Below are 70,313 nucleotides of genomic sequence, written 5' to 3'. Positions count from 1 at the left end.
TTGAGGAACCTCCATGTTGTTTTCCAGAGCGGCTGCACCAATTTGCATTTCCACCAATAGTGTAAGAGGGTTTCCCTTTCTCTGCATCCTCACCAACATCTGTTGTTTCCTGTGTTGTTATTTTTAGCCATGCTGACAGATGTGAGGTGAGATCTCGTAGTTTTAAGTTGTATTTCCCTGATGATGAGTGATGTCAAGCATCTTTTCATGTGTCTGTTGGCCATCTGTCTGTATGTCTTCTTTGGAAAAGTGTCTGTCTATTCACGTCTTCTGCCTACTTCTTAATGACCTCATAATCTATCCTAATGAAAGGTCCAAATACAGTAGGAACCCCAGGACACCTCTGCCATGTTCCTGTTTTTATAAAGGAAGTGACCATTAACACTGAAACAAGTTCTATTTCCAGCTGAGACTCAGAGAAGCTAATTGACCTGGCCAAAGTCACACAGCCAGAAGATGGCAAGAGTCATAGCCTCAAGAATGGACTGCCTATCATTCATTCACCCTTCTCCCAGTTGCAACATTTCACTCTTCCTTTGAGAAATGCCCCTTTTCCAATTCAGCCCACATTGTTGAGTCAGGCTAACCTGTCCCCACAATGGGGGGGGGGGGTGAGCATGTGACCAAGATCTAACCAATCAGTGATTTCATCCCCCTCGACCACAGTAATTGGTCCAAGAATGGGCATGTGACCCAACTGGAGCCAATAAGAGTCCGACTCAAGATTTTGGCTGCAACAGTTGGGAGAAAGAAGCCGGGGCTGCTGAGTTCAACAGAAAGGGGTGTTGGGGGCCACCAGGCCTGGAGGCTCTGCTTGGGGGTTAAACCAGCACAGAGGACAACAGGGTGGAGAGATGGAGAGATACTGAGTCCTGGTGACATTTTTCAGCCTCTGGATCCAGGCATGCCTGAAGCCACATGCCAATACATGTCCTTTTAGGTTTAATCCCCTTTGAACTTGTCACTGCCCCCAGGAAACTAAAAGATTGAATTAAGCAGACCCTAAGTCCATGTTCTCTGCCGACATCAGGCCACCACCCGCCGGGTCCATCATGCCGTCAGAGGCCGTCCTAACCCTCCAGCGGCTCTGAGCCTCAGCTTGCCTCTGGTCCATGAGGCTGTGTTCGCCTTTCGGTCCGGCCCCTCACAAGGTCCTGGCTCAGGATCGGTGCTCAATAACCAAGCAAGGAGGGCGAGCAGTGGACAAACAGGAATCGCTCTGCTGCTGTTTTCGCCTTTGGATCAAATCAGCTCTAGGGAGTGTGGGAACCATAGTGGGTCCCAGGACACTCCAGGCATTGCCTTCTGCCTTCTCTCCAGGCACCCTGTGGGCTCTTCATCCTTCCTGGAAGGAGACAGTTAGAGACAAGTGAAATGGAAGCTCCCACCTACCATCTCAAAGCAGGCAGGGACCATGGATAGGGACCCACGTGTCAAACTTTATAAGCTTTGTATCTTGTAAACTTTTGTTGGTTTTGTTGTCCCACTGATGTTTCCTCACAGGGTCTGACAGAGGAGGAGGAAGGGGAGGAGGGGGGAGGAGGAGAGGGGGAAATCCCTTGAGGAGAAAAGAGAACCAAGGGAGAGAGCTAGTGTGCGCTGGCATCCGCATGAAGTCCCAGCATCACCCGCGGTCTGTCACACGCGGCTGGTCTGCCAGAGGCTCGTGCGTGACGGGCACTTGTTTTGGCAAGAGCCGCATCCTGAGATCCCAAGTCCTGTCCGGTGACGTGCCGCCCCTCGGCCATGTGCTGTTCCTGAGGGATTTTGCTCTCCAAATCTCATGTGCCAAAACCCTGGGGGCTCCCATCCCCACCCGGCATGTGACTGGGAATTAGAACATGGCAAGATGGCAATACAGAGGCTGTCATTGTTATTCTGCAGGTATCGGATAGAAGGACGCCTGCGCAGGCAAGGGCGTGCTTCCTTGGGACTCAACCATTTGAGGTCATGGTTACCTTCTATTCTGGTCTCTATACTTCCTTTGAATTGGGGTAACCTGAGTATGGACATATTGGTTCTGGGTTTGTCGGTGGATTCATCTGAGCAAGCCCTCTTCTTTCAAGAGGAGGGGCCTCAACCCATACTGAGAGGCCCCCCAAATCGCTCAAGCCTTAGTTATTTTAGCCAGTGTCTCGATTTCTTTTTTTGAATGTTCATTTATTTATGTATTTATTTATTAAAAAAATTTTTTTTTAATGTTTGTCTATTTTTGAGAGAGAGAGAGAGAAAAGGAACGTGAGCAGGGAAGGGGCAGAGAGAGAGGGAGACCCAGAATCCGAAGCAGGCTCCAGGCTCCGAGCTGTCAGCACAGAGCCAGATGCGGGGCTCGAACTCACGAACCCCGAGATCATGACCTGAGCTGAAACCAAGAGTCGACGTTCAGTCGACTGAGCCCCTCAGGTGCCCCCCAGTAGAAATGTCTGTTTCTACTCCGAGATTTAGATTTCACCAACGCTGATGTTTCTAGGGTTTATGCAAGCATCTTTTAACACCAGAGGCTCTCTGCCTAATATTTCAGCCCCTTTTCTCTGGAGGCTGCCTACATTTGACGTCGTGGATAAGATGAGGCCCAACATTCCATAAAAGCAGGGGAAAGGCGTGAACGTGATGCCCCAGAGGAGAGACCCCAGGGTCTGGTCACTTCCCCCCCTCCCCCCACCTCAGGCCTCCCTTCCCCAGACTGGGCATCCAGGGGCCCCGCCCTCCGTGGAGTTGCTGATCGTCCCGGAGTGGAACCAGATAAGAACAGAGAAGGCGAGAGCAGGACTGCAAGCCCCAGACCCCCTCTGAACAGGGGTGTGTGTGGTGTAGCCCCTGCGAGAAATCCTCAACCCAAGCTGCGGTCTGGTCTGACCCCGGGGTCCTCCTTGAACCTGCTGGCTTCCTTCAAAGTGGGTGCACGTGGCTGCACGTGCCTGGTGCACAGGACGTGGCCTCCTGGGCCCCACTCACCTCCAGGGTGCTCACCAGGCTGCTCCCAGGAGATGCCACCCTTGGCTCGTTTCTCTGGCCGAACACAGCTGTGCTGGAGGGAGGCCCCGCTCGGCTGCTACCACACTGCTTGGTGTCCCCGTGAGGCTGGGGCAGGCCAGAGGAGACCCACTGCTTAGGACCGCAGCGCTCGGCTTTAGGGACAGCGCAGCAGGTGGGGGGAGGCACGGCGTTCTGTCTCTCTGCCTCTGTTTCCTTCTTGTTCCCTTTTTGTTCCCTTCTACTTTGAACAAAAGTCCTCAACAGGCAAGACATTTGAGGGAGGGAGGTGCTTCCTGAAAGGTTCAGAGACCACAGCAAGCCAGAGAAGAGCTCACGTTGACCATGTCCCAAGGCGCTGCAGCCGCCGCGATAGGGGACAGTTACTATGTCGATAGGGGACAGTTACTATGTGCGTCGCCACAGCCTCTGCGGTGACAAGGGAGAGAGTAGGTGTTAACAAGGACTTGTTTTCCAGGAATTTTCCTTTATCCAATGACAGCTCCATCCGTCTCTCCGAGCTCTTGCCTGGAGCTCTGAGCTGGCTTCGCTCTGGCCCTGAGTCCCCAAGAACCGCCAGGTATGGGCAAACCTGTGCCAGCCAGCCAGGGCTGGAAGGCCAGCCAGCCTGGCACAGCCAGCCGGCAGGGCGAGGCTGGGAGGGCCAGGGGCCCGGGGCAGTTCCCACAGCGCCCCCTGGTGGCCCAGGGATGCCCCTAGCCCACCCCAACCCTCCAACCCCCCATCCTATGCACAAGGTGAGCCCGGACCCCTCAGACACAATCTTGTTTACTGCTCAATTCACGAGTACCAGGATGAGAGCCCAGAGCAGGGCCAGGACTAATGGGAATGAAGCTCCTCCTTGGACTGTGTGTCCCCCAGCCCCCTGCCCCCCGCCCTGGCTACGACTTCACCCTAGGATGGTGAGTGGAGGGCACCTTGCTCTCATGCTAGGGGCTGTTGAAGCTGCACCAGCAGAAAGCTGGGGGGAGGGCTTGGGGTCCTTTCTTGCCCCGTGGCCACAGGCATTACAATGTGGAGCCAGGAGTCCTGGTCTTACATGGGCCAGCAGGTTGAAGGTTTCATGCTGACTTTCCCAATCCTGGCCAGGCTTAAGCTCAACTAAGGCAGCATTTTCCCCTCTGACTGCACCCTAAGGGCCCTTTTCTTTCTTTCTTTCTTTCTTTCTTTCTTTCTTTCTTTCTTTCTTTCTTTCTTTCATGTTTATTTATTTTTGAGAGAGAGAGAGAAAGAGAGCGTGAGCAGGGGAGGGGCAGAGAGAGAGGGAGACACAAAATCCAAAGCAGACTCCAGGCTCTGAGCCATCAGCACAGAGCCCGATGCGGGGCTGGAAGTCATGGACTGCGCGATCATGACGTGAGCCGAAGTCAGATGCCTCACCGACTGAGCCACCCAGGCGCCCCTCTAAGGGCTCTTTTCTTAATGATAACAAGAAGCAGAGCCCAGGGTGAGGCAGGGTGTGGGGGTGGCCATGATGTCCGAGCACATTCTCAGATGAAAACGGCATCTTCTCAACAAATGGTGCAGGGACAACCGGACATCCACATGCAACAGCTTACGTGAACAAAGTGAGGTCAAGTGGGCCAAAGACCTACATCCAAGAACCAGAGTTCTGACACTCAGAAAGAAACCCAGGTGTACATCTTCAAGTCTTTGGATTAGACTAGGGTTTCTTAAATATGGCACCGAAGTCCTTGCAAATCATATATCTGATGGTATCCAAAATAGATAAAGAATTGTTACAACTCAACAACAAAAAGACAAACCAATTAAAAAACGGACAAAGGACCAGAATGGACATTTCGCCAAGAAGACATACAGATTGCTAATACGCACGTGAAAAGATGTTCAGCATCATTAGTCATTAGGAAAATGCAAATCAAAACCGCAATAAGATATTACTTCACACCCACTAGTACGCAATAATAAAAATAAACCCCAGGGGCTCCTGGGTGGCTCGGTCGGTGAAGCGTCCGACTCTTGGTTTCGGCTCAGGTCATGATCTCATGGTTCGCGGGAGCCTTGTGAGAGCCCTCATTGGGCTCTGCGTTTACAGTGCGGAGCCTGCTTGGGATTCTCTCTCTCTCTCTGTCTGTCTCTCTCTCCACCTCCCTGCTTGCTCACTCTCTCTAAATAAATAAATAAACATTAAAAAAAAATCCAGAGAATAATACATATTGGTGACGATGTATAAAGTTCTTACTGTTTAACATTCCCAGTGTTGGCGGGAATATAAAACAGTACAGCCACTGTGGCAAACACTTCGGCATTTCCTCAACAAGTTAAACATAGAGTCACCCCATGACCCAGCAATCCCACTGCTGGGAATCTCCCCAAGAAAACCGAAAACCTACGTCGGTACAAAAACTTACACATGAATGTATGCAGCGGAATGATTCATAATAGCCAAAAGGTAGAAACCCAAATAGCCACCCGCTGATGGATGGACACAATATCCCCGTGGAATACCTTACCTCAGATGGATCAAAGACCTAACTACAGGAAACAAAACTACTAAACTGTTAGAAAGAAATATAGGTGTAAACTCAAAGGTTTATACCTACGGTGTAGGTGGCGGTGGCCTTTCCATCCAAGGGAATGTTATAAAAAGAAGGGAAGCATGACCTATACCATGATGGGGATGAACCTTGAAAAAACACGCGGAGTGAAAGAAGGCAGACACATACGCTTCATGATTCCACTTAACGCGAAGCGTCCAGCTCTAGAGACAGAAGGTGGGAGAAGGCCTCCCGGGAGCCGGGGGCGGTTCGCTGGGGACAGGCTGCTATAGGTACAAGTTTTCCTTCCTGGATGATGCAAGTGCCCTGGAATGAGAGAGTGGTGAGGGTTGCAAGACTTTGTGAATGCATCTAACTGGAACTGTACTTTTTTTTTTTATGTTATTTTATTTTTTTTTGAGTCGGCTCCATGCCCAACGTGGGGCTTGAACTCGCGACCCTGAGATCAAGACTCGCACGCTCTACTGACTGAGCCAGCCAGGCGCCCCCGGAATTGTGCATTTTAAACTGGTTAACGTGGTGAATTTTGTGTTATGTGAATTTTACGTCAAGAATCATAATAACAACAACAATAAAAAACTGAAAGACACCAAAGACATACTCCAGAGGAGGTAGCCAGAGGGTGACCCCTTTTTACAACCCAGCACTGGGCTCACCCTCTTTGATGTGAGGGCCTGACAATGCCTCTTGTTGCAGGCAGGCAGGAAAGGGCAAGTGGGTTCCAGAAGGGCCTGTGGTCCCTCCCCTGGCCTCTCCCTTGTTTTTGCTAAGCAGAGTCCCTTGGTCTGGGGAGACACAGGCTTCCACAGGGTCATCGCCCCTTCCCTGAGGGTCCCAACAACCTCAGGCCTGCATTTCTCGCCACCCAGTCCCCCGGACTGCGGGATCCATGAGCTAACTTGGGGTCTCGCAAGTCCAAGGCCATGGCTTCCTCCTGATCCCACCTTTTGAAATGTCTGCAGGCCTGGCTGACCTCACTCTCTAGGTTTTCCCTTCTCGTTCAGTTGATTGTTTCTGAGATCATGCTATTAGCCTCCAACCACTTTTTTTTTTTTTAATCTCTGCAATTAAAAAAAAAAAAAAAAAAAAGTCTCCTTGGGGCACCTGGGTGGCTCAGTTGGTTAAGCATCTGACTTCAGCTCAGGTCACGATCCCACGGTTCATGGGTTCAAGTCCTGCGTCGGGCTCTGTGCTGACTGTTTGGAGCCTGCTTCAGATTCTGTGTCTCCCTCCCTGTCTGCACCTCCCCCACTCACACTCTGTCTCTCTCTCTCAAAATAAATAAACATTTATTTTATTTATTTTTGAGAGAGAGAGCAGGGGAGGAGCAGAGAGGCAAGGAGACAGAGAATCCCAAGGAAGCTCCAAGCTGTCGGCACAGAGCCCACCGTGGGACTCAAACCCACGAACCGTGAGATCGTGACCTGAACCGAAACCAAGAGCTTAACTGCTTAACTGACTGAGCCACCCAGGCATCCCAGTAATGTGGCTTTTGATAAGGGAGCCAAGACTACTCAGTGGGGAAAAGACAGTCTTTTCAGCACACGGTGCTGGGAAAACGGGATATCCATGTGCAAAAGAATGAAGTTGGACCCTTACTTTACAGCATGTATTGAAAATGGATCAGAGACCTAACTAGGAGGAGTGAAAACTATAATACTCTTAGGAGAAAGCATAGGGACACATCTTCATAACCTTGGATTTGGCCGTGGTTTCTTTTCTTTTCTAATGTTTATTTATTTTTGAGAGAGGGAGACAGAGCACAAGCAGGGGAGGGGCAGAGAGAGAGAGAGGGAGACACAGAATCCGAAGCAGCTCCAGGCTCCGAGCTGTCAGCGCAGAGCCCAATGGGGGGCTCGTACCCAGGAACTGTGAGATCATGACCCGAGCGGAAGTCGGATGCTTAGCCGACTGATCCACCCAGATGCCCCAGGGAATATTTCTTAATACGCAATCAGTTTACATTTTAAAGTATTTACTTATTATTTTTTTAAGTTTATGTATGTATTTTGAGAGAGACAGAGACAGAGACAGGGGAGGGGCAGAGAGAGAGGGAGAGGGAGAACCCCAAGCAGGCTCCACACTGTCAGCACAGAGCCCGATGTGGGGCTCGAACTCATGCAACTGTGACATCGTGACCTGAGCCGAAACAAAGAGTTGGATGCTTAACTGACTGAGCCAGTCAGGCACCCCAACTGATTTATTTAATCTCTACACGCAACATCGGGCTCGAACTCACGACCCTGAGATCAAGAGGCGCACGTCTTTCCTACCGAGCCATCCAGGAGTCCCCGTAAAATGGGATATTATTCACCCATAAAAAGAAGAATGAAGCGGGGCGCCTGGGTGGCGCAGTCGGTTAAGCGTCCGACTTCAGCCAGGTCACGATCTCGCGGTCCGTGAGTTCGAGCCCCGCGTCAGGCTCTGGGCTGATGGCTCGGAGCCTGGAGCCTGTTTCTGATTCTGTGTCTCCCTCTCTCTCTGCCCCTCCCCCGTTCATGCTCTGTCTCTCTCTGTCCCAAAAATAAATAAAAAAAAAAAAAAAAAAAAAAGAAGAATGAAGTGTCGGTGTGTCTAGACCTTGAAAACGTTACGCTAAGTGCAGTAAGCCGGGCCAAAAAAGCTAAAAATTGTAAGAGTCCCCTTACATGAAATACCTCAAACAGGAAAATCCAGAGAGAGAGAAAGTATAATAAACGGGGGAAAGGCGGAGTCGTTGCCTCATGAGGGTAGAGTTTCTGTTTGGGACACTGAAAAAGTTCTGGACACAGATAATGGTGATGGTTACAAGTGAGCTGGCTATACTTAACACTGCTAAATTGTACACGTGAAAAGGGTTAAAATGGGAAATTCTGTTACGTATATTTTGTCACAACAACAACAACAACAACAAAAAAGACCAGGGCACAATTCTTGCACAGTAACTCTTCCGGGATATCATCGGGGGTCCCGGAGAGGACTCAGAGTCTGGGGAACGTGCCCCCCTCAAAAAGGCGAGTGTCATCAGTTAGTCTCGGAAGTGGCGGCCGCGTGACAGTGATATTGGAGGCTTTTAATTGCTCCTGAATTAATGTGCTTACTTCCCACCCCTGGGGCGCCTGGGTTTAATTACCATCTTAGGTCACATATGCAGATGAATCTGCTGTCATCCCTGCTGTCCCAGTGGACAGCAGTCCTCACACTTGGCAGCGGGACGGGCAGGAGGAAGGGGGGAGGCCGCTGGCCAGGCTGGCCTGCCGTTAGAGCCGACGGGTGGAATCGGAAGAGGGTGGTGCAGGGTCACCCCATTTCTGGGTCTGGATGAGCTGGGGCGGTCAAGGTCTGTGTCAGTGCGGAAAAGCCCGGGAGGCCCTGAACTCCCAGAGCCCTTGGGGATCGAGGGTTTCCGAAAAGGAAGAAACTGGGAAGGTATCAGCCTGCAGAAGGGCCCGTGGAGCAGGGTTGCACGTTTGAAAGCCGAGGGGAGCTGAGCAGGTGTGTAAGTTGGGGAAGCACAAGTGATCGGCCAGCCGCTGCCTGCACACGGGCCGGGGTGGCCGACCTCTCAACCTGTTAGAACCAGAAAATGGATTTTTTACAACAAATCTCCTTTTCGGGGGCGCCTGGGTGGCTCAGCCGGTTGAGCGTCTGACTCTTGGTTTCTGCTCAGGTCGTGGGGATCAAGCCCTGCATGCTGCTCTTTGCTGCGCCTGCTTGGGATTCTCTCTGTCTCCCTCCTCCTCTCTCTTTGACTCTCCCCCTCTCTCTCACCGCCCCCCCCCCCGCCCCCATCGCTCCCTCTCTCGTGCTCACGCTCACTCTCTCTCAAAATAAATAAACTTTAAAAAAATGCTTAAAAAAATCTCCTTTGTAGATTTTGACAGCTAATTAGAATGAAAAGAAAAAACCACTAGGTTGCCTGAGCCCAAGGGGTGGGGGTGGAGATTGGGAAGGGGCTGGAGGAAGTCTTGGGGGTGCTGGAAATGTTCTGTGTTGTGACCGTGGCACAGATGTGGCCTGTCCCTGAATGCGAATTATACCTGGGTCAGGTCGCTGAACCTCAGACCGGCTCAGTGGTGCCCGTCCTCGTCCCCGGGGGGCTGGCAGCGCCCGCTGCAAACCCTCCCCTTCCGGTCCCTCCTGGCCACGACGCCTTGTACGCTCTGAGGCCCTCCCTCCCTTCCCTGTGCCCCCCACCTCTTCTGAGTTGAGGAGCTCTGTGCCTGTTTAACTGCGGGGCCTGGCTTGGTGTGAGCAATAACCCGGGAGGCAGCACCACGGCATTATTAGCCCCATTTTACAGATGGGGACGTGGGGCACAACTGCTCAGTAGAAAAGTCCAGAATCCAAAGCTGTCCAGCTCCACCTGTGCTCTCGGCTACTGCACTCTGCCTCTGCGTTGGCCACTGCGAGGGCCGACAGACCGAGCGAGCGAGCAGGGGGAGGGGCAGAGAGACAGGGATAGAGAGAATCCCAAGCAGGCTCTGTACTATCAGCGTGGAGCCCAACGCGGGGCTCAAACGCACAAACCACGAGATCATGGCCTGAGCCAAAGCTGGGTGCTTAACCGACGGAGCCACCCGGGCGCCTGTCAGATTTTCTTCTTCATGTTTGTTTATTCTGAGATAGAGAGCGCACGTGCGTGCACAAGTGGGGAAGGGGCAGGGAGCGAGGGGAACAGAGGATTTTAAGTGGTCTCTGCCCTGAGAGCAGTGAGCCCGATGCAGGGCTCGAACTCACGAACCGTGAGATCATGACCTGAGCCGAAGTCGGACGCCGAACCGACTGAGCCACCCGGGCGCCCCAAACTGCTTCAAATTTTCCGTCGATTTTTGTTCTGGCGTCAGAGTGGCAGGAGGCTGGGAGATAACCACAGACGAGAAATGTATGTTTTGTGGAAAAGCGTTTGTAATACGAAGTTAAAAAGGGAAAAGTCATAAAGCAAGTCCAGAGGCTGCTAGCAGAATGCTGACAAAGGTGTTTACTAAAAAGCACTTGTAGTTCCTGGAACACTTGTGATCCAGAGACATTTCACATTATAGGCCAGCAGAAGGCCCAAGACTGGCTTTCTAGAAACGGAGAATTAACGTCACCTGACTTGCTTGACTGGGCTCCTCGGAAAAGGTCCTTTGGGGTGTGATTCTTCCCGGTCCACGCTGGGCCACGAACGGCCCCAGCGCCACGCCGGCAACCTTCTATATAGGCGGTGCGCCTCTGAAAGGGGTCCTACCTCCACCTGCCCTGTGACCGGAGTGATAAATGCCTTTATCTGCTGTTGCTTTAAACCGGTGTCAGTGAATGAGGGCACTAAACCAAATTTGGCTGCTTTAAGGTTGGGCATCGAATCCTAGTAAGGCTGCCGAGCCTGGTTGAAGGAAGGCTTCCTTTCCCTCCAGAATCAATTCCAGAAGCCAGTCACTGACATCCGGACGGGGTGGTTTCGGCCTCGGGAGTTATACCACACGAGGTGGAAATAGGACTTGGTTACGGATACTTGGAGATTGGAGAGTGGACAACGGGCGGTGGCTTTGTGGCCTGTCAACCTGACTCTGATTCCTGTTATTCTATCAAATACGAACCTAAGTATCACCGTGAGGCTACCCGGCAGGCGCAATTAGCCACTGGTCACTGGACCTTAAGTAAATAATCGCGGAAGACCTGGGTGTGCAAAGAACCAGGATTTCCTGACTCAATCAGTTGGGTCCTAAGGGCAGGGCCTGAAGTTCCCCCAAGGGAGAAATTCCACCTGTGAATCAAGGTTTCACCCGTGCCCGGGCTCGGTCCTGACGGGCTGCCCCATGGACTTTGGATTTGCCCGGCCGTGCCCCACAGTCTCAGAAGCCAATTCCTTGTGATAAATCTCTCGGTGTGCCTTTTCCCACTGATTCTGCCTCTGGAGTTAAATCCAAACTAATAAACAATAAATAAAAATGCCCACGAGGAGGCGTCCTAGTCCTCAGGCTGGGGATTAAAACACAATTCGAGGGGCACCCGGTGGCTCAGGTGGTTGAGTCGGACTTCAGCTCAGGTCAAGATCTCATGGTTCCTGAGTTCGAGCCCCGCGTCAGGCCCTCTGCTGTCAGTGCAGAGCCTGCTTTGGATCCTCTGTCCCCCCAACCCCTTCCTCTGCTCCTCCCCTGCTCTGTCTCAAAAATAAACATTAAAACAAAACAGAACAAAACCCACAATTCGAGACTTGACCAAATAAGGGGAAAAAAGTAAAATTGCTAATAAAACACGAGATGCTTCCAAGGGGCAGAGAGTAACCACAATACTTCATCTCTCAGTTCTAAGTAAATGTACCTCCTCACGCTCGGGTGTTCATGAACACAGTATGGGTGCTTTCTGCAGAGCCGATCAGTACACAGTGCTGTGGGCATCACTACGTGTAGCTTTCAAGCAGCGGAAATATTAGGAAGAACGAGGAATGGCATTAAATTGTATTCATCTAAATGGGATTCCAAGGCCTTCCAAACGCCCTCCCGCCTCCCCAGAGCTGCCGTTCAACCATCCTTTTACCTTCTTCCCCCAGGAACCCAGAAACCACCTTCCAGCTTGCCCAGGATGGTTGGCTGTGCTCTATCCAGGAGGCCTTCCGGTCTGGACAATTACAGGCTCATGTGATCTAGAAGCCACCACCCTGAGGTCACCTGTAACAGTTCTGTGTTTGTATTTTCTCCCAAATAAGAAGTCATGTTCTGCTCCCAAGAAGGACCCTACTTCTGTTCAAGGATACAACATGCCCCCCCTTCCCCTTTTGCCTCAAATGCCCTGCCCAAAGACTTATGAAATGTCCTCAACTCCTGTCCCTTTGTCAGGACACAAAGCATCCCAACTCTTACAGGGCTGTACCCCAGCGTAACATGAACATGAACACTCAAGACATGACGAATGGACAGACTCAGAATGTTTTACACACACACACACATTTCTATGGGTCACTGAGGCCTTTTTATTCTGCAAACAAAACCACTGGGGATCTCGCCTGTGGACACCTTGTGATTACAACGTAGACAGACTCAGCTGCAGACTCTTGGTGGGAAGTGAGGTGAGAAAACACTGATCTGGGCCAATCACATGATTACAGAGCTAGGATTTCCAGCAGGGTTCCAGATGGTCAAGCCTGGCTTCTGCAGCGGTTCTAAGGAAGCAGTGAGAACATCACAGGAAGGGAGAGGGCATGTGACTAGCAGAGGCTCCGGCCGGGGGCCTCGAGGTGCCCGGGGGACGCCAGGAGCAGAGATCTAATGAGCCGACTCAGGACCACAGAGCTCGGGGTGCGTCGCCCGGAGCTTACTTGGCGAGGGGGTTTCTGAAGCTTCTGCCGGCAAACTTGGCTTTGCTACCCAGTTCCTCTTCAATTCTGGGGAAGCCGAGGACAGAGAGGAGGGGGTGAGAAAGAGAAGTGAAATCTCCACCCCCAAGGCCTACGTTTCCCCACCCGGGGACCAGGCCCCGGCACTCGCCCAGCCTCCTCGATGCGGTCCTCGGAGCCAGCAGGAAGACAGGAGCACCGGGCCCTCCCCGTCCACCCGGCTCCCCCAGCAAGCGGGCCACCTGCTGCCCCTCAGCCTTCCCTGCCTTCTCTGCCCCCAGAGTTTCCCAAAGGCAGACTAGCAGATAGGTCAACACTGCTACTTCTCAGAATATAACAAAAACGCTCTTTAACGAAAGGACAACCCAGTCTCTTCGAATAAATGGCATGGGGACAAAAGGAGGGAAGGCCCTGAATGAAGCGTTTGCATCCTGGTGTCGCACCAGGGGAGACGGGCCCCAGGAATGCTGGGCACGACTGTCATGGCACGACTGAACCCTGGGCACTCTCACAGCACGATGGTTACATCACAAAGCAAACATAACTGTTTTCTCTGAGACATGTGCTAAGGTATTCATAGGTGAAATCACATGGCTGGAACGGGCTGAAAATTCTCCAGCCAAAAAGGCGAAAGGCAGGCGGACGAGAAGAAGCGTGCACGAGTACCAGCAGCTGCCGTATCTACGTGGCGGGGAAGGGCGCGTGCTCTGCCAGTCACGTTTTGTTTAAGGAAAGGGTAACATGGGCAGAACTACGAAAGAGAGGTTTCTTTTCCTGCGAGACTAACAAAAGGGACAAAAAAGGAGGCAAGTCTCCACGTTAAGGAGGTTTCCATGGACACGTTATGATAAAAAGGGACCAGATATCCAGAAGCACTGAACAGTGGAAACCTTCCTGTCGCCCTGAATTTCCTTCTTCACTGAGCCCCGGTTCCCCGTCCACAAAACACGGGTGCTGAACGACATATCCGCTGGGGATCTCTCTTAGCTCTAACGGCTTTGTGATTGTCTGAAGGGGGAGCCTGTTCCCTCCTCCACCAGAAGGTGGCAGCACGGGACCGGCTCCAGCCTTGGGGCCAAGGGGCAAGGTTCTCCGCCCGAGTCACCCACGACCTGACACGGGCGACCTGACACGGGCCCCCCGCCCCGCATGTGCACACGCCCCGCAGAGCCAAGAGCTCCCAGTGCCCCCGGGCTTCCTCTTCACCTGAGGATCTGGTTGTACTTGGCCAGGCGCTCAGAACGGCAAGGTGCACCTGTCTTGATCTAGAAAGGGAAAGGAAAGGTCACGTGTGCCTGCCATGCACTCTCAATCTTCGTGGGCGTTCTGGGCGGGATTTCTGACCCTAGGAACCAGGGGATGAAGGGGCATCCGGGACCCCGTCCGCCTCCCCCCTTCCTGCTTGTGCTCGGGCAGCTGAGGTCAGAGAAGCTCTTTACCTGCCCAGTGCAAAGTCCCACCACCAGGTCAGCGATGAAGGTATCCTCGGTCTCCCCCGAGCGATGCGACACCATGACGCCCCACCCGTTGGACTGGGCCAGCTTGCACCTGAAGTCAGGAAACAACCCAGATGGTTGTGACGGCAGGACTCCACTTCCAGGGCACGGCGGCCCCTCCTGAAGCCAGGGGCTCGCCGCCCCTGGTAGGAGACCGCGGGAGGGGTCGGAGCCAGGAGCTGCCACCAAGCTCTCAACTCCTGGGGATGACGAGAACCCCCACCTTTCTCTCCAGTCAGAGTCCTGAGGACCTTCTCAGCCCTCTAGGTCACGTTTACAAAATAGGGTCTAGCCTCCTTGGGCGGACAGACTTGTTCTCCTGACCGCACCTGTGACCGATATTCTCCACGTAAAATGAAGTCAAGAGCCTGGAGCCACAAAGGGGTCAGGCCCGGGCCACAGCGGCCCGACACCCGAGCCCCCTGGGGCCACGGCTCATCCAGAAGCCACCCGGGACGCCCACCGGAAGCCCGTTATAGTTCCAGCCGGGAGCTCTGGCTGAGACTCTGTGCCTCGCTCCCTGACAGCTGACCCCCCCGGGGACACTCACGCCTGGAGGGACTCGGTCACGGAGCCGATCTGGTTCACTTTGAGCAGGAGGCAGTTGCACGACCTCTCGTTCACGGCCTTGGAAATCCGCTTCGGGTTGGTCACGGTGAGATCATCCCCCACCACCTGGATGCCGGCGCTGGCAGTGAACTTCTGCCAAGCTTCCCAGTCATCCTGGTCGAAGGGATCTTCAATGGACACCACTGGGGAAACGAGAGCCAGGTTTTGCCGGGGAGACCCGAGTGCTGAAGGGCACCCGAGCCTCCTTCCCTCCCGGCTCGCTGCTCGCCTGGCCTCACCCCTCTCCCATGCGGGACAGGACCGGCTCCCCGACCCAGCCCTGGAGACACTCTGCCTACCCACCGACTCCTGTCACAGGCAAGTCAGCTGTAGTCCTGGGACCCCAGAGCTGCTAAGTGGGACACTTCCCTGCCCAGGGTGGCTTGAGTTTAGTGCCATTGAGCATACAGCGGTGGGCTCAGGAAGCCAAGGGCTGGGCTGGTCTCGGCTCCACCCTGGGCACATTTTTTAGCTTTGAGTTCACGCACGGACTTCCTGGTCTGATTCGCGCTCCAACATGTGCTGACCACCCTTGGGCACATCACTGACCCGCTCTGTGCCTCAGTTTCCCTCCCGCGTGAACCGGCATTAACGGTGCCCGGAGGAGCGCCGGCTCGCAGTGGGCGGAAAACACCGCAGGTCGGGTTTTCAAGGCTCGCTCCCACCTGTGCAAGGGAGCCAGGACCGCATCTGCTCAGGTGGCTGTGGTGACAGGGGCAGAAGCCCCGACACTTTGCAAACGACCTAGCACACGTCAGTGCCCGGCTGGCATCCTGGACCCACCTCCCGACTCGCCTGCTGCACCGGCACTTCCGTGAGGCCCTCCCCCAGGGAGGTGGGGGCGCGGGTGCCCCACGCACTCTCCCGGGAGCCCCGCCACCAGCCGGCAGAGCGCTGCAGGCAGTGGCCGGAGAAGGGGCCGCCCCGAGCACTCACCTGGGTAGTCCCTGATGAAGGACTTGTACAGGTTGGCCAGCTCGTCGGGTGTGATGTACCTGCTGGGGTCATCGGGAGACTTGAAGTCCAGGTCATACTTCCCCGCCCTGAAGAACTCAGAAGCGGCGACGTCCATGCCGATGACGACCTTGTCGGTGTAGCCGGCCTTCCCGATGGCGTTCTTCAGCAGCTCCAGAGCTGGGAAGAGAGGGTGGCGACAAGATCGGAAACCAGGCAGGTGGAGCGAAAACGTCCCTGTGACCCCTGCCAAATGGGCACCCTAGCAGGAAGACCACGAGATGCTCTGGCCCCAGCCCTCCGTTTCAGTGATTCCAGTTAACTTTTTTCTGCTTTGGAGCAAGAAACCGTCGGTCAGGGCCCCGGCAGATAACCGAGTGAGAAATTCAGTCTCCACTCTACGAGGCGTTCTCACGGACAGATGCTCCCAAATTTAGCACCCAGGAACAGCTGTGCTGGCCAAGACGCAGTGACGGCGCCCGGCTGAGATCCGCCGTCCCAAGGAACGGGTTCTCAACAGTGCCGAAAGGCTGGGATCCGAGAGGGAGCCCAGCGGACCAAGGGCCCGGGACGGCGAGGGTGACCCCGGCCCAGGCTCTGCTCTGCCTCACGTGGCAGTGCTGCCTGGACGGAAGCGGACAGAGACATTCGGCACCTGTTCCACACCACGCATCTCCAAACTACCACGTTAAACCGTGAGAGGATCATTTTTTACAGGTCCGAATGGCCGAACGTTAGCATTTCGCATAACTGACCCAAAGGGCAGGACGGCCACCCTTTTCTTTCGCTAGCTGCCGCTGAAGGCGACAAAACGTGGCTGAAGCCTCCTTCCCTCCTAAAACCAAAAGCTCAGTCTTGTCCCGAGACTCTCTGCGCCCTACTCAACGCTTCCATTTCACTCTGTGCCTAAGGACTCAAGGCCAAACGACGCCACGTGAGGCTCCCGTGGTGGAACGAGCCGAGGCGGCCGCTGGTCCTGGCGTGGGGCAGACAGCAGCCCGAACACGGAGCGGACTTCGAACCTCTGCCATCGCGACGTGGTGCGAGGATGGCAGGAGTAAGCTGTACGGTGAGCCCGTGCCCCACGGCCGAGCCTGCTTCAGACTAACCGGGCTGCTCAGAAGCCAAATTAGCAAGGAGATTCCTTGTTACTTTACAAAATAGAGGCCCGGCTCCCACCCCCTTCCCGGAACTCCGCTCGCTCGCAGGCGCTCGCAGGCGCATGAAAGGTGGAAAGAGCGACGGCCCCGAGCGGCAGGTGCGGGCAGGTGCTGTGCGCCCGGGGACCCCTCCGGGGCCCGTACCTTCTTTGTTCTCCAGGATGTTAGGGGCAAAGCCGCCTTCGTCCCCCACGTTGGTGGCGTCTTTTCCGTATTTCTCCTTGATGACGTTCTTCAGGTTGTGGTAAACCTCCGCACCGATGCGCATAGCTTCCCTGAAGTTGGCGGCACCAACGGGGAGGATCATGAACTCTTGCATGGCCAGCTTGTTGCCGGCGTGAGAACCGCCGTTGATGACGTTGAAAGCCTGGGGAGAGACAGGCAGATGCGGCATCCGGCCCAGACAATCCCAGCAAGCAGCCCCCTCGCGGCCAGGACACGCTCACCAGGTCTCCCCTGACGCCTCAGGAACCGCCACCAGGTGCACCTGCTGTCCCGGACTGGCTGCTACCTCAGCGAACACCCCCGACCCAACAAGGCCAGTGGGATTTTCATCCCGTCAGCAAGGAAGGACGTGGAGCACGGGGGGGTGGGGGGGGTGGAGTCCCCAGCTCAGGGTCACTCTTAGCAAAGGGCAGGTGTTCACAGTGGAGACCTCCAGAGCTGGCCTGTACCCACGGAGCTGGGACAGTCACGTGTGGATGAGATCGAGCGGTGGGAGGCCTCAGGTCCTCACTTGGGAAGTTCAAAGCCACTCACCGGAACCGGCAGGATGACTTCAGCATTGCCAGCCAGGTCGGCAATGTGGCGGTACAGAGGCACCCCCTTCTCAACGGCCCCCGCCTTGCAGACTGCCAGGGACACTCCCAGGATGGCGTTTGCACCAAATTTAGCTGGAACAGAAGAGTTCAATGAAGCAGTTTCTTACCCGTAACCCTTAACCCTTCTCCTGCCAGCCTTCTGGCCCGCACTCCGACACGGGAGCGCACCCGGCCTGGATCCAGAACCATTCCTCTCTACCGCACCTACTTCCGGCGTCCGACCCAGGAACATGACGGCACGCCGTGAGGATTCATCTGCTTTCTCCCCAGAAGAGAAAGCCCTTTCTCTGGTCTATGGAACTCTGGCAAACTCCACAAACTGCCTCAATCACTACAAAGCAGAAGCCTCTTTGAAGTAACCCCACGCACAAGCTGTCACCTGATATTTCTCCTAATATCTACAAACGTGTTTGGTTTTTTTGGTAGGCCTCATGCCCAGTGCAGAGCCTAACGTAGGGCTTGAACTCACGACCCTGAGATTAAGCATCCGATGCTTAACTAAGCCACCCAGACACCCCCAGAACAAGTTTCGTTATGGTGAGCTGATGGGCCCCGCAGAGCCCACAGATGATCACGCTGCACAGTCCTCGGTCACACATGGTGACCCTCAGAGGGTCGGAAGGTCTTTGGGAGGCCGGCCGACTCCACCCCCGTCACTCACATTTATTTTCTGTCCCGTCCATCTCGATCATCAGTTTGTCAATCTTCTCCTGCTCCACAACGCTCAGTTTCTGTGGGGAGAAGGGAGGGTCAGCCGCTCGGGGGAGCGTGGTCACTCCCCTCCCCGGAACCCAGACAACTTTGGAACTGTGCCAATCCTGAACCAGTTCTATGCTATGCATTTGTATGGGAGGCAAAAAAGGGGGGGGGGCAGGAAACAAGAACCTGGGAGTCACAAAACCGCCTTTTGCTTGGTTTCGCATTCTCAGACGTTTCTCCAAGCACTAGGGAGCCAACGATCAACTGCCCGAGATGCGGACCTGGCGTCACAGAGGTTGGTCTACCTGGGGAGTCCGAAATTACATCCTGTGTAAGGCAGAGAGCTGCCCGGACCATGCTAAGTAGTGCAATTTTGGGGGGCAATAAATAACAGAACTCTGTTCAGGCCAACGAGCTGTGGTCCTCGAAGGTTAAGTGACAGGACCACCCCTCTTGGGCACCCTCAGTGACGGCAAACTTCACACTCTCGAGGGCGATAGGACTTTTGCAAGTAGGTAGTCCAATCATTCCGCAAAATGCTTGATGACTGATCAAAATGAGTGTTTCCAGTATAAAGTAATAAAACTGGTGTCTTTTTTTTTTTTTTATGTTTATTATTGAGAGAAAGACAGAACATGAGCAGGGGAGGGGCGGAGAGAGAGGGAGACACAGAATCTGAAGCAGGCTCTGGGCTCTGAGCGGTCAGCACAGAGCCCGACACGGGGCTCGAACCCACGAACCGCGAAACCATGACCTGAGCCAAAGTCGGATGCCCAACAAACTGAAGCACCCAGGTGCCCCAAAACTGGTGTCTTAAAGGGACACCTGGCTGGCTCAGCCAACAGAGCATGCAACTCTGGATCTCGAGGTTGTGGGTGTGAACCCCACACTGGGTACAGAGATTACTTCAAACAAAAAAGCAAAAAAAAAAAAAACCAAAAAAAAAAAAAAAAAACCCAAAACACTGGTGTCCTAAAAGCTGGCTTAAAACAATTTACTAAAAGTTAGCATTACTTTAAAAACTTCATAATTAACAAAAATCTCTGATTTTATTTATAAAGTGCTTTGTATAGAAATTAAAATACGAAAGGAAAACCACGTATTACTGCATCATGCCACGTCAATAACTTGGGATCTTTTGCTGTTTTCACAAAGCACGTTTGGCCAAAGTCGGCCGTCAGCCACCCAAGACGGGTCCAGGTAGACCCCCGCCAGGAAGAGTGTGAAGACGGCTTCCTTTCCCCAGAGGGAAGAGAGATGCCCAGGAGAGCCCTTCTCACTGCGTTAGTCACACCAGGTAAGGGCACCCGGGCACAAAGAACGAAGGGGTGCGTGGAGATGCCCGGGAGGCCGGGTCAGAGCACGTGAGCTGGCAGAGCAGCCACGAGAAACCGTCTGGGGACCCATGAACAAGGCCCGCGAAGGCCAGGCCGAGGTAAGCCAGCCGGGGACAAACAACAGAGGAGCCTGTGCGCCCCTGGGGAACAGGATGAGTTCAAGGAGGGGAGGCACACGCGGGCCGGCCGCTGCAGTTGGCTCCAGGCCTGAGAAGGCTTCCCTAGCCAAGGGCTTTTAAATCCTTCTTGCCCTCGCCAGTGCCACGGGAGTTGGGGCGGGGTGGGGCGGGGCTGAGGCAGGAGTGGGTTGGGCTGGTGGGTCCCCTCCTTACTTCACCCTACTTTTACGACACTCTGAGGTTCCAAGTCAAATTTTATTCAACCAGAGCTCTGTTGTTTAAACAAAAAGCCAGTAAAAATAAAGTAAATAATTCCATGGTTCGTGAAAAATAGTCGGTCACCGTGGATACTCTGCTCAACACCCAAGAGCCGCTCTTAAAATCTGGATCTTAACTTCCCAAAGGTCAAGATAGTTGGAGGGAAAAATCATGAGACGGTCTCCCGTCGCCCTGATCCAATTCCATGCGCTGTTAGGTGTGGACGCAGGCAGGGGCTGGATTAGTAAAGGTGAGGTCATTCTCATGCAGGACAGGGAATCCAACGGGCTCCTTTAGCTCTCAGAATAAGCTCTTCCATAACCAGGAAAGCCCACTGGCCTGGGAGACGCTCTGATGGCATTAATACATTAGTTATCAGGAGGCAGGTCCTACCTTGCTAATCAGGGCAGGTGCAATAGTTTTATTGATGTGCTCAACAGCCTTTGAGACACCTAGAAGGAACAATCAAATCAAATTACCGGCATTAATGAAAAACAGGCGTGAGCAGCACTGAGCGAACCACCAAGGATATTAACCCAGATATTCAGAAGCCCGCCCAGCGACCTTAAACGGGACCGCTTTCAAATCCCCATTTCTGTCCCCCCAAGATTGGGGTATTTTCTGGCCCAGTCTGAGTGCTCTTACCTAGGACCCCCAAGGATTAGAGCCACACACAGAGCAACCATCTCAGAATGTCTGAAGGGAAGTTAGTTGGCAAGACCATGCACTGGGAACCAGCCGCAGACACTAAAGGATGCCCCGTGTATTACCTGTGTGCACAAGGCTGGTGCCAGGAACTCATTAATATACTTAACGGGTCTGGAGACACCTGACCAGTAGAGATTGACAGAGAAGGAAAAAAGACAGACTCAGAAGAGAACAGGCTGTGAAGGACAGGGAATGAGAGAAAAGAGAGGAGACAGGAAGGCAGGAAGAGTCCTCGGGACCACGGGTTCACCCTCATTACAGTCGAGGTGCTGCAAGGCCTGCTTGGGACCAGCATCCGCCTGAGCCGGGAGCAGCGGGAACCCGTGGGAGATAATCCCCGGAGCGCCGGCTGCGGACTTCCCTAGCTCACTCCATCACCACCCCTCCCCTGCAGTCTTTTCAGACCTTTTCCCGAATCGCCCTTCTCTGAAAATTTAATGCCACAGATATGCTATACTCCCATTTATATACTGTGGCCCTTTGGAGGACCATAAAACGAAGTAATATTGTAGGATTTTTTTTTTCTTTTTTTAATTTTTTTGCCTCCCCCAAGAACCAGTTCCTACCCCTGGGGCGATACTGCCCTGTTGAGAACGCATGGTCTAGGCCCCAGCTGCTGTTCTGTGATTTGGCCACACAGATTCTGTCTACGGTAAGGCGAACTTTGCAAGACAGTAACAGGTCGATCTGCGCACAGCCCAGCAGAGGCTGGCTTTGCCAGGTCCGTGAATCCCCCAACAGAAAGATCAAGCTGCCAGGACTGGTCTGTAGGTGAGCCATTAGCCGGGCCTTCCACACACTCTACTGAGACTAGCCCCTTGGAGAGGGTTGATGGTCTGGAAGGCCCGCGGAGCCCTCCTGGGAACACGGCAAGGCTCTTGCGCTACAGTTCCCTAAGCAGGAATTTTCCAGATTGGGCCAAGTGCAGTACAAATGAGCGTAAGACTCTTGCCCCTGAGCTCACAGGTTTAGGAAGGCTGGAATCAACATGCCAACCCTCCCAGCTCCCCCAGGCACAGAGTACACGCTCACCATCAACACCATGGGCCACATCAGGGTGTGCCATCCTCAAATACAAGGCACGTGGAGAGTGGGGAGGCTGTGACAGGCCGGGAACAGGGGCTGGAGGCGTGGACGAGGCACGCAGCCACGCTCCAGAGGCAGGCAGGGGTTCTTACCTTTGCCCATGTAGCGTGTCTTGTCATTGTCCCGGAGCTCGAGGGCCTCGTAGATACCAGTTGAGGCACCACTGGGCACAGCGGCTCTGAAGAGACCTGGACGTTGAGGGAGGAAGAAATCGTGACTGAGAGACATGGTCCCAGCCCTTGCGGAGTCCCACCCACTCACAGATGGCAGCCATCGGGAAACACGTCCTTCCACCACCTGGGGGACTCAGATGGTCGGTCTCTCCTGCCCTTCACGTGGGGACCATTCTCCAACGCGGATCCTATGGCAAAGCTGGTGAATCTCTCTAGTTTCAAGAAAAAGTTTTCAAGCAGAGCTTCTCAGATGTTCCTGTGCGCAAACGATCACCTGGCAACCTTGTTAAGATGCGGGTTCCGAAACGGGAGGTCTAAGACTCTGCGCCTGTATCTCTAACAAGCTCCCCGTTCGTGTCCTGCAGCTGGTCTGTGACCACCCCCCGGGGGCACCGCCCCACAGAAATTCGATGCAAGCCACTTATGAGGTTTAAGGTCTTCTAGTAGCTACACTGAAGTCGGAAAGTAAAACCAAGGGGCGCCTGGGTGGCTTAGTTGGTTAAGCATCTGATTCGGCTGGGGTCATGATCTCACGGTTTGTGAGTTCGAGCCCTGCGTTGGGCTGATAGTGTGACACCTTCTTGAGATTCATCTCTCTCTCTCTCTCTCTCCCCCCCCCACCTCTAAAAAGAGACAAATAAACTTGTAAAACCAAGAGAAATTAATATTCTTTAATCCACTATATCGAAAAGATGATCATTTCCACGCGTAACCAATAAAAACATACGGAGATATAAAAAATAAGGACAGTACAGGTACGAGCCTGGGAACACTGGAACGCGATCAAGCACCACGCTATGCCATCCTGGGGACACGGGACCCGGCCGTCTGGCTAGACCTACACTACGGAGCATAAACGTAGCTGATCTTGGAAAAGGACGCTGTTAAGAAAGACACTGCAGGGATCTGGCACTGCAGGCAGATGGGTTCAGGGGAGCAGGAAGTGAAGGCGGCCTCTAGAAACTACTTGAAACCGTAAGGGATTTCCCCACCTGAGATATGAGAAGGCAAAGGAACAAAGAAAAAAAAAAATCAAGCAGGCATTTTAAATAAACGGTCCGTTAGTCTGCCTGCGTCACTGCAGTGACGGCGTGTGCAGGACACGTGGTCTCTTGACACGGGCCCTGGCTTTCTAGGTCCCCACCAGGCACTGGACGAGGTGAAGGAGCCTCGAAAACAAGCAAGTGACCCTGATGTAACTATGGGCTCTGGGCGACGATGGGCCAATGCAGGTTCCAATGTTAACAAATGTCCCACTCCGGTGGGGGACGCTGTGCACGTGTGGGGACAGGGGGCCTGTGCTGTCTGTACCTTTTGCTGGATTTTGCTCTGAACCTAAAACTGCTCTTAAAAGTAAATAAATAAAAAAAAAAAAGTGATGAAAGGCTCTTCACAAATCCACTATTTCCTGTCTTTGAAAAGCATCAACAGACACACAAGAGAAAACTTTCCGTTCGTTTAAATTTCAAAAAAATATTTGGTCATTTTAAAGTGTTTCAGAGAGAATGCTCCCCCCCTCCCCCCAACAATCTTCTAGTATCTTGAATCCTGTTTGCACTGTTGGTTAAAGTCCGTTAACTTCCAAATGGAAAGTTCCACGCTGTGAGCAAGCCAGTCTTGCCAGCCGCGAGGAAATTCCCAGTACTCTCCTCGAACCCTGGGGTATTTGGCATGAAGCACGTGCTGTGAAGAAACCCTGTGCCGACAGCACCCGCCACCGCAAGGAACCGCGGGCAGGGCAGGAAGGGAAGGGCCGGGGTTTCTACAGACCATGACTCAGCTCTGAGCGGCAGGTCTGTGGGCTCAGCGCCGCCGGGTGATTCTGCCTGAGGCTCCTTTTCCGACCCCACCCAAGGTCCATTTGGAAACAGCTCAGACATTGCTGGACGGAACACACCAAATTTCCTTAAAGTTAAAAACCGCCAAAAGCTTTTAAGAGTCTCCATTTAAGGGGCGCCTGGGTGGCTCAGTCGGCTGACCGTCTGACTCTTGATTTTGGCTCGGGGCATGATCTCAGTTTTGTGAGATCGAGACCCGCGTCAGGCTCCACACGGAGTGTGGAGCCTGCTTGGGATTCTCTCTCCCCTTCTCCCCACTTGCGGGCGCTCTGAAAAGAAACATAAGAAAAGAAGCCTCCATTTTTCCCACGTGGGCAAATCCCTCCAGGGAGGACTTACAGCTAGGCAGAAAACACGAGCCTATGGAATGGCCCAACACCCAAATGTTAAGAGCTGTCCCCAGCCCTTGGTCTAAGAGTGATTTCTGGAAACAAAGAGAAGGCTTCACATACACTTGCACTCCTCTGATCTTTCCTTTTCGTGGACAAAGCTCTGTCACATCAGACCTGCCATGCTGGTGACGGCAAACTAAGAAGCAAACGAGCGATGGGCCCTTTTAAGGACGAGGAATGGCCTTTCTTCTCCTCACTGACCTAGGAACCAGCCTGCTTTCTGTTTTAAATACCAAGAAGCAGCAGGACAAGGACCCCATGTCTGGCAACCCTCCCCCCCTCCTCCCAGTCAGGAACCACAACCTAGCAGCACATGGCGATCAGACGGAAGGCTTTCACGACCCACCTTTTCTTACCTAAGGCTCTGTCGCTTAATTAAAAAAAGGGGGGGAGGGGGGAGTGTGGTAGCAGAACTGCGGAAAGGAAGGCCCACGTACCTTTGGAGGTATAGAGGTCCACCTCGACGGTGGGATTCCCACGAGAGTCGAAGATCTCTCTGGCATGCACCTTGAGGATAGACATGGTGACTTTCTGTGGGGAAACACAGTTCATATTTTCCATAAACCATAATGCAGTTTTGGGTCATTCATTTGAAGAATCACTTCTGAGGGTTCCTGGACTAGAAAGGAAGAATTGGTACCGGACAGATATTGCATGCAAGGCTGGCAAGAGTCGGGAAGCCTGCTGGACCCAGCTCTGCAGGGCCTCAAAAACCCCAGCAGCCCAGGGCTTGTCCTCTAAGCAAAGAAAGCCAGAAAATGTGCGCCAGGGAGAACCCAAAACCACCGGAAAGATTCATGTGCTGCCGGCATGCGGAACAGCAGAGGAGGAGGCGGTCTGAAACGGGTTATTGTCAACAGTTCCCAACGAGGGCTGGCGTGGGAATGGAAGGACCAAGTAAGGACGAAGGGGACGTGAAGGTCGTGAGCAAACCCACCCAGGGCAAAAAACAAACAAAAAAACCAACAACCCTGATGTGATCCGAGGAGGAAAACCTGATTTGTAGTGGACCAGTGACTAGCTAGGGACATAGGCAGTAAGATGTTCAACTGCTGGATATGGGATGCTCAGAAATTTTGAGGCCAGGAGTGTCCTTGGTCTGTGCACAATCTTTGCCATTGCCCGTTTCATGCTTCATCGTACTTGGATCTTTACCAAGACCGGACGCACAGTGACATCTAATTAGTATTTCTTTCAACAGGCATTTTACCCATTCAAAAAAACTCACTTAGGAAATGTCCTAAGTTGAAAGAATAAAGATTCTATTTTTGCTTTTTTTAAAAAAAAATTTTTTTTTAAATTTTCTAAAGTAGGCTCCATGCCCATTGTGGGGCCTGAGCTCATCACCCTGAGATTGAGTCACATGCTCTGAGCCAGCCAGCCCCCCCCCCCCCCCCCCCCCCCAGATTCTATCTTTGAATGCTAAGATACTCCACGGGAAGAGGCCTTCTTTGAAAGCACAAACAAACAAAAGATCTGCCACAAACAGCAAATAGCAGATCCTCAAAGAAAGCCCTCTCTCACCTTCCCCTCCAGGGGCTCCCAAGGAAGAAATGAACTTCTAGGACTGAAAGAGGCCTAGTGGAATTGGGCGAGTGTTCAGAGCCATTATCTAGCTGGGCTCCTCTCCAGTATCTTGCCTGGAATGTTCTGAAGCAGCAAATGGCATCTTTCTTTTTTATGTTTCAAAATTAGACACTGAAGTCACTCCTGTGGCTTCGCTGTCTAGGTTAACAATGGAGTTTTATTCATTAGCCAACAAAAAAAGGCATATAGTTTTTATTATCTTACAAAAAGGCAAATTCGTTTACACGTATTTTTTAGCTTCATGCTTTTGGTTAAGTCCGAGTTTTGGCAAATTATACCTGTGTATGAGTGCCACCACCAGACAAAAGAGTCCCCTCAGGCACTTTGCTGTCAATCTCCCCCCCAACCCGAGGCTACCAGCCTCACTTTATAGGTTTTAGCTGCGCTTTTATTTTTTAAATGTGTATTTATTTTGGGAGAGAGTGGAGGAGGGGCAGAGAGAGGGAGAGACAGATGCACTTTTAAACACATCTTTATTACACTATGTCCTCAGGCAGTTGTAAGATCTCATTTTTTGTTTCATGTTAGAGACATTAAGACAAAGTATTCAACTTATTTCAGGGTGTGAAAATAAAATTAAATTTAAATTGGATAGGAAACTTTTCCTGCAGTCATTAACGTTCAATAAGCAGAGACAGCAAGGAGGGCTGGTCTCCACAGCTCATCGGCCTGGACCCCGGTCCAGGGGCAGCACGTGTGGACCGGGCGGTCAAGGGCCGACGTGTGTCCTCGGCTGCGAGTCACCGACGGGCCACACCACCCAGAGGGAGCCCACATTGTAGGGGGAAAACGAACAGGAAGTTTTCGTAAAAAGACATCCTTTCTATGTCAGATCGGGGGCCGACTGCGAGTGGCCAGGCCGGGCAGCGGGAGCAGCTCCGGCCTCACCTGGGCGAGGTCGCCTGGAGGGCTTTCCCCTTTATGCAACGGTTCTGCCGCCGCCTCCTTAAGAATAAGGACTTTCTGAAGTTCCATTCATTAGTCGCTGCTCCTTCCGTCCCCCAGCCGCCCGACTGCAGGCCGAGGGCCCCCAGCCGGGAGCAGGGGCTGCTGGTGGGGGGAGGGGATCGCGGCTTCCTGGGCATCTCTCCCGTCCCTGCCCCTTCCTCCATTTTAGGAAAGGCCTGGCGCTAATGAGCACCGGAGTTAGGCCCGCGTCTTCCCCAAAGCCCTGCACCCTCCACGCCTGCGGCGTCCTACTCCCGAGCTCCCGCAGGTTAAGAGGCCCCCTGAGTCCATAATCGCTGGCTAATCAGATCCTGCCCCCGCCCCGGGCAAAGCCCGGCGCCGCGCCCCTGGTCCCGGAGGCCGGCTCGCACGTGCCGACCCGCCCCTTCCACGTCCCCGCCGGACTCAAGGGCAGGGCCCCCCCCAGGTCTGGGCGCCGGCTCGGCAGCCCTTCCCCGAGCCCCTACCTGACCGCCGGATAGCGCTGCCCGGGAAAGAAGCAGAGGGTGCCGCAGACACCGAGCGCGAGGATAAGCCGCAAGGTCTCAGCGCGCCGAGTGCTCTAAGCGGGTCTCCGCGCCGCCTGCCCCGACTTCCTGCCCAGCTCCTCGAGGCCCCGCCCACTTCCCCCGCCCCCCGGCCCGCCCCCGCCACGGCGCCTCGTCATTGGCCTGGCGTGCCGTCATTCGGGCCCGCACCTCCCTGGAGGGGGCGGGACTGCAGCGGCCGCTGCGGCCCGGAGGGGGAAGCGACTCCTCAGGACGGGGAGCAGAGTGGGGCCGGGGGGACCCCGACTTCCCCATGGCTGTGTAGGGGTGCGGGCCAGCCCCCGTCCCGACGCCCTCCACTCCCGCCCCGCGCTGGGACCTCTGGCCGAGCGGGGTCTGCGGTGCCGGGGCCCCGGGGAGGGGCGGGGTGGGGCGGCCGGCATGAGGGTTCGGGGTTCCGTCACGTACTCCGAGTCCCGCACGCACGCAGCGTCGCTCCGGCGCCGCACGTCCGGCCCACGACCTTGGCGACGACCTGCGCTGCCCTCCCCACCCCCCCACTTCCCGGCCTGCCCCGCTCCGCAGCGGGGTGCAGGAGACCGGGTCGGCCTGGAGACGTTGGTGGCCTCGACCCTGCTCCCAGGCCGGGTTTGCTGCGCGGCCTCGGGGCCCGGTGTTGGGGGCCACGTGCGCCCGCCCGCGCTTGCGTGCTGCGCGCCTGGCCGCCCGCTTGCCGCGGTGACCCGGTCGTTTTGTTCTTGTGCGTCGGTCAGACAAAGGGTATCAGGCGACGTGGCCGAAAGGAAGTTAACTTCCCCCCAGTTGGAGCTGATGCCTTTTGAGCACTTCTAGGTGCCAGGCACTCCTCCACGTGCGTCCCCTGTGGTCCTTCGGCCTTTAGCTCTTAATGTTGCATCTGCAAAGGAGACTTCGTGTTCCTCCCTTTCTCACCCGATACCTGTGAACCATAGGTGTGATGATTTGGGACTGGAATTTCACACAGACCCGGGGGAGTTCTCAAAGCTCAAAGCAGGCGGTATTCCACGGTAGTCTGGCAAATGAAAAACAGGGAAGTGTGGGTGCAGCGATTTCACCTTTCTGATCAAGAAAGAACTGCTACCCATTTAGAATCAGCCCCGTAGCACATTCCCCTCGTCCAAGGAAGAGCTAAGGCAATTATTTCATTTTCTGTTATCGTTAAGTTTGTATTTGTCAGCCGCCTTCTTGGTCTGTAAATCTGAGAGCTAAAATGTCACGTATCTCTGTTTTCTGCATTGCCTTGCAGGTAGAGACTCAAATGTGTGTTCGAATTTAATATTTCTTTTGGCCAGTTGCAAAACCCTCTTTTCTTCCTTCACTCCTAACATTTTTATCCCCTGAGCTACTGGCTTAGGTTTCCAAGGCACTGGTGCACAGTATTGTGTTTCCCATTGGCTAAGCAAGAATTTTAGGATTAAAGTCAGCTTAAAAAAACAAGGAAATTGCAAAATGTTTCCTAAAGAATTATGTGAATTCTGCAAGCAGAGTTTGTGATTTCACCAATACACTGGATGTTTCAGACTGCTTAAAACCTAGATCCGGGCCCCATGACTCAGCAGCTAAATCAACAGCCAACAACTCCTCAGCATTTATAACTACGGAAATCAGACTCATAGAGCTCATATTCAGAGCAATTCTAAGGCGTGGCCCTGAAAGGGCTCCAAAACAATCTCTCTTATTTTACATTAACATGGTTAGAGCGATAAAGATAGAAAGACAAGGCTCTCTGGCCAGACCCAATGAATCTAGCAGGAAATCAAATGCAGAACCTGATCTCAGCTGCTGTTGCAAGATTTTTAGAGGCCACAGCATAGCGTTCTGAGCCAGCACCTCGACCTCAAATTGCAGCTCAAATGTTAATGATTGGTAGAGATGCCCTCACATCTTTCCCCAGATCCACAGGCTGCCAAATGCCCTCCCGGTCTCCACAGCTCCTGAGGCTTTGTTAGCAGGCGGGGCTCACGTTTGCCTCCGGTCCAGTGCAGGAGCATTTACTTTGTTACGGGCATTTAGTTATTACTGATCACTGACCGAATGCTTGTTGAGCAATTTCTGCGGCGCCATATCAAAAGCACTCAACCTTCGTGGTGGGCAGGGAGGGGATAAGAGCATCCAAGGCTGATATCAGAAGACCACCCTGAAGCACTTCAGGTAGCTCCTGAAAGACATTTGCTGAGTGACACTAGGATTGGGGGGAGGTGAATCTTGCAGCAGCCTACGACCCACCTGGGTTACTGATTCCATCTGTGGCACATACGTGCGCCTCTAGTTGAAAACTGCTGGCCGGCTGCAAAAGTGACCTGCCTTTTTCAGAAGGTGGGTCTGTAGCCAGATAGAAATTCAAAGTTGGATAAGGGGTCTGAGGGTAGTAAGCGATCGGAGGAGAACAGAGGACCGGCAGGGGTCCTGAGTGATTGGCCTCTCCTCGTAGCAGACTATGAGGGTTTCATGTTTATTACTAAGTGGTTCACATATATCAAAGAATACATACAGTGTATCTGGTGTAAAGAATAATAAAAGAAAAGAATAACTAACGTTTGGGTACCCATCACCAGCTTAAGCAATGGGACATCAGCGATGCCATTAGTGTCCCTGTGTATTCTTCTCTGGCCCCAGACGGGGCAGCATCTTATCCAGGATCCACCATTCTTGTGCTTATTATTCCCTTGCTTCTCTTTACAGTTGTTTAATATTTTTTGAACTTGACATAGATATCACCATACATTGTAGCCGTTTGCTACAATTTTGGGGGGCTCAGCTTGACGTCTGTAAGCTCCATCATAGATGGCTCATTTTCAGGGATGTAGTATTCCATTGTGTGAATAACAACACACTTTTTGCTTTTAATCAATGGGTATTTGGGTGGTTTCCTAGTTCTTTTTTTAGTTGTTAGCACCAACAACGCTGGGATGAACCTTGTTGCAAATGTCTCCTGAGTGCAGGTGCAAGTTTCTCCAAGACGCATGCATACCTTGGACATACAACCAGACGTGGCTCGCGAATGTCATCATCCTCAACTGTTTTCCAAAGTACCCGTACCTCCAGACCCTTCCACCAGCAACGTATATGAGTGCTGACCCAGTTTGAGATGGAAATTCCACTCTTCCCTTGCAATTTTTTTTTTCTAGACATTTGATTGATTCTCAACTCACCACCCTTTCAAGTCCTTCGCTGAAAGAAATCCACATGTCCTCATCGTAAATCGCAGTCAACCCTCTACTTTTGTGGTAGCTTTGAGGGCATGTCTTAGGGCTTTCTGCTGTCAACAGCCCTCTCCTTTGCCTTCTTCAGGGGTGACTTCGCAAAATCAGCAGGAGGAAGTAGGGATCGGGCAAGACACGGATTTAGGAAGACGGAGCACACTATGGTTTTTAAACAAAGTCACTGCTTGGAGGGCATTTAGGGGTGCCCAGATGAGAGGAGGAAGGAGGAGATAGACTCAACTGAAAATATGCACAGGAGGGGCACCTGGGTGGCCCAGTCGGTTGAGCATCCAACTTTTTTTTTTTTTTTTTAATTTTTTTTTCAACGTTTTTTATTTATTTTTGGGACAGAGAGAGACAGAGCATGAACGGGGGAGGGGCAGAGAGAGAGAGAGGGAGACACAGAATCGGAAACAGGCTCCAGGCTCCGAGCCATCAGCCCAGAGCCTGACGCGGGGCTCGAACTCACGGACCGCGAGATCGTGACCTGGCTGAAGTCGGACGCTTAACCGACTGCGCCACCCAGGCGCCCCGAGCATCCAACTTTTTAAAAAAATTTTTTTAACGTTTATTTATTTTTGAGGACAGAGAGAGACAGAGCATGAACAGGGGAGGGTCAGAGAGAGAGGGAGACACAGAATCTGAAACAGGCTCCAGGCTCTGAGCTGTCGTCACAGAGCCTGACGCGGGGCTCGAACTCCTGGACGGCGAGATCATGACCTGAGCCGAAGTCAGATGCTGAACCGACTGAGCCACCCAGGCGCCCCGAGCATCCAACTCTTGATGTCAGCTCAGGTCATGGTCTCACGGAGATCCAGCCCCGTATCAGGCTCTGCACTCACAGTGCGGAGCCAGCTTGGGATTCTCTCTGTCTGCCCCTCCTTCGCTTGTTCTCTCTCTCCCTCTCTCTCAGCATAAACAAACATTAAAAAAAACAACAACAACCACCGAGGGAAATTGGGGAAGCAAGGAGCAGGCACCTTTGAGCAGAGTTCCCCTTGGAGGAGCCCATGAAGGAGAGCACGTGGGGACTTAAGGGGCTCCAGACCGGCAAGAGGAAATCAGCCTAAAGGACAGAGGGAAGGGTCTCTAACTTGGAGCCTTAATTCCTTTGTCTTTGAAATGATGCGATAATCCTAACCTCAGGAGGCAGCCTTGAGCTGTAAGAGCCCCAGGTAGCGCTTTCTCATCAGCATGGGAATCATCTCTCAAAGCTGGAACGAAGGCCTGGGAGCTGCCCAGATCTCCAACAGCAGCAGGGGCAGGTCTCTAGGGGACTTTTTTTTTTTTTTTTTTTTTTTTTTTTTTTTTTTTTATCCCTATCTGTTCCCACTCTCTTTTCCTCAGAGTTCTTAAGGTTGTCACTTAAATGGAGGCCCAGGCAGCTGCAACTCTAGAGGCCGAGAAACCCGGTTGGTGTGGCCAACGCGGAGGGATCATGCCTGTCAGCTAGGCGGGTGGCATTTCTAGGGGCAAAGGAGTGCAGAACCCTCAGACGGCCCACTCCAAAATGCCCATCACTGCCAAGGAAGGACAGGTCAGAGGACGCACGCAGTGTGTGAGCTCCGGATGGAAAAGCAGGGGCTGAGTTCTTCAGAAGAGGGTGGCCCCTTGTGATTCACTGAGAGTAGGCTTTCCGTGGGGCTTCACAAGGACCTCAAGATAACGAGAAACTTCTCCCTCCACCTATCATAGATGGATGTTACTGAGGCCTCGTTACCTGCCAGGTACGGCCCACTTACCTGTCAACAAGACCAAGAATGGGTTCCATGCGATCATCTCCACTTCTCAAAGCACAGAGAGGCTGGTTGACTCACCCAAGGCCGCAGCTAGTGAACGGAGGCACCGGGGGACCGACAGCTCTCGCCCCCAACCAGTTAGCATCCTGCTCCTCCAAGATGAAGTTCACCTTGTCCTTCCTTGGATTTTAACGGGCTGCCACAACACTAAGCTTAGTCCCAGGAGCTTCCCCTTAACTAGTGTCTCTACCCATGACTTGTAACCCCTGCACAGAATTAAATTAATTAAATTAATTTAAATTCTGAATGTAATTTTTCATCTGCAGCAGCTTCCGGTTGAGGCACAAGACTCACGAAGTCTTCATTATCTGCTGGATATTGTAATTCTCTCCAGAAGGGGTTTGGAGCTGGAAGGAGAAAGCAGCTTGCAGAATCCGAGTGGCCGTTACATCGTATTGCAATTTGAGTTCCAATTACAAAATGTCCCAACCCCACACTCGTGGGGGCGTGTGGGAGCATTTCCCAGACAAAAGGGTAGAAAATCTCTCTGATTTTCTGCAAACACTCCATGGTTCCCTAGGAGGGAGGTCCCTGGACCTCTTTTATCAGAATTCCCTAGATTACTCTTACTTGTTTGTTTGATTGCTTCCTGACGGTCAGGAAACTGCCAAGGAAAGGATGGATTTCAGCACAGCATTTGTCAGAGCCTGTTAGCATATTCTTTTCCTTTTTTCTTTTTTTAATGTTTATTTGGGGCAGGGAGGGACAGAGAGAGAGGGAGACGCAGGAAGCAGGCTCCAGGCTCTGAGCTGTCAGCACAGAGCCCGACGTGGGTCTCGAACGCGTGAACCACGAGATCATGACCTGAGCCGAAGTCAGACGCTTAACTGAGTCACCCAGGCGCCCCCAGGATATTCTGGTGGTTAGAAGGGCAATGCAGACTGGGTAGGCTTATTTTTATTTTTATTTTTTTAAGCTTATTTGTTTCTTTTGAGAGGTGGGGGGAGGAACAGAGAAAGAGGGAGAGAGAGAATCCCAAGCAGGCTCCTCAATGTCAGTGCAGAGCTTGAATGGGCTCGAACTCATGAACTGTGAGATCATGACCTGAGCCGACATCAAGTCGGACGCTTAACCGACTGAGCCACGCAGGTGGCCCCAGACTGGGGAGATTTGTAACTGGCTGACTGGGTCTCCTAAGGGGCGGTCCCCAAACTGAAAGCTTGCTCCTTGATGAGGGTAGTTGAGGACACGCAGCTAAAAAGTCACAGGTCGTTAGAGCCGGGTGGGACAGCTGCGCCAGTGAATGGCTGACTCAGGGTTTGCACCAGGCAGGCCAAGCCAAGATGCCGGGGTGACCAACTGCTCCCCCGCCGCACCCCCCGAGGAGCTTCTGAGCGCCACCTGCCATGCCCACAGCACTCGTGGAAGGACTTCTCAGAAAAGGTGGGCCGTTACCTCCTGGATGCAGCTGAGTTTGTGACATTTGCGGGACGCCTGCGTGGCTCAGTCGGCTGAGCTGCCGACTCTTGCTTTCGGCTCAGGTCATGATCTCACAGTTCATGAGTTCGAGCCCCGTGTCGGGCTCTGCACTGTGCCAGCTCAGAGCCTGCTTGGAAGCCTTTCTCCCTCTCTCTCTGCCCCTACCTGGCACAAGCTAAAAAAAAAAAACTTTATAAAAAGAGAAATTGTGATATTTGGGCACCTGGCTGGCTGAGTCAGCGGAGCATGTGAACTCTTGATCCTGGGGTTGTAAGTCTGAGTCCCATGTTGGGTGTAGAGCTCACTTAAAAATAAAATCTCAATAAAATAAAATAAAATAAAATAAAATAAAATAAAATAAAATAAAATAAAATAAAATTGTGATATTTTGCTCATCGTGGATTTTGGTGTTAAGTTTGATGTTTTAAAATCTGATTTCTCGGCATGACTCAGGTTTGAGCCCCTCCTTGATTTGTGTGCCCCGGACGAGTGCCTGCTTGCCTCGCCCTAATTCCCGGCCCAGGACGATGTGGTAACTCATGCTGAAGCAGCATTGATAGAAGATTCCTGTCCAGCCCACAGAGGACCCCTCCGGGGAGGCGGCATGGAGGGAAGGCGGGACCCCCACCCCCCTGAGCGGAGCAGACCTCGGGGGCCTTGAGGGCTGAGAAAGTCTCTGGGGAGGCTGAGAGCGGCTGGATTTAGGAGAGAAATGGAAGGACACATTTTCTAGATGACACCGGCTCCACCCTGGGTTGCTGGCTGTGCAGGGAGACCCTGGGGGTTGCAGTCGCTCCCTTGGTGCCCCAAGGGCTTGGCGGTATGTACACAGATGGCAGGCGAATGAAAATTAACTCACTGTCGATCCTTTTGAGATTTTTAGAATATCTTTCAGCTGATTTGCAACCGCGTGGGATCAAAACGAAAGAGAAGCAAAACAATCAAAACCCCCGAGGCTGAGGATGAACACATCCAGCACAGATGCCATTCATAACAAATGGATTTTTGGATCAGGGAAGAGAGATGCTTCAGCAAAGACAAAGATGCTTCTGTGACTTTCCAATTAAAGTGCCCCAATTGGACGCCGTCCCGGGCCTCGCTAATGCTTGTGCACAGGCTCCTGGCAGGAGAAGGGCCACCGCAGGCAGGGCCAAGGTCCCTCTCCTCGGCCCATCCTAATGGTGTCCTTGGGCTCACTCTGGACAGATGCTTTTACTGCTACTGTCAGACCCACAGATCCCAGCTCCCCAGGCAGGCGCTTACATCTTGGCAGGTGCTTCCTATACTATGAGTTTAATTTATTCTCATTCACCCTGAAGAGTATATATATATATATACACTATGTCCCATTTGCTGCAAAGCACCGTTTTTCATCTGGGCAGGAGTCCCACGAAGGAACTTGTAATTAGAGGTTCGAGGAATGCCCCAAACTGCAAACAAATGTGATGCATCTGTGCACATTTTCTTTCTTTCTTTCTTTTTTAAATTTTTAATGTTTATTAATTGAGAGGGAAAGAGCGTGAACGGGGGAGGGACAGAGAGAGAGGGAGAGAGAGAGAGAAAGAGAGAGCGAATCCGAAGCAGGCTCCGGGCTCTGAGCTGTCAGCACAGAGCCCGGCGCGGGGCTCGAACCCACGAACTGTGAGATCATGACCTGAGCCGAAATTGGACGCTTAACCGACTGAGCCACCCAGGCGCCCCTCTGTGCACATTTTCGAGGGGAAGGATTTGACTTTAAATTCCTGAAGGGTCGGTGGCCCAGAAAGATGAAGAACCCACATTGGTAGTTTTTACCCTTTTTTATTTTTTTATTATTTATTTATTTAAAAAAAATTTTTTAAACGTTTATTTATTTTTGAGACGGAGAGAGACAGAGCATGAACGGGGGAGGGTCACAGAGAGGGAGACACAGAATCTGAAACAGGCTCCAGGCTTTGAACTGTCAGCCCAGAGCCCGACGCGGGGCTCGAACCCATGAACCGTGAGATCATGACCTGAGCCAAAGTCGGATGCTTAACCGACTGAGCCACCCAGGCACCCTTTACCCTTTTTTAAAAAAAGTTTGTTTCTTTATTTTGAGAGAGCAGGTGAGGGGGCGGGATCCGGGGAGAAGGGCAGAGAGAGAGGGGGAGGGAGAGAGAATCCCAAGCAGGCTACGTGCTAACCGACATGAGACTCCATCCCACGAACCGTGAGATCACGACCTGAGCCGAAACCATGTCTGTGACCTGGGCCCTCAACCGACTGAGCCACCCCGGTGCCCCAGTTTTTACCTTTTAGAAACGATTACGTACGCTTTTGGAGTTTGAGGTTCATGCCCAGTAAAAAAATGAACATGTATGTGTTGAGTCAACAATTTGGGATGTTCTTTGACTTGGATGGGGAGAGAGCTCCGGCTTCTTGTTTGCTTTCCGTGTGAGCTATTTCAAAAAGTTCTGCACGCAGCAACGCTCATTACGTGCCTTCCAGCCACCAACTCAGGGCTGGGGCTTCCAAAAAGAGTCAGATGCAGTTCCTGAGGCCGCTGGGCTGGCTGGGCGGACAGAAGCATACACATCTATGATGCAACATTGTATGTTGAAGGGGGTCCACCATATGGACGGTGGCACGAGAATTATTTGGAGCTGAAGGCATGTGAGAATGAGATTTTTTTGTTGCTCTAAACTCCTTTATCTATCTAAAAGTAGAACCTCCTAAAGGAACCCGAATTGTCATAACCAGGGAAGATGCACTCTTACCAATAGAAATTGTCACAAAACTCCCATCGAGTCTCCTAAGGGCACTGCTCGCCCTCCCTTTCCTATCAAGTTCTCCTCTCCTTGGTCATGTTTTTCTGTGAACTCCCTACATGCATGAATGAAAATCTGTCTTGTTTGTTTGTTTGTTATATCAGGGATATAACATAATGATTCAACAATTGTATCTATTACAAAATTCGTCTTGTTTCGCTTGCCGATCTGTCTTACGTCAGTTAATTTGCAGGCCCCCAATGACATCAAACAAGAGAGTAGAGGAACAGTTTTTCCTCTCTGACAGTGTCATACCTCGGGCAGCAACACCTCCAGAGGTTTCTGATTTGTGTTGAAATCTGATTCAGATTACACACTCTAAAGTTACCTTCCTATTCCTCTGCTGGTCAAAGTGCATTTAGGAGCTGGAGATGGAGGAGAGAGCAAGGTCAACGGGAAACAGGCAATGAGCAAGCAAGAAAAAGATGGTCTGGTGGTGGTAAACGCCATGAAGGTCCTTACAGCAGGTGTCAGGGGGAAAGGGAGTACAGGTGGGGCATGATCGGACAGGGTTCTGTGTCATCCACATAAATCAATTCACTCATATACAATTCTAGCAGTGTGTACCTTTAGAGACTCTCCCAGTTCTTAAAATCGGGAAGAAAAAGAAGCAGTTGAGTTTTTTACTATTTCCTTTTAAAATTCCCCTGCATACTGGTTATCGAATAAAAACACACACATTTCTCATCCCTATTTCACTTGCGCTGGTAGCCGGCTGCTGTGTGACCCTCCAGAGTTTTTCTGTGCATGTTCCAAGAAACACATGCATATTCATGTAGAGATGCATAAATACTTTTTTAAAAAAGACTAAAATGGAATAATGCTATACATGGAGCTCTACTATTCTCTTTCCTCCCCACCCCATTATATCAAGTGTATATTTCTCAGTTCATCTATCTGTGCTTTCATTTTTTCGTTTTTACTTTTAGTTTTTTTTAGAGGAGAGCGAGCATGAGCAGGGAGAGGGGCCGGAGAGAGAATCTTTAAGAAAAAAAAATTTTTTTAATGTTTATTCATTTTAGAGAGACAGAGTGTGAGCGGGGGAGGTAGGAGAGAGAGGGAGACACAGAATCCAAAGCAGGCTCCAAGCTCTGAGCTGTCAGCCTGACATGGGGCTCGAACCCACGAACCATGAGATCATGACCTGAGTGGAAATCAAGGGTTGGACGCTCAACTGACTGAGCCACCCAGGACCCCTTCCCGTGTTCTTTTTTTTTTCCCCCTTAATCCACATACACTTTTTTATTTTTTATTTTAGAAATTATTTATTTATTTATTTATTTATTTTGAAGCGAGTTGTTTGCCTTACTGAGTTTTGTTTTCATTTTTTGTTTGTTTGTTTGTTTTTTAAATTTACATCCAAGTTAGTCAGCACGTAGTGCAATAATGATTTCAGGAGTAGTTTCCAGTGATTCATCCCCTACATATAATACCCAGTGCTCATCCCAACAAGTGTCCTCCTTAATGTCCCTTGCCCATTTAGCCCATCCCCCCCACCCACAATCCCTCCAACAACCCTCAGGTTGTTCTCTATATTTAAGAGTCTCCCCTTTTTTAAAAAAAATTTTTTTTTTAATATTTTATTTATTTTTGAGAGAGACAGAGACAGAGTGCAAACAGGGGAAGCAGCAGAGAGAGAGGGAGACACGGAATGCGAAGCAGGCGCCAGGCTCTGAGCTGTCAGCACAGAGCCTGATGGGGGCTCGAACCCACAAACCGTGAGATCATGACCCGAACCGAAGTCATTCACTCAACCAACTGAGCCACTCGGGCACCCTTCCCTCTTCTGTGTTCTTAAGGCAGCATTGAACATCATAGTTTAAATATCACATGTGATTTAATTAGTGTCCTGCTGATGGACACTTAGGTTGTTCCCAAATTTGGACTCTTTTTTTTTTAAGTTTATTTATTTTGAGGGGGGGTGGGGAGGGACAGAGAGAGAGGGAGAAAAATCCCAAGCAGGCTCCACACTCAGTGCAGAGCCCGACATGAGGCCCAATCCCTCGACCCTGGGATCCTGACCTGAGCCGAAATCAAGAGTCAGATGCTCAACTTATGGAGCCACCCAGGCACCCCTTAAATGATCTCTTTTAAATGATCTCTACACCCAACATGGGGCTCGAATCCACAACCCCGAGATCAGGCGTCTCATGCTCTACTGACTACGCTAGCCAGGCGCCCCAGATATACCACATTTTTAATCCGTTCAACAGCTGGTGGACATTTGGGTTGTTTTCACCTTTTGGCTGTTGTGAATAATGCTTCTGTGACCATTCGTGCCCATGTTTTTGTGTGGACGTATGCTATCGTTTCTCTTGTGTTTAAACCTAGAAGTGGAATTCTTGGATTGTATTCATCTTTTTTCCTTTGCTTAAATATGGATATAGGTGCCCCCAACAAAGGGACTAATTTTGGGGGGGGGGGCGCCTGGGTGGCTCAGTCGGTTTAGCATCTGGCTTTGGCTGAAATCATGATCTCACAGTTTGTGAGTTCAAGCCCCACATCAGTGGAGAGCCCACTTCAGTTCCTCTGTCCCCCTCTTCCTCAGCCCCTCCCCTGCTATTTCTCTCTCTCTCTCTCAAAAATAAACATTAAGAAGTTTTCTTTAAAAAATGGGCTAATTTTGAACACACTGTTGAGTAACTTGCTTTTTTTCCCCCACTTAAAAACATACTGTGAGACATCTTTTCATATCACTGAGGATTTCTAACCTATAATCTGAAAAACAAATTAGTGTTTTGGACGAAATACACCCTAGGTCTGAAAAATGATATTTAGGGGGTGGAATTGAGGGCAGTTCTCCAGGCGTGCCCGCCCCAAACTTTCTGTAAGGTTCCAGTATTATTTGAACAGTAAAGTCAACACACAAGCGGCCTGTGTGCATGGAGTGATGCATAAATTTCAAATATTAACACCCCCTTTTTGTTGGGGGTTTGGGCTACTTCCTTCAAATACTTGGGTACCTTCAGCCTGGTATTCCTTCCCCAACAGAGACACTGCAGGGAGCAGTCAACTGCGTGGCTAGTGAGGGACCACGGTGGGACTTCACACCGTCCTGGCTCTTGGGTGACCGTTGACCCCCTGCGTGTGGGAGCGAGGCCTGACCTGGCGACAGAGCAGGTTTCCCGAGAAAGATTTTAGGGATTTCTCAATTCAGTCTGTAAACACGATCACCTTGGGTATGAAAAGGTCTAATGCCAAGTACATAAAAAGTACCTGAAAGGAAGTTCTGTGATTACAAAGGATTAAAAATAGGGCCACCTGGGTAGCTCATCTGGTTCAGTGTCTGACTTCGGCTCAGATCACGATCTCATAGTTTGTGGGTTTGAGCCCCACGTCCAGCTTTGCGACGATAGTGTGGAGCCTGCTTCGGATTCTGTGTCTCCTTCTCTCTCTGCGCCTCTCCTGCTCATGCTCTCTCTCTCCCTCTCTCAAAAATAAATAAATATTAAAAAATAATGTAAAGAGATGATTAAAAATAAAAATGGCCCACTGCGGTGCAATGCAAGAGACACGTGTGTCCACACCGCGTGCTAGACGAGGAGGTTAAAGGCATGGGATGGGAAGAGGCAGGAGCGAGAGAAAGTTGTTTGCAGAGAGACCCAGGCACATGTCTCTTATTTTTCATTGTTTTAAGTAAAAGTGATACTGGGGTCCCTGGGTGGCTCAATTGGTTAAGCATCTGACTCTTGATTTTGGCTCAGGTCATGATCTCACGGTTCGTGGGATCGAGCCCTGTGTCCGACTCTGAGCTGAGCCCTTGGAGCCTACTTAGGATTCTCTCAGCCCCTTCCGATGCTCTCTCTCTCTACCTCTCTCTCAAAATAAAATAAAGATGAAAAAAATTAAGAAAGAAAGGAAAGAAAATATTTTATTAAAAATTTTAATGTTTATTTTTGAGAGAGAAACACACACACAGAGTGTGAGTGGGGGAGGGGCAGAGAGAGAGGGAGACACAGAATTTAAAGCAGGCTCCAGGCTCCGAGCTGTCAGCACAGAGCCCAGTGCGGGGCTCGAACTCATGGACTGTGGAATCATGACCTGAACTGAAGCCAAACACTTAACCGACTGAGCCACCAACTGAGCCACCGACTGAGCCACCAACTGAGCCATCCAGGCGCCCCTTTGATCCAACCTTGGCTTAGCGGCTTGATTTTCCTTCTAGGAACTAGCTGATGCTTGTTGTCCGGGAAGAAACCCCTGAGGCTGGGGCTCGGGTTCCCAGCCCCACCCTGGAAACACCTTATGACTTTCCATACCTCAGGCTCCCCATTTGTTAGATGGGGGAGAAACATCTCTATCGCCTAACTCAGAAGGCTGCCACAAAAAGAAACGGCCAACAGCTGGCTCCCCACATATTACCAACGCAATCTGTTGCTAAAAGAAAGCAGAATTTACTGCTTACCACGGTAGGGGGCGTCGCCACTTTGCAAAGTTTCAGCAGGTCCTCTGAGGGGGGCAAGGTAAGATCAGCATTTACTGGTCATTGGAAGTGTGGTTTAAAGCGGCTCTGTCGACACGGAGGCTTGGTTTGGATGGGCCAGGAGTCATACAACAGTCCAGGGTTGGTGGGAAGAGGGACAGGAGGATTTTGAAATTAGCCAGTGTTTTAGAAAAATGCTTATTTCTTTATTCTGAGAGAGAGAGAGCAAGTGAGAGTGAGCAGGGGAGAGGCAGAGAGAGGGAGAGAGAGAATCCCAAGTAGGCTCCTCACTGTCAGTGCGAGGGGCTTGAACCCATGAATCGTGAGATCGTGACCTGAGAGTCAGATGCTTGACTGACTGAGCCACCCAGGCGCCCTGCAATTAGCCAGTGTTTTAAGGGATTCAGAGAATCTTAGGGCACAGGCGTCCCGTTGGTGGTTTTCCATTGAAAAGTTGATGGGTCTTTCAGGAAGTTCTTGTACTAATCAAGCCATTTTCCTAGGCAGGAGACTCCGGGAAGCATAAAGACGAGCCAAGGAGGGAAGAGAGAGGAGGGGCAGACCTCATGCAGACACTCAGGTATGGCCGTGGTTCTCAGAGGCCATCCCAGTGCCCGCAGAGTCAGTTTCTGGTCTCAAAAGCAAAGCATGGGCTGGAAGGTATAAAGCCCCAGACAAAGTCACGGAATTAGCGGTATTAACACGCATTTCTTTAGCTCTCTAGAAAGCGCTGATAGCCAGGTCTAGAATGAGGTGACCTTCTTTTTGTTCAACCCAGAAACTTGAAGACGTGAAGCCCCAAGGGCCAGGTCGAGGGGCCGGAGACCGCAGGCTAGGGAAGAGTGTTATTTCCAACCCCTGTGCTCCGGTCCCCCCTCCTGGGTTGGGGGACAGTGCATGGTCGGCAACCACCCGTGTTTCTGTTTGCGGGCGTCCTTTCACCTGGGATACTGACCCTCGTCCCCTCTGATCGGCTGGCCCAAACGACAAAACATACTGACCCTCGTCCCCTCTGATCGGCTGGCCCAAACGACAAAACAACAAAGCCCGTTATGATGCTTTACATGACGCCAGCACAGAGGACATTATAAAGCAAATACCTCTCCCACAGCGTTCTGTCTGCACTCCAGCCCGGCTCCCAGCCTGTGGCAGGGCACTGCCTGCTCTAGGCCCTGGGCTCTGGGCTCTGGCCTCTGGCCTCTGTCCGTCCCTCACCCTCTAATGGCCTGCTCTCCAGGCTGCCTCCCCCGTCCATCCAGCGAGTATAAGGCCCCTCTGTGTCCACAGGTCCAACCCAGAGCATGGGCTGGATACATTTTTGTTGGATGGATGAAGGGCTTCTCCGTAGGGGATGTTGGATGCTATTTTCTAGCTCCCTCGAACCCACCGAGTGTCAGATTCCTCTCATCGTCCTTATCTGTCCACGCTGAGACCCGGTGGGAGCCTTCTTCAGGAAGCCACCTGCACCCATGAGATTCTGAAGGAGAAAAGGACCCAGTCTTCGCGGGCATCCGAATCCCCCCTCCCAGTGGAGACTGGCTGTGGGCAATCACAGAAGACGTCTGCCTCTTCCTGGGCCTCGAGCAGGATCTCTCTGGGCTTTTGACAACCACAAGGATTGTCAGCCAGCCAAATCTCTCCCCAGCTTCCTGGGACAAATGGGATAAAACCTAGGTAGGAACTCAGCAAGCTGCCCAAGGCACCGTTAGCCTGGCATCCGTGAAATGCAGTTTTGGCACTGGCCTGCTGTGTGGATAATGTTTTTTTTCCCCCCTGTAATCAGCAATTTATAAGACACTTATGCTCCAAACACCACGACTTAGGGAACAGGTGGAACAAGATATAGAAAACATCTGCTTTGGGGCGCCTGGGTGGCTTTGTCAGTTAGGCATTTAACTTCTGCTCAGGTCATGATCTTTCGGTTCGGAGGTTCAAGCCCCACGTAGGGCTCCTCACTGACAGCGCAAAGCCTGTTTGAGATCCTCTCTCTCTCCCTCGCTCTCTGCCCCTCCCGCACTCATGCTTTCTCTCTCTCTCAAAATAAATAAATGAACTGAAAAAGAAAGAAAACGTCATCTTCAGGAGGAGCTCAACATCTCCCTGACACAGAGGCAGGGGACAGGGACTGATTTCTCTGCAGCTTATGGACAGACCTTCGGTGGGGGTGCCAGCGGAGGGTCTTTGGCTGCCCTATGGTCCCCACCAGCATCTCCCCCAAGGCATCTCCCCAAACACAACTTAGGTAAAATTAGGCACCCGTCCTATTTTAAGACAAGTCTTCTAGATCTCTCTTCCTATCTGTTGCTGTATTGCACAGAAATCCCGGGACTACCGCTCACCTTGTATCAGAGTCCTCTATATCCAAGTTTTAAAAAAATGTTTATTTATTTTTGGGGGGGGGAGGGGCAGAGAGAGGGGGACAGAGGATCCCAAGCAGGCTTGGTGCTGACGGCAACGGGCCTGATGTGGGGCTTGAACTCACAAGCTGTGAGATCATGACCTGTGCTGAAGTCCGACTTAACTGACTGAACCACCCAGGCGCCCCGCAGAGTTGAGTTTTGTTTTGTTTTGTTTTCCTGGCAAATTTTGTCCAGCTAAGTGAGCAAGCATTCCAAAGTGATTGTATTTGATAATACTCCTCATTCCTGTGGGGCCATGAGAGTAATTTTTTCTAAAGGAAGAGGTTATCACACGACTTCATGACGTCACAAGCCATCTCTCTCACTGCCTTTAACACCCGCGTCAGATCTACTCCCCTGCTCACCTCCTGGGGCACTACAGTTTCCACGGTGTCAGACCACAGGGCATTTTATTATATTTCATTCACCGTTTTTCCATTTTGTGGCCCACTTAAAAAGTGACATTTTGTCACATGTCACTCCTCTCTGGAGGGAAGAAGCACCCCCAGTTTAGCCCCCAGGACCACACATGTCAAGTTCAACTAAAGACAAGCTCATAAGACATGATTTGCAAACACACAAGGAAACAAGCCACCGTGAGTGAGAGTCAACAGAAACGACAAACAACAGACTTCGGCCAGAGAAAGATTTCAGACGGTGGAGAGATCAGATGCGGATAATTAAATATCTATATATGAAATTTCTTAAAAAATTGTTAAAAATTGAGTCATCGGAAGAGATTTCAAAAGTGACCAGATCGGGGGGGGCACCTGGCTGACTCAGTTGGAAGAGTGCGCAACTCTTGATCTCGGGGTTGTGAGTGTGAGCCCCACGCTGGGTGTAGAGATTACTTAAATAAATTTTTAAAAAATTAAAAAAAAATGACCAGATGTATTTTTTAAATGTAATTAATTTATTTTTTAATTTCCATCCCAGTTAGCATACAGTGCAATAATGATTTCAGGAGTAGTTTCCAGTGATTCATCCCCTGGGTATAACACCCAGTGCTCATCCCAACAAGCGTCCTCCTTAATGTCCCTTGCCCATCTAGCCCATCCCCCCACCCACAACCCGTCCAACAGCCCCCAGTTTGGTCTCTGTTGTTAAGAGTCTCTTAACTCTTAAGAGTTAGGTTCCATCCACGTTGTTGCAAAGGGCAAGATTCTATTCTTTTGGATGGCCAAGTCGTATTCCGTTGTATATGTACCTCACACCGGTCAGAATGGCTAAAACGAACAACTCAGGAAACAACAGATGTTGGTGAGGACGTGGAGAAAAGGAACACTTTTGCACTGTCGGTGGGAATGCAAACTGGTGCAGCCACTCTGGAAAACAGTATGGAGGTTCCTCAGAAACTCACAGTAGAACTACCTTATGGCCCAGCAATGGCACTACTAGGTACTTATCCAAAGGCTACAGAGATGCTGATTTGAAGGGGCACGTGCACCCCGATGTTTACAGCAGCACCATCAACAATAGCCAAAGTATGGAAAGAGCCGAACGTCCATCGACTGATGAATGGACAAAGAAGATGCGGTAGGTTTATGTATTTGGGGAGAAAGAGAGCGCACATGGGAGGGGCAGAGAGGGAGAGAGAGACTCCCCAGTTGGCTCTGTGCTGATGCGGAGCCCGATGAGGGGCTCAGTCCCACGAACTGTGAGATCACGACCTGAGCCGAAATCAAGAGTTGGATGCTTAATTGACTGAGCCGCCCAGGTGCCCCACCAAAGTGGGCTTTCGACGTGTCTTTCGAATGTAGGTTCTGACTGCCTCTGGAGATTTGCATTTCCAGTTGAGCAGAGCTGGCTGTCTCTGGGAAGTAGACTGAAACTAAGTCACGTGTACGTATCATGCTGAAGGATTTTAGAGTAAATTGCAGGCACTATAACACCCTTTCCAAGCTCCCCCCTACTCTTGAGAAGACCACTGTTGTAGCTCAAACTGGGTCCGACAAATATGTTGATGATCACATTCAGAATCTTCTGTTTAAGAAGACAGGAAATCGAGTGCTGTTTTAGAAAGCATTTCATCCAAAATGGCTAACATATTTATAACAGGGGTTTACGGGAACATTCATTTATGCCAAACGGCTCCTTCTCACAGTAGAGGGCGCCAAATACACACCCCCATTGTTTTCTCCTTTTAAAGAAAACATGATAAATTAGTGACCCGGAAGGTTTGAATAAAAAACACACCAGGGAAATCATTGTTTTGAGGGTTATTTTCAGCTTAATTAATTCACTTTGGCTGTCCAGATTCATTCTAGGTCTGCAGGCTACTCTCAAACAAAACGTTATGACAGAGCTCATACCAAAGATTTAGGGCAAGGATTTCCATTTGCTGAACTGTCATATCCAACTAAACAACAGAGAATCCTTAGGCAAATTAACTTTCCCCTGAATGGGTTCTTTTATCTCTCCCATCTGCATTCATTCCCGTGGGTACTTTTAGGCTGAGCCAATTCCTTTCGATACACATGAATGATGGAAACCTAAGAAAGAAAAAAAAAAAATCAAGGGTCATTTGGGAAAAGTTGGTCCTGATCTAAATAAAATTCTTCCTCTGTCAATTTCAAGGAGTCTAAAAATCTATTCCAATTTCTTCTATCGATGTCAAGGATTCTAAACATTTTTTCTTCAACTAGTTAAGTAGAATTACCATGTGACCTGGTGATTCCACTCTTAGGTATATACCTCAGAGTATTGAAACCAGATACTCAAACAAATGCTTGTACACAAATGTTCACAGTTGTACCATCGGCAATAGTGGAATGTTGGCAACAGCTGAAATGTCCATCAACAGATGAGTTGATAAATAAAGTGTCATATATTTGTATAATAGAATATTACTCAGGCATGAAAAGGAATGAAATGCTAATACAATGCTATAGTGGATGAACCTCAGAAAAAATATGCTAAGTGAAAGAAGCCAGACATAAAAGCCACATATAGGATGGTTGCATTTATTTTTTAAGATTTTTTAAATTTTTATTGTTTCAAGCTTCTTTCTTTTCAGAGAGAGAGAGAGAGAGAGAGAGAGAGAGGAAGGGGCAGAGAGAGAAGGAGAATGATGAGATCATGACCTGAGCTGAAATCAAGCGTCAGACGCTCAACCAACTGAACCACCAGGCACCCCAATTTTTATTTTTTATTTTTAAGTGATCTCTACACCCAACATGGGGCTCGAACTCATGACCCCAAGACCAAGGGTGGCAGGCTCCACCAACTGAGCCACCCAGGTGACCCAGGGTGGTTTCTTTTATATGAAATAACCGGAATGGGCAAATCCATAGAGATAAAAAACAGACCGGTGGTTTCCAGGGACTGAAGGAAGGAGGGAATGGGGAGTGATTGTGTAATGGGTACAGGATTTTCTTGGGGTTGATGAAAATGTTCTGGAACTAGACGGAGGTGGTGGTTGCCTAACATTCTGAAGGTACTAAGTGCCACTGAACGGTACTCTTTAAAAAGGTTAATTTGAGGGGCGCCTGGGTGGCTCAGTCGGCTGGGCGTCGACTTCAGCTCAGGTCATGATCTCACAGTTCGTGGGTTCGAGCCCCGCATCGGGCTCTGTGCTGACAATGCAGAGCCTGGAGCCTGTTTCGGATTCTGTGTCTCCCTCTCTCTCTGCCCCACCCCTGTTCATACTCTTGTCTCTGTCTCAAGAATAAATAAACATTAAAAAAAAATAATAAATAAAAAAATAAAAAGGTTAATTTGAGGTTATGTAAATTTTACCTCAACGAAAGACAATGGATCACTTTTTCCGTAACCACATCTTGGAAGGTATGGGGAATGGGATTTCCTGAACATCCAAATGACCTTTTATGGGCATCCGTCGAATAGGTTTCCTGGGTCAGCCTGGACGCTCCCCAACATTGCCTCGGGGAGACACCAAACTCATCCCTCTTTCACTGTGGATCCTTTATCCTTCTACGGATCAGCAGTTTGCAGTTACATTGTAGATGGTATCTGGAACTAAAAAAAAATAAAATAAAATTCTGCACAGTATTTTTCTGACCACTGGATGTCATGAGCGCACAGCATATACTTCAGCTAGAAAAACTGCACCCTCGGAGGAACCCAGCTTCATTCAATATGGCGGCGGTCCTCTGTGTGTCCGCGCAGAGGGCATGGGCCAAGTGATGAGCCCACGGAAAAGTTTTCTTTCCGAAAGCATGACATTGAGAGGCAATCGAAGAAAAGCAAAACAGCACTGGCGTCTTTGTGTCTTCCAGAGTACTTCAGTGAGTCACCGGTTACGGGAGGACAAGCAAAATCTAACGTAAGGTGTTGTTGGGGCCTCTTCTCAAGCAGCCTGATCTCGAAAACTAAGTGACTAGTACCTTCTGGCCCTGGACCGTACAGAGCTTTACTCATTTACCAAAACGAGGACAAGTAGATGCTTGTTGTCACTATCTTATTTCCTGTTGAATAGTCTTAAACATATTTTACTTGTTTATTATTTAAAAATTTTTTTAATGTTTATTTTTGAGAGAGGGAGACAGAGCGTGAGTGGGGGAGGGGCAGAGAGAGAACGAGACACAGAATCGGAAGCAGGCTCCAGGCTCTCAGCTGTCAGCACAGAGCCCAATGTGGGGCTCAAACTCACGAACCACAAGATCATGACCTGAGCCGAAGTCGGACGCTCAACCGACTGAGCCACCCAGGCACCCTTGCAAGTTACAAGGATTTGAATCGTCCGTTAAAAGCTTATTCATGTTCATGAAGGTGGAAGTGTTGAAATCTGGGCTTAGAGAAATTGGAATCAGGGCTGCTGGAAGAAAAGGAAATATCCACAAATTTAGATAAGACATCTAAAAAACACATTTTTATTTCTATGAGGTACCCAACAATAGGTGATGTAAAGAAGGAGCCCAGCGCCTGAGCAAACCCAGGAGTGAAGAAAGGGAATGTTCTTACTTGAAGAATGCACTCGAATTCTCCCCATCCTTAATGCTAACGACTTCTAGGATGGAATCAAGACCAGGTTCAGAACTTAAAAAGAAAATTTGAGGGGCACCTGGGTGGCTCAGTCGGTTAAGCGTCCGACTTCGGCTCAGGTCATGATCTCACAGTCCGTGAGTTCAAGCCCCATGTCGGGCTCTGTGCTGACAGCTCAGAGCCTGGAGTCTGCTTCGGATTCTGTGTCTCCCTCTCTCTCTGCCTCTATCCTCCCCTCTCTCAAAAATAAATAAACGTTAAAAAAATAAAAAAAAAATGATCATACTTAGAACAATGATGCAAGAAGAAACAGGAAGGATGGGGAGTGACAGGTGAGTGCTTTAGGATGAGTGGCCAGAGAGACCTTCTCTTAAGAGATGTCCCTTGAGGGGCACCTGGTTGGCTCCCTCAGTGTGTCCAATTCTTGGTTTTGGCTCAGATCATAATCTCATGGTTGGGGATTGAGCCCCGCGTGGGGGTCTGCTCTGAGCGTGGAACCTGGTTGGGATTCTCTCCATTCTCCTTCTGCCCCTCCCCCACTTGCATGTGCCCACATGCCCCCCCCCCTCAAAAAATAAAAATAAATTTAAGAATTTTAAAAAAAGAGAGCGATGTCCCTTGAATATACAAGGCTTATCAAATGAGTTGTAGGGGGTTCTCTTTTACTGGCATTTTTTTTTTTTCTGTCAAGGGTCAGGGAGGAAATACATTAGACTTTGCAGATTCTATGGTTTCTGTTGCAACTACTCAGCACAACCCTTAGCATATGCGGGTGGCCACGGACGATGGGCAGAACAGACATGGCCAAATTCAGCTCACAAACTGTGGTTTATCTACCCCTGTCCTAGCTATGTTTTATATACATTTAGAATTGTTTCTTAGATGTTTGAGAAAACTCTCTTGTAATACCTCATGGGCCTGTTTTTGATGACGTTTTTAAATTTTATTTTAAAAACCTAAAAAAATTGTAAGTTAATTTTTTTAATGTTTTTATTTGATTTGTGAGAGAGAGACAGAGAGAGAGTGCGAGCAGTGGATGGGCAGAGAGAGGGAGACACAGAATCCGAAGCAGCCTCCAGGCTCCGAGCTGTCAGCACAGAGCCCGACGCGGGGCTCGAACTCACGAACCGTGAGATCATGACCCGAGCCGGAGAAGTCGGATGCTGAACCAACTGAGCCACCCAGGCGCCCCATGTCCTGGTAACTTCCATCCTGCTTTCTGTGTCTTACACAATGTTAGATGTCAGTTTTATCTCAATAAAGCTGGAAAAAAAGAAATAAAAATAATCTCCTTCCTTTTAAAGCCTGAATAATATTGCAGTGTGTGTGTGTGTGTGTGTGTGTGTGTGTGTGTGTGTGTGTGACATTTGGTTTATCCATTCATCTGTCAAAGGACCCTTGGTTGATTGCACTTTTTGACCATTGTGAATAATCCTACTGGGAACATGGGTGTGCAAGTATCTGTCTGAGTCCCAGCTTTCCTTCTTCCGGGTGTATATCAAGAAGCGGAGAGGCGCCTGTCTGGCTCCGTCAGTGGAGTGTGAGACTCTTGATCTCAGAGTCGTGAGTTCAAGCCCCCAGCTGGGTGTAGAGATTACTTAAAAAAAGAAAATCTTTAAAAAATAAATAAATACACCACTATCTATTTATCCATTCTGCTGTTAACGGATATTTGAGTCATTTCCAGTTTTCAGCTACAACGAATAGGGCCATGATGAACATTCTTGTACTTGTCTGTTGGTACACAAACGTCCAGATTCCTGCCGGGTGTCTACATATTGTTAGGTCATTGGGTTTGTGTACTTTCAACTTTAGTAGAGACGGACAGTTTTCCAAAAAGGCTGAATCCATTTCATGTCCTTCCACTGGCAAGGAGTGAGAGTTTGAACTGTTTTTACAATCTTTTCTTTATTTTTCTTTATTTTTGATTATTATTTTTTAAATTTTATTTATTTTTGATAGAGACAGAGCACAAGTGGGGGAGGGGAGACACAGAATCCAAAGGAGGCTCCAGGCTCCGAGCTGTCAGCGCAGAGCCTGACTCAGGGCTCAAACTCACGGACTGTGAGATCATGACCTGAGCCAAAGCCAGATGCTCACCCGACTGAGCCAGCCAGGTGTTCCTCAAGTAATCTTTAAAAAAAATATACCTTGTTAAAAAAAAATCTTGTTTAAAAATAAATTAATAAAAAATGCCTTAAGAAATTCTTGTCTATCTTCTTGTCTGTTGAGGTCTTTGATTTTTCTCAATCATCTGTTGTTAGAATTATTCATGGGCATTTGATTTTTTGATGCCATTGTAAATGATATAATCTTTTAAAAATTTGACTTTTTATTTTACAATAATTTTGGATTTACAGTACAAAGTTAGAAAACAGTACTGAGAGTTCTTGTAGTAATATAATTTTTAAAATTAAAAAGATTTTAAGTTTTGGGGCACCTGGTTTATGTAGTCAGTAGAGCATGAAACTTTTTTTAATGTTTATTTCTTTATTTTGAGAGAGAGAGAGAGAGTGTGAACAGGAAACAGGAAGAGAGAAAGAGTGAGGGGGAGAGAGAATTCTAAGCAGGCTCTACACTGTCAGCACAGAGCCCAATGAGGGGCTTGATCCCATAAACCAGGAGATCATGACCTGAGCTGAAATCAAGAGTTGGACTGAGCCACGCAGGCACCCCAGAGCATGTGACTCTTGATCTTGAGTTAGTGAGTTTGAACCTCATGTTGGGGGTAGAGTTTACTAAAAAAAATTTGTTTTATTTTCTTTTTTAAAAAAATTTTTAATTTTTTTTTTTGAGAGAGAGAGCACAAGAGAAAGACAGAGAGAGAGAGGGAGAGAGAGAGAGCAAGCAGGGGAGGGGCAGAGAGAGAGGGAGACACAGAATCCGAAGCAGGTTCCAGGCTCTGAGCTGTCAGCACAGAGCCCAACCCAAGGCTTGAACTCATAAACCGCAAAATCATGATCTGAGCCGAAGTCGGATGCTTAACTGACCGAGCCACCCAGTTGCCCCTAAGTTTTATTTTCTAATGGTCTGTTGCTGTTCTATAGAAATACAATTGCATTCTGTATACTGTCCTTGTATACATCAACTTTGTAAACTCACTTACTAATTATAATAATATAGCTTTGGATTTCGGATTGTCTATGTATCTAGTATGTCATCTATGAATAGAGAGTTGTATTTCTGCCTTTCTAATCCCTAAAACTTTCCCTCCTTCCAGGAGAATTTTAATATAATGTTGAGATAGCAAGTATCCTAATCTCTTTCCTAATCTCAGAGGGAAACTTCCGATATTTCACCATTAAGTACAATGTTTACTGTAGAATTTGTTGTAGATATTCTTTATCAGATTGAGAAAATTCCCCCTTTTTCCCTAGTTTCCTAAGAGGGTTTTTTTTTTTTTTTTTAACCATAGGTGGATTTTGATTTTCTCTTTTGGATGGTGAATTTTATCAACTGATGTTTTTTCTGCAGGTGTTGAAAGGCTTTTAATATCTTTTTCTCCTATTTTTTGTTACGTTGATTTCAAATGTTAAACTAACCCTGCATTCCTGGGACAAACCCAACCTCTGGTGACATATTCCTATTTATATATCCCTGCCTTGGTGATCTCTGATGCTTTCGAAGAGATTTTTCAAAAAAAACCTGTTTTGTCCAGCATTTCTAATTTTCTTGGTGGAAGTGTTGCTAAAAATAAGTTAGGTTTCCTCTGCTGAAATGGAAAAAATCTTAAAGATTTTAAATGTCAGTATATCTGTGATGTCCTCCTTTTCACTCTTCGATCAATATGGCAGAGGCTTGCAGGGCACAAAGCAAAGGACTCTATATTTCTGCTGCAGAGACCCCCCGCCCCCCCGCACGCCAGATTGTGACTCAGGCCAAAAGGTGACTCCTCTGTCCCCCTTGATATACACCAGGGGGTGTGGGTCCTGCCAGCCCCTGGCAGACTGACCACATTGGGTCTTTGACATCCTTTCCTAAAGTGCTACTGTCACCTTTTTTCAGCTTACTGGGTTGCTGTGCTAATGCAACCAGCTGACTCTGGTCATATCATTGTGACCATTAAAAGCTCAGGGAAATGCCTGGCCGTAGGCATTCTGTCGACAGACCGGCTATTGTCCATCTTGCTCCTTTACAGCCCCCTCCATTCCTGGTGTGTTTCATGACCTTGCTAATTTTTTTTAACATTCATTTATTTTTCAGAAAGAGAGTGAGAGCAGGGGAGGGGCAGAGAGAGAGTGGGAGAGAGGATCTGAAGCGGGCGCTATGCTGACAGCAGAGAACCAGGAGATCATGACCTGAGCCAAAACTGGCCGCTTAACCGACTGAGCCAGCCAGGCGCCCCATGACATCGCTGATTTATTACTCTGTTCTTTAGAGTCTAAATCCAGTTGTCAGCAGCTCTCAGGTTTCATTTAGTTCGGTGGGTCCCTACATCCTTCCTTGGGGTAGGCTGAATATTGCCTCCACAGGTATCTGACCCCTGGAACCTGTGAATGTCACCAAAGAGACTTGCAGATGTGATTCAGGATCTTGAGATGGGGAGATTATTCTGGAATTCTTGGGTGGGCTCTGAATGTAATCTCAAGGATCCTCTAAGAGGGAAGCAAGATCAAAGGAGGAAACAGGAGGTGTGATGATTGGAACAAAAGATTGGAGGGATTCTAGGAGGGAGTGCGTGCCTAAGGGTGGGCAAGGGAACAGATTCTCCCCTCAGAACCTCCAGAAAGGACCAGCCCTGCCAACTCCCTGGCTTGAACCCAGTGAAACTGATTTTGGATTTCTGACCTCCATGTCTGTAAGCGAATGCATTTTTTTCTATTTTTTTGTTTACTTATCTTTGAGACAGAGAGAGAGAGAGAGAGCACGGCAGGGGAGGGGCAGAGAGAGAGGGAGACACAGAATCCGAAGCCGGCCCCAGGCTCCAAGATGTCAGCACAGAGACCAATGGAGGCCTGGAACTCACGAACTGTGAGATTGTGGCCTGAGCCGAAGTCGAAGTCTGACGCTCAACGGACTACACCACCCGGGCGCCCCTGTAAGAGAATCAGCGGATGTCGTTTTCGGCGCTGACTCCGTGGCAGTCTGTTACAGCAGCCACAGGGAACTGATTCAGTCGACGTACATAACCACTCGCTTGGGCGTAAGGGGAGAGTCAGGCAGGACCAGTATAGATTTGGAATTACTTACTGACCGGTTTTGGGGCGGAGCTGAAAGACACATACCTGCCCTACAGAAGTAAAGTGGGGGTGGCGTACATGAAAAGGCTATAAGCGAGACTCTGACCTGCTCCAAGGAGTAGAGGGTCCAGCGAGCAGGTGCAAATGGGAGAGCCACTTCCAACAGCAGGTTCTATGGTGAGTTTACACAGACGGCGGCTCAGAATGTCGATGGCCAGCTGAGCTGTAAACGTTGTTAGGTATTTGGTTCCTATTTTGCTAATACCTAAGCTAACAGTAGAGAGGGGAATTTCCACTCGGGTTTTGGTCTGGGTGTTATTTTATTATTATTATTATTATTATTTTTTGATGTGGGTTCCTGGAAGAAGGGTAGATATGATGGAGGAAAACGCCTGTTGGTAGACACCCTAAAGGGTAGACATTGAATTCTAGGGGAACGGATGAAATGGAAAATACCCTGTAAGATTGAATGTCTTTCTAGGGAGGCTGGTGAGAGAATGCATGGGCGTCCCTACTGAGTTGCGGGCGGATATGGCTGAATATTCTGCAAGAAGATTATTTAATATGACAATTTCGTTGTGTTCCTGCTTCACGCATATGGACATAGCTGGAAGTCAGAAAGGAAATAGAAACGTTTTGAGTAGTCAAAAACGATGTTTCAGGGGCACCTGGCTGGCTCAGTCGGTAGAGCAAGTGACTCTTGATCTCTGGGTCATGAGTTCAAGCCCCACACGGGGTGAGGAGATGACTTAAAAAAAGAGTGACATAAAGGATACGCTACAAAAAATAGATGTTTCAGGGTTTGCATATCTTGGCTTTAGTACAGACGGTGGCCCCCGGCTCTCGGGTCTTCCCGTTCTTCTTGTGCATGTAATTAATCCTAAGATGTGCAGTCGTCTGATTTCTGGCCAGATCAAAAACAGTAAATGAGAAGCCAGGAGATGGGGGCAGGTAAACAGACAACCGTAAGAGGCGACAGCTGGCAGGCTATGTGAGCCGCGCTTCTTGCAAAAAATACACATATACACGTTGCCACCTCCAGATGCTCTTGCTGCCAAGCCCTCCTCCAGCCTCCCAGTCTCCACACTGTCCACCAACTACGGGGTTCGTTCCTGGCAGAGCAAGGGGCTTCCAGAGCCTATTATAGCCCCAAGTCTCACTTCTGTCCAGGTTGGCCATGCCCTGGCCTCGTGAATGTTAACAACTAGAATGTCACTCAGGAACATCGGTGTACGTTGCTTTCATAATTACGCTCGCTAACTTCCCCCCTCAGTATCTAAGAAGGCCAGAAATATAACAGTTAGGGGCTGTGTCATGTAGGGAGAAGAGTCTCATACAGTTATAGGCCCAGTGGGCTTTAATATATTACAACGCAGGATAATTGATTTTCATATTAGTGAGCCTCAGTCATTAGGAAAAACTTAATTACATTTGGCTTGATCTGAGACGGCAGGCATGAGTGCGATACGTTTCGGAAGTTTTAATCCCAAATGGACGAAACGTGCTGGTACTTAGGCCGGATTGAGCCTTTAACTATCCAGAAAGTTCACTTGTCCAGAATGATTCGTTCTGCGGGATTCCAGAGCTGGAACTCCTGAATGAAATAAAATGATGGCCCGTCTGTGCTACCACAGGCAGAGCATGCATATTCTTGTGTGGCCTGATCCATTCTTCCATGCTACCCTTAGGCAGAACTGAGCATTGGCTCACCTGGGCTGACCACCCCACCCTGCTCACCTGGGCTGACCACCCCTCCCTGCTCACCTGTGCTGATCACCTCTTCCTGCTCACCTGGGCTGACCACCCCTCCCTGCTCACCTGGGCTGACCACCCCTCCCTGCTCACCTGGGCTGATCACCTCTTCCTGCTCACCTGGGCTGACCACCCCTCCCTGCTCACCTGGGCTGACCACCCCTCCCTGCTCACCTGGGCTGACCACCCCTCCCTGCTCACCTGGGCTGATCACCTCTTCCTGCTCACCTGGGCTGACCACCCCTCCCTGCTCACCTGGGCTGACCACCTCTTCCTGCTCACCTGGGCTGACCATCCCTCCCTGCTCACCTGGGCTGACCACCTCTCCCCGCTCACCGGGGCTGACCCCCCCCCCCCCCCCCGCTCACCTGGGCTGACCACCCCTCCCTGCTCACCTGGGCTGACCATCCCTCCCTGCTCACCTGGGCTGACCACCCCTCCCTGCTCACCTGGGCTGACCACCCCTCCCTGCTCACCTGGGCTGACCACCTCTCCCTCCTCACCTGGGCTGACCACCCCCCCCCCACCCCCCCCGCTCACCGGGGCTGACCACCCCGCCCTGGTCACCTGGGCTGATCACTCCTCCCTGCTCACCTGGGCTGACCACCTCTCCCTGCTCACCTGGGCTGACCACCCCTCCCTGCTCACCTGGGCTGACGACCTCTCCCTGCTCACCTGGGCTGACCACCACCCCCCCCCACCACCCCCCTCACCGGGGCTGACCACCCCGCCCTGGTCACCTGGGCTGATCACTCCTCCCTGCTCACCTGGGCTGACCACCTCTCCCTGCTCACCTGGGCTGACCACCCCTCCCTGCTCACCTGGGCTGACCACCTCTCCCTCCTCACCTGGGCTGACCACCCCCCCCCCCCCCCCGCTCACCGGGGCTGACCACCCCGCCCTGCTCACCTGGGCTGACCACCACCCCCCCTCACCGGGGCTGACTACCCCGCCCTGGTCACCTGGGCTGATCACCCCTCCCTGCTCACCTGGGCTGACGACCTCTCCCTGCTCACCTGGGCTGACCACCACCCCCCCCCCCCCGCTCACCTGGGCTGACCACCCCGCCCTGCTCACCTGGGCTGACCACCTCTCCCTCCTCACCTGGGCTGACCACCACCCCCCCCCCCCCCCCCCCCCCCCCGCTCACCGGGGCTGACCACCCCGCCCTGCTCACCTGGGCTGACCACCACCCCCCCTCACCGGGGCTGACCACCCCGCCCTGGTCACCTGGGCTGATCACCCCTCCCTGCTCACCTGGGCTGACCACCTCTCCCTGCTCACCTGGGCTGACCACCTCTCCCTGCTCACCTGGGCTGATCACCCCTCCCTGCTCACCTGGGCTGACCACCCCTCTGTGCTCACCTGGGCTGACCACCCTGCCCTGCTCACCTGGACTGACCACCCTGCCCTGCTCCCCTGGGCTGACCACCCCTCCCTGCTCACCTGGGCTGATCACCCCTCCCTGCTCACCTGGGCTGACCACCTCTCCCTGCTCACCTGGGCTGACCACCCCCTCCCTGCTCACCTGGGCTGACCACCCCTCTGTGCTCACCTGGGCTGACCACCTCTCCCTGCTCACCTGGGCTGACCACCCCTCCCTGCTCACCTGGGCTGACCACCCCGCCCTGCTCACCTGGACTGACCACCCTGCCCTGCTCCCCTGGGCTGACCACCCCTCCCTGCTCACCTGGGCTGATCACCCCTCCCTGCTCACCTGGGCTGACCACCTCTCCCTGCTCACCTGGGCTGACCACCCCTCCCTGCTCACCTGGGCTGACCACCCCGCCCTGCTCACCTGGACTGACCACCCTGCCCTGCTCCCCTGGGCTGACCACCCCTCCCTGCTCACCTGGGCTGACCACCTCTCCCTGCTCACCTGGGCTGACCACCACCCCTCCCCCCCCCCTCCCCTGGGCTGACCACCCCTCCCTGCTCACCTGTGCTGACCACCCCTTCATGCTCACCTGGGCTGACCACCCCACCCTGCTCACCTGGGCTGACCACTCCTCCCTGCTCACCTGAGCTGATCACCCCTCCCTGCTCACCTGGACTGACCACCCTGCCCTGCTCACCTGGGCTGATCACCGCCCCCCCCCACCTGGGCTGACCACCCCGCCCTGCTCACCTGGGCTGACCACCCCTCCCTGCTCACCTGGGCTGATCACCCCTCCCTGCTCACCTGGACTGACCACCCCTGCCCTGCTCACCTGGGCTGATCACCGCCCCCCCACCTGGGCTGACCACCCCTCCCTGCTCACCTGGCTGACCACCCCTCCCTGCTCACCTGGGTTGGTGGTGCTTCCCTGTTTACTTGGGCTGATAGCACTTCCTTGCTCACCTGGGCTGACCACACGTCCTTGCCTCTTCTTTGCCTCCGTGGGTCTCCGTCATGGAGCTGTGGTGGGCACCGAGAAAGAACAAAGCTCTTTCTCATTTTTTGACATGATGTTGCGATGAAAATGGCACACCCTGTCAACTCATCTCAGACCAGCCACTCAAACCAAAGGCCTAGAAAAACAGGAGTTTAGAATAAGATACAGCCTTGATGAGCCGGAGACGCAGTTGGATGAAGGCAGAAGCAAGTTCAGGGTCGAATGCGACACACGAAAAACGCAAATTAAAATGACACCAAACCAAAACAAAACCCAAAACAAGCAACAGGCTTTGCAAATACCAGAAGGCGGAAACGCATGTTCAAAGTCAATGGAAAATTTCATGGTTGAAGAAGACAGTGAGTTAGAGAGTAGGCAACAGAAGGGACCCTGTCTGTCTGTCGACTTTGCCATCGCAGCGGGCTGCACAGGAGAGGGAGGGACCCTCTTTCCGCAGCAACGCGCCCTCGTTAGCAGGCGGGTCCTGGCCGGTGCGTATCACCGTGTTAACACAATCACTCACTCTGACCACCTGTTTGTCCACGTTAGCCACCTGCACAGATTCCCGGCCCGCCCGGCTCTTGCCCGAGCCAAAGATTCGGGAGAAACCAGGGCAGGGATGTAGGGTCTGATGGGTGAGTGTGGTATGTGCGCTCCACGGTGAGGTTGCTGCGGTTGCAGACTGGCAGAGGTGGCCTATGCGCTTACCACGAGGACTCTGTGGGGCAACAAAAGCGCCTGGGCCCCCTGGGCGTTCCTAAGCGCTAAGCGACAGGGGAACCCGCGGGAAATGGAGCTGCGGGTAATAACAGACACTCCCCAGTTTCCCAGCACCGGCTGTGGACACTCCGCTCCTTTCTCTGAGCGGTCCCCGTCTCCTCACACGGCCCCTGGGCCCCTTCCTCCCTGCCCCCCTCCGCAGGTCGCCCCTACCCCTCACTCAGCACCCCTCCCCCCTGCCTCCCCCGCTCTGGCTTCGCACCCCCAGCTGCCGTGACCTCTCCGACTCCCTCTGTGCTCCCTCTTGCCCAGAGCCCTGCTTCAGTTTCCCAAGAAAAACACTCAGAGCCTCGGTTTGTGATCTTCAGCGGCTCTCCTTGCGGTCTTTGGCCCAGGTGGGGTCTCATGGGACCTACGAGATGGCCCTCTCGATGGGGCTACGGACGCGACTCACTTTGTGGGCGACTGGAGCGTGGGTTTCCAACCTCTGAAAATATGCAAGAAAGTTCCATGAAGTTGGGGCGGGGGGCTGAGTCCTTCACTTTTACTTCCGGGGTCCCTCTCTGGCAGGCGGGGCCGGCCATCCTATGTCACTTTCTTCATATATGGAGGGGTCTGGTAGACAAGGTAACCAGGCCTAATTCCCGCTGCCACACTGCCATCTGGCATCCCTGGCCCCCAGGGACAAGGAGCGCGGAATGCTCTTGTGGGGGGCTGGGGGTGGGGTTGGCTCTCCTCTGCAGAACAGGACGGACCCTTGTACCTGGCCAGCAAGCGGGGGACGCTGCCTGCCCCGTGCGTGGGAAACGCTGGCCTGTCAGCAGGTGTAAACTCAGAAGTTTCTCCCTCAGCCAGTTTCAAGGACGGTTTGCCCAAGTGGACACTTGGAGGGGTCAGGCGCTGGGCCGATCCAACACGCGTGGGTGTGACCGAGCACACTGCAGCCGTCAGGACAAATGCTCCCCACGGAGACGCACGGACGCCCGGGCTAGCGCGAAGGCCCGAAGGCACACACGGGGACGTGGCCTACGGGTGATCCGAGCGCGAGCAGGAGGGCACAAGGGGCCTACGGGTAGGACTCTCAGGTCCACGTCCAAACGTGGAGGGGCTGGCGGGGCCTCCAAGGTCTGCAGCAGCGGCGGCCTGTGTGGACCGCCGAGGAAGGGCAGGAAATACCAAGCGGAACCCGGCCGGGCTTTCCCGGCCCTGGGGATGGCCCTCACCCGTTCCCAGAGCCCCGCGTGCCAGGAGCAAGGGCACAGGAAGTGCCATTGTCCCGGGAAATCCTCCCCATCCTGCTTCCCTCTGCCTTGGGCCTTTTCCCTCTCCTGTGGTGGCTCATCCACAAAGGGCGCACTGTGTGGCCCTTCAAGTGAGTTGTCATAAGTTAGGGCATTGAACAATCAAAGCCGTGGGCTAACCGCTCGTGGTGATGACGCCAGCGGGGATCGGGCAAGGTCAGGCCACACCACCTGGCCCAGTCAACCAAGTCACAAGGGCCATTGTGGGAAGGCGTTATTGTTTTACTGGGTGCAGCGGAGGTAGGTCAATCAACCCGACTCGGTAAATTGTTATTGACAGTTTCTGAGTGTTTAAAAGAAGAGTGTCCCCTGCATCAGCCTGATTCCAGACCTGCGGCTCCATGGAGGCCTTCCTACCCCTGCTGGCTCTGCTCTTCCTGGGGGCCGGGGCCCAGCATGGCTCCCAGTGGACCTACTCAGGTAAGCCCGCGCCTCGGGGGCTGTGTGCTTCCTCGCTACCCTCACCCCTGCTGGGGTTGCCCTTCAAGGCTACGGAGAGCACCCTGAACCCAGAACCCCCGATTAGGACAAGAGGAATTCGCTCTCCCTTCCCGGACCCCCACATCGTCTGCAGGTGCTTTGCCTTAGAACCTTTTCCGGCCACAGCGCTGGTTGGAGAGCCCTCTGACTGCAAAGCCCTTTGCTCTCTCCGTCTCTGCATGTGGAAAATGAAGTTGTGAGGGCTCCCTGCGGCCTCACAGAGGGTGTGCGGGTTTGCGAGAGCTTTCTTCGTGGGGAGCTCGTGGTAGGAGGTTCACCCAGAACATCTCCACTGTGCACAGCCCCCAGGCTGCCGCCTCCCAGTTGCCGTGGGCCTGCTGAGACCCAAATCTGCACATCCGGACGCAAAACGTTCCTCCCACGGGGCACTGAGGAGAGCTCCTGCCCGTGCCCCCCCTTTTCTGCACTGCACCGAGGGATGGGGCTCTGGACGGCCTTCAGGGTCGCTGGCAGACCCACTCTGCACACGGTGCCCCCAGCTTCAGGCACAGGGGGAAGCATACATTCGGGGTGGATGTATGTCTGTTAGGTCAAGGGGAACAGAATTAGGGACGTCATGGGAGGCTCAGAAAGTCCAGCTTCAGAGGGCAGAGCGACCCCCTCTGACCAACCGCCCCACTCTGGGGCAGAGAAGTCCCCGGGCTCCTTGGTACTCGGGGTGGTTCAGAAGGACAAGCAAGGGGGAGAATTCCAACAGGCAGGTCTTGTCCTTCCCAGTCTCAGCCCAGCCTCTGAGACTGGGGGCCTTCTGGAAAGCCATCAGGGGCCCAGGAGCGCTTGGGGTGGCTACTTCAAATGCCTTTTGGGAATACTCAGAAAGCCACAACACTGCTAGGGACAAGGGCCCCAAAGCCTTTTGATTCATGTGGTGGGGGAGGGGGGCTGTGCCAGGGACCTCTGGCCGTGATCTTGGCATCCTGCCTCTAGGAAAGAATTGCTTAAATATTGGTTTATAGTATTAAATAAAGAGCAGAGAAATAAAAACTTGACTTTCCTGTATATTGCAAAACCAAGAGGCTGGGAGCGGCCCCTGATGCAAACGGCTTCCTTAAAACAAGCCACGCCCCCGCCCCCTGCAGCCACCGGGTGAGGTGGGGAGAGAACCTGGATTCCCAACTGCAAGTGGGCGGGTATGAGCAGGACCCACGGGGACCCCCCCTCCCCTGGCAATGACTAGCTTTCTTCCTTCTCTCCCCTAGAATTATTACCCACCTCAAAAAAGATACATTTCCTTACTTTGATTTTTTTTTTTTTTTCCACCTCATCACTTTGGTCATCTTTGAACCTGATGCTTTCTTTCCCTTCCTGCCCTGAATCCGTAGAGGTCTTTACCATCCTGGGACCCAATGACAGGGGTTGGAGCGGGTAAACAGGTGGGCGGTCCTGCAGTGGGGGGAGGGAACTGCACTATTGTTGGGGGAGGGGAAGGAAAACTGTGCCATTGGGAGCAAATGGAGAGAGGACCCCTAAAGTAACACAGCAATGCCAAGCCCAGGGAGACTTCCAGAGCATTTATTAGTGTATTCCCATTCCAGGGGGGAACTAAAGCTATATAATAAAGACTTTCATTGTTTTTCTAAGCCCTGACTCTCTTCTCGGGGCCAATGACTGAAACAGGGGAGGAGTTCAAAGCCCCCCAGATAGCAGGCTCCCCAGAGACGACTTTGACGATGCCCCTCTTCCCTCCTTCTGGAGGCCAGGCTCTGCTTTCGAGAAGGCAGACCTCTGGCCTTGATCCTGGCCTCTTGATGGGCGGACCCTGCTGTGAACTGAGCCCCTCAAAGAGCTGTGACCCCTTGGCTCTCTCCTGTCGCAGAGGGGCCACTGGACCAAACACAGTGGTCGAAGGAGTACCCCAGCTGCGGGGGGCGGAGACAGTCACCCATCGACCTGCAGAGGAGAAACGTTCAGTACAACCCCTCCCTGAAGGCTCTGAACCTGACAGGCTACAAGTCCCAGGGGGGCCAGTTCCCCATGACCAACAACGGCCACACAGGTAAGGGGCAGGTGGCTGGCTGCGGTCCACGGGCGCTGGGCAGAGGAGCAGGTGCCAGATGATAGGGTGGCCCACGCGGAGATGTAGCACAGGCTGGGAGCTGGGGCCACGGTGGGGCCGGGGGGGGGGGGGGAGGGCGGGGGCTCTCCCCAAGCTGCACAGCAGGGCCTCTGTCTTTTGCCTCAGCTCCTGGCTGGCTCCTTCCTTCTGCATTAGCCTCTCCCCAAAGCTCACTCTGGCCCAGCCAGCGAGAAACTCCAGCCAATGGAGACAGTGCTGCTGAGGCCACTGACCCGCCTGCGTTGTTCTGTTGATCTGTGCGCTGGTCTGATTTTCCATATTTCCTGTATTGAGTCTGATGGGCCCAAAATGTCTGACAATTGGGCCAGTCAGTATTTCTCAGAGGTTTAGAAAGGAAGAAGCTTGGGGCGCACCAGGGTGGCTCAGTCGGTTAAGCGTCTGACTTTGGCTCAGCTCGTGATCTCACAGTTCATGGGTTCGAGCCCCATGTCGGGCCCTGTGCTGACAGCTCGGAGCCTCGAGCCTGCTTCGGATTCTGTGTCTCCCTCTCTTTCTGTCCCACCCCTGCTCACACTCTGTCTCTTTCTGTCTCTCAAAAGTGAATAAACATTAAAAAAGATTTTGTTTAATAAAAAGAAGAAGGTTTTGTATTCTATTCCCTTCCAGGAAGGGGGTGGAGGTCAGACAGGAAAAGTCTGGCTGAGTCTTGGGGGACCCCCAATTCAGAAGCCTGGACTGGACAGCTGTAAAACCCATTGCTTTCTGTTTACTGAACACCCTGTTTTGATTTTCCAAGGGGGCCCATCTCCTCTGAGCCTCCCACCCCCCACAGGGGGCATCGTTTGGGGTGGAGGCCAGAGGCCTTGGGAGGCCGAAGGACTTAAGGTTATGCAGTCTCTGGTGGCTGAGCCAGACCCAGACCCTGGAAGCCTGGCCCTCCCCCACATCCTCCTCGGACACCTCCCCTCCACCTTCCCCCCCCCCCCCCCCCCCCCCCCCCCCCCCCCCCCCGTGCTGGGCCAATTTACTGCCCACCCGCTTAGGTGCATGGGTCACAGGACTTATATCTCCTGTTTGCACAATTGAGAAGATAAACCAGCTTGCCCTTGATGAGACTGGTGAACACAGGAGAACACAGGTCTGTGAAAGGCCTCGGGGTACACGTGGCCTGGATCACTGAACTCCACAAATAATTCACGGAAGCCTCATTTTATCATTAATGACAAGCTCCTGCTTCCAGAGTTAGCTCTGAAGCTTCCAGCAGGTTGGCCACCAGGAGCTTCAGCTGCTCTCTTTGCCCTCGATGAAGAGGGGGACACAGGGTGGCAGCTGAAGGCAGGGGAGAAGCTTGGTTGACCCACCAGGATAGCCAGCCAGGGGTATCGCGGGATCGAGCGCCCCCGCTGGTACCTGGGCTGTTCCTGCTACATGCCTGTGTGCAGGGCTCTGTGCTGGGGATCCGGGGAGAGGGGAGGTGTTAGAAGACCCCAGCTTCCCAGGGCCTTGTGGTGACTGGTGGCTTCCTCCTCCCGGTTTTGGAGAGGGCCCTGGGCCTTCCTCCGATGGACTGCGCCGGGCTTTCTGGAAGCTGGAGGCCTGTAGGGTCCCAAGCTACCCGACATCATATCAAAGGTATGGGAGCGCACTCACAGCTCACATCCACTTAGATTTTTTTTAACGTATTTTGAAAGATTTTCAGAACTCTTTACAATTGCTTATACATTTTCAGCAAGCTCCAAGCTTCAAGAGTTCTACGGAAGGAAAAAAAAACCCTAATCGACAAATTTATCAAATTTAATAACATTTGATGAATAAGTTTAACAGTAAAGGTGGTATGATATACTTAAACAGTTATTAATTTGGGGCGCCTCAGTCGGTTAAAGCGTCCGGCTGTGGCTCAGGTCGTGATCTCACGGTTCGTGGGTTCGAGCCCCGTATCGGGCTCTGTGCTGACAGCACAGAGGCTACAGCCTAGAGCCTGCTTCAAATTCTGTGTCTCCCTCTCTCTCTGCTCCCCCCACCCCCTGCTCATGCTCTGTCTCTTTCTGTCTCTCAAAAATAAATAAACATTATAAGAAAATTTATTAATTTTGATTTTGTAGGGTTCTTTTTATATCTTGGACCTAAGATATGAAATATAATATCTTAATATAAATAAATATATATATTGTATGTATGATATATGTATTATGTATAACATGTTATATATAATATAAATAATATTTATATAATTTATAAAATATAAATTATCTATATTATAATATAAATATAAATGTCCTGATCTGAGGTTTATCTTCTATATTTATATAGAATTATATTTGTAAATAAATTATTATATCTAGATTATATTTATACTACAAATAATACAAATAATAATTGCTATAAATAATAATAAAAATATAATGATAATAATGATAAATAATTATAATAATGACGATGATATAATAATGATAAATAATAATGACATAAATAAAAATATATTTATATATACATATTTTTTATAGACTTCATTTATTTTAGGGCAGTTTTAAGTTCATAGCAAAATTAAGTGGAAAGTACAGGGATTTCTCATGTATCCCCTGCCCCTACATAATTGTCTCCCCCATTACCAATATCACTCACCAGAATGGTGCATTTTTTTCCCCAAGGATAAACTGACCTTGACACATCACAATCGCCAGCAGTCCATAACCTACCTTAGGGGTCACTCTTGGTGTTATACATTCTATGGGGTTGAACAAATGTAGGATGACATGTATTCCTTATGATAGTATGATGTAGTGTTTTCATGGCCCTAATTACCCTCTGTGCTCTGCCTGCTCCTCTCTCCCCCCGCTGCCGCCCTTGACAACCCCTGATCCTCTTACTGTCTCTACAGTTTCAATTTTTCTAGAATGTCATATGGTTGGAATCCTACAGTGTGTAGCCTTTTCAGATTGGCTTCTTTCACTTAGCAATGCGGTTCCTCCGTGTCTTTTCATGACTGCATCGATAGCTCATTGTTTTTTTTTACCATTGAGTAATGTCCCATTGTCTGGATGGACATCTTGGCGTCTTTCAAGTTTCAGCAATTATTATGAGTAAAGCTGCTATAAACATCTATGTGCAGATGCATGGACGTAAGTTTTAACTCCATTGGGGAAATACCAAGGAGCATGAGTACTGGACTGTATGGTAAGAATGGGTTTAGCTTTGCAAGAAACTGCCAAGCAGTCTTCCCAAGTGGCTGCACCATGTTGCATTGAGTGAGTGAGCAATGACTTCCTGTTTCTCCACATCCTACCAGCATTTGGTGGTGTCGGTGTTCTGGCTTATGGCGGTTCTAACAGGCGTACAGAGGTACCCCATTGTTGTTCATTTGTGTTCCCTTGATGACGTACAAGGTGGAGTTTCTCTTCACGGGGCTTAGTTGCCATCTGTATATGTTTGGTGACGTGTTTATTAAGGTCTCTGGCCCATTTTTTATCAGGTTTTTTGTTTTTAATTTAATTTAATTATTTTATTTTATTTTATTTTATTTTATTTTATTTTATTTTATTTTATTTTATTGTTTTAGAGAGAGAATCTTAAACAGGTTCCATACCCAGGAACACGGGGCTCGATCTCATTTACAGAATAGAAGTTGTGGATTTTAATGGAGTCCAGCTTATCAATTATTTATCTCATGGATCCTGTCTTTGGTGTCGCCTTGAAAAAGGCATCACCACCCCCATGGTCATCTAGGTTTTCTCCTGTGTTATCGTCTAGGAATTTTATAGTTTTGCATTTTACATGTAGATCTGTGGCCCATTTTGAGTTAACTTTGGTGATGGGTGGAAGGCCTGTGTGTAAATTCATTTCTTTGCCCGTGGATGTCCAGTATTTCCGGCACCATTTAACGAAGAGACTCCACTCTATTGTCTTTGTTCCTTTGCTAGAGATCAGTTGAGTATATTTATGTGGGTCTATTGTGGGCCTCTCTATTCTATTCCATTGATCTATTTGTCTATTCTTTTGCTAATACTACCTTGTATTGATTATTGGTCCTCCAGCATTGGTCTTCTTCGACATTGAGTTGGCTATTCTGGGTCTCCTGCCTTTCCATGCAAACTTTAGAATCAGTTTGTTGAGAGCCACAAAATAACTTGCTGGAAATTTGACTGCATCGAATCCATAGATCACGTTGAGAAGAGCTGACACCTTGACAGTGTCAAATGTTTCTACGCAGGAACATAGACTATCTCTCCCTTTATTTATTCTTTGATTTCTTTCATCAGAATTTTTGTAGATTTCATATAGAGATCTTGCACACACTTTGCTAGATTTATATGTAATTTAATGTTGGGGAGTGCTAACATAATTGGTATTGTGCTTTTAATTTCAAATTCTACTCTGTATTTACATTTTTTAAAAGTTCATTTATTTATTCAAGTACTCTCTACACCCAACACGGGACTCGAGCTCATGACCCTGAGATCAAGAGTCGCACACTCTTCCAACTGAGCCAGCCAGGCGCCCCAATATTTACATTCTTATGTACCTCATCTTCTATTATTAGAGTCAACAGTCATAAAATTATATGTCAGTAAAAAGAAATTGAAAACACGCTTGGCTATGGAAACAACCTTAAATTGCTACAAAAGTTTCTAAAGCTCATTCTCACTTTCTTTAGTCGTGAACTAGCTACAGTTGGAGGACCAGTACTCACTGATTAATATATGTATCTACTTATCTTTATCTCTATTTTTTAGCCCCCCAAATATATATCCCTAGGCTCAAGAAAAGCTTACAGGCCTGAGGCACTGGGCCTCTAGTCTTCAGTGGGAAAAGCAACACTGTCCTCTTCATAGGTACTACCAGTCACTCTGTTTGGTAGGCTCCTTCAGGGGAGGATGATCTCTCATTCTTCCTTCTAGCTCAGTACGTGGCACAGAGCCTGACGTAGATCAGATGCTCCTGAGGGGAAAAGACTTCCGTGCGAAAGGACAAATCCCCAAGTCGGCGCCCACGAGTGACGCACGGTTCTCAGTAGGTTCTGACTTCCTAAGGCTGCGGGGAGCAGGGCTGGTTTCGTCGTTGGAAAACAAAAACAAAAACCCCTTTCATTTTGAAATAGTTTGAGACTAGAAACATTGCAGAAATAGTACAGAGTTCCCATATCCCCTTCTCCCACTTCTCCTAATATTTAAAAAAATGTTTGTTTATTTAGTGAGAGAGAGGGAACGCATGTGAGCAGGGGAGGGGCAGAGAGGGAGAGAGAGAATCCCAAGCAGGCTCCACGCCGTCAGCTCGGAGCCCAAGTTGGGGCTCGAACCCACAAACCATGAGATCATGCCCTGAGCCTAGGTCAAGAGTCAGCTACTTAACTGGCTGGGCCACACAGGTGTCCCCCCACTTCCCTTGATATTAACATCCTAGAAACTTACTACCTTGAAACGACATGATTAACTACTTAGATGGACCCATGTGAATTTCATCCCATTCTCATCGATGTCCTCTTTCTGGCCCAAGACCTACTCCAGGATGTCACATTCTACGTGGCCGTCATATGTCCTTAGTCTCCTCCAACTGGGGTCGGTTCCTCAGTGTTTCTTTGACCTTCGTGGCCTTGGCCCTTGGCTGTCCTTTCTCGAGCACAGAAAATGCTCGGATCACATGGCTTTCCTGGCCCCGTAAGAACCTGGTTGAATTAGTTTCCAGTAAAGAAGAACAACTTTTGCTAAAAGTTACATCGATTTTCAGAATCTGGAAAGTTCAGCGAGTTGATTTTTGGGGACACAGGTATTTGGTCTCACCTTTTCAAAGGTGCAGGGACATGCTCTGAGTTGCTGCCATTTTCTGATCCAGCCTGTGTGATCCTGTTGATAAAACCTCCAGATTCCAGCTTTACAGCATGTGAACTTAATCACAGCTCCCTGCTGCTTTCGGCAATTTGGAAGGAAAGAAGGGGACATTTGACAGACATCAAACACCTAATCTTTCCTCTTTTTAAAAAAAAATTTTTTTTGAGAAAGAGAGAGACAGAGCAGGAGTGGGGAAGGGGCAGAGAGAGAGGGAGACAGAATCCGAAGCAGGCTCCAGGCTTCCAGCTGTCAGCACAGAGCCCGACGTGGGGCTCGAACTCACAAACCTTGAGACCATGACCTGAGCCAAAGTCGGAGGCCCAACCCACTGAGCCACCCAGGTGCCCCAGATTTTCTTTTCTTTTTAAAGTGTATTTATTTTGAGAGAGACAGAGAGAACATGAGCGGGAGAGGGGCAGAGCGAGAGGGAAAGAGAATCCCAAGCAGGCTCCGTGCCATCAGTCAGTGCAGAGACCCATGTGGGACTTGAACTCATGAACTGTGAGACCATGACCTGAGCCGAAACCAAGAATCAGATGCTCAACCGACTGGGCCACCCAGGCGCCCCCAGGATGAGGATTTTAAACATCTCAGCCCAGCCTCACAATAGCATTCTGGGTAGTAAAAGGCATGAAACTAGTCTCAAGAGGCCCCCCCTTCCTATACCTACACTGTGGGGAAATTCCAAGATGGTCTAGAAGTGGAGAGTGGAATTCTGGTTTCTGTGCCCACTGGCCACGTTTATTCAGGGCCTTCCCCCTTCCCCGGGTTGACAAGCTGGCCCTGCCCCTGACCTCTGGCTCTGGGTAAGAAGGTGTGTGCCTTCCCGATCTCCCATCCTGCCCTGTGTGCCAGCTGCCTCCTCCCCGTGGGTGACCCCGCTCACGGCGTTCTAAGCCAGCAGAGTACTGGCTTGCCCCGTGAGTAGGCAGGTGGCCAGGGGAGCTCCCTGACCGGCGCATCCCCCTCTCCACCACTTGTGGCCTTCACTTTCTCCCCCAGTGCAGATCAGCCTGCCCCCCACCATGCGCATGACGGCCGCCGATGGCACCGAGTACATAGCCAAGCAGATGCACTTTCACTGGGGTGGCGAGTCCTCAGAGATCAGCGGCTCCGAGCACACCATCGATGGGATCAGATATGTGGCCGAGGTACTGTGAGGACCCGGGCCGGGCCCTCTTTCCCTCAAACCCCACCGTCGCTTTCCTTAGCCAAAAAGACTGTGTCCTGGTGACAGTCAAGTCACTATAAGGTTGACTTTATTTTTCATTCATTTGTAACTATTCACTGATGCTGTTCTGTGTCAGCGGTTCAGGCAGGGTCCCCGGCTCACGGAACCTACAGCAGGGTAGAGGTTTACAGCCCACAGGATGGGGCCAGCCTTCTTTGGTTTTAGCCCAATTTTTTTCTTCCCTTTTTTTTTTTTAATGTTTTTTTTGTGGGATGTGATCTTTAAATTTTATTGATTGATTGATTGATTGATTGATTGCATAAGCTGGGGAGAGGGGCAGAGGAAGAGAGAGAGAGAGGAAGGGAGGGAGAATCCCAGGTAGGCTCCATACTCATCATGGAGCTGGACACAAGGCTCAGTCCCATGACCTTGGGATCATGATCTGAGCTGAAATCAAGAATCGGACTCTCAACCCACTGAGCACCCAGGTGCCCACGTTTCAGCCGAATTTCTAGATTTTCAGGGCTCTCTCTCTTGTGTAGATTTGTCCTGAGGATGATGACAGGTTTACAGTGTCCTCCAGGGCAAGGTGATTCATGCCCTCTCTCAAGAGAACCCACACGAGCCCTTTGGACGTTACCAGCTTGTCTGCTTGGAGGGAGGTGGGGTCAGGGAAATGCCCTTGAGTTGCCCTTGAATTGATCTCCCCAGATCCCACTCATGCTCTTTCCATTCTTGGAGAACTTTCTGGTCTTGGTAGATCTCATACCCCGATGGGGGAAAGTCAGAGTTGTTCATGTGGGACAGGTTGAGGCCTCGGGTGGAGCATCTTTCTTTTCGCTCCTCCCTGAAAACCTGAGGCATTTGAAGTCTACACGAACTGCCCTTGACTTAGCCTTTTTTTCTCTCACAGGTTCATATCGTTCACTACAATTCTAAATACAAGAGCTACGATATAGCCCAGAGCGCACCGGATGGC

General features: G+C 51.0%; 2 protein-coding genes across 3 annotated transcripts in view; one reads left to right on the top strand and one right to left on the bottom strand.

Moving 5' to 3' along the window:
- Positions 1–12,420: 12,420 nt before the first annotated feature.
- On the bottom strand, positions 12,421–27,600 carry ENO1 (enolase 1). Of its 2 annotated transcripts, none has more exons than XM_019461283.2 (12): positions 27,460–27,600; positions 24,895–24,988; positions 22,147–22,242; positions 21,031–21,089; positions 18,509–18,578; positions 17,786–17,919; positions 17,171–17,393; positions 15,849–16,046; positions 14,854–15,055; positions 14,247–14,355; positions 14,014–14,072; positions 12,421–12,855 (listed from the first exon to the last, which is right to left on the bottom strand). In XM_019461283.2, the coding sequence occupies exons 2-12, from the start codon at positions 24,977–24,979 to the stop codon at positions 12,786–12,788; spliced, it is 1,305 nt and encodes a 434-aa protein (XP_019316828.2). In that variant the 5' UTR covers positions 24,980–24,988; positions 27,460–27,600; the 3' UTR covers positions 12,421–12,785. The 2 variants fall into 2 exon arrangements, with proteins under 2 accessions (XP_019316828.2, XP_019316827.2); XM_019461282.2 differs by lacking the exon at positions 21,031–21,089 and adding an exon at positions 20,654–20,712 and having other exon boundaries at positions 27,460–27,597.
- Positions 27,601–60,105: 32,505 nt separating this feature from the next.
- The window catches only part of CA6 (carbonic anhydrase 6), a 19,467-nt gene continuing 9,259 nt past the window's right edge, over positions 60,106–70,313 (top strand). Inside the window, exons 1-4 of the mRNA XM_019461284.2 lie at positions 60,106–60,243; positions 62,141–62,320; positions 69,166–69,314; positions 70,248–70,313. The exon at positions 70,248–70,313 is cut by the window's right edge and continues 27 nt beyond it. Coding sequence (XP_019316829.2) covers positions 60,165–60,243; positions 62,141–62,320; positions 69,166–69,314; positions 70,248–70,313 — 474 coding nt within the window. The 5' untranslated portion in view covers positions 60,106–60,164. The remainder of the gene's footprint in view (positions 60,244–62,140; positions 62,321–69,165; positions 69,315–70,247) is intronic.

Source organism: Panthera pardus, unplaced genomic scaffold (assembly GCF_024362965.1).
Source record: "Panthera pardus isolate Hobbes unplaced genomic scaffold, ASM2436296v1 HiC_scaffold_11, whole genome shotgun sequence".
In the NCBI taxonomy this organism is placed as follows: Eukaryota; Metazoa; Chordata; class Mammalia; order Carnivora; family Felidae; genus Panthera; species Panthera pardus.
Note: the sequence above shows the minus strand (reverse complement) of the source record. Positions and strands in the feature narration are given on the sequence as shown.

What these genes read in the sequence shown, in the direction of transcription:
- ENO1 (XM_019461283.2), bottom strand. Translation starts at nt 24,979, where the DNA reads ATGTCTATCCTCAAGGTGCATGCCAGAGAGATCTTCGACTCTCGTGGG. An exon ending in CACCAGCCTTGTGCACACAG is followed by an intron (nt 18,579 to 21,030) that starts GTAATACACGGG and finishes TTCTCCCCACAG; the next exon opens with AAACTGAGCGTTGTGGAGCA. An exon ending in AAGTCATCCTGCCGGTTCCG is followed by an intron (nt 17,394 to 17,785) that starts GTGAGTGGCTTT and finishes GTCTCTCCCCAG; the next exon opens with GCTTTCAACGTCATCAACGG.